The sequence below is a fragment of the Opisthorchis viverrini genome, assembly GCF_000715545.1.
Source record: "Opisthorchis viverrini unplaced genomic scaffold opera_v5_84, whole genome shotgun sequence".
NCBI classification, from domain to species: domain Eukaryota; kingdom Metazoa; phylum Platyhelminthes; class Trematoda; order Opisthorchiida; family Opisthorchiidae; genus Opisthorchis; species Opisthorchis viverrini.
The window spans coordinates 304,368-376,456 of NW_008751741.1; the positions used below are offsets into that span (position 1 = coordinate 304,368).

Below are 72,089 nucleotides of genomic sequence, written 5' to 3' on the forward strand. Positions count from 1 at the left end.
CTGTTATCTGTATAAGATCCTTTCATGCCAGCTCTTTTGATACAACATATCCGTGCAACTTACAAGTTGAGAAAAACGGCGATGCATTTCTAGAGATCATACAGCTGGGAAATTTTATGAGAGAATTCGCTTGAGGACCTTAAACCATTCTTATTCACACATATCAGGCTCATATAAGATTGACCTGCTCCCTAGGCACCACAGATAAGATAAACATTACTGAAAAACCAATTACAGCTCACTTAAAGAACAGAACGATCCTTAGCGAATATACACTCATCTGCAAACTAATTTGGTTCTTTCAAGAGACTCACCTGGAACCCAGCTGAATCTCCTGTTTATGATGTTCTCAGGCAACTGAATGTGCCGCACCAGGCCGCCTCATGTTTCAGTCGCTACGATATTTGAAATATCGCGATACACGTATATTTGTAATGTACTACTCATAAGGTTGCGTTTTATCAGGCAAAACGCGCACGTTTAGTAAAACACATTCATAGCTCTCCATTTGTGTTTCTGTCGTGAAATGAATTATGAACTTTTTTCTGGATCGCTTCTTTAGATTTGGAGTAAATTGAGCAGTGAGTGAACACTGCAAATTCAGCGGAGGTGCGCTAAGTGCATTTGTCATAGAACCCAGACTATTTACAATGTGCATTTATTAGCTTCATTGCACAATAAACGCAAACTACTTGGCTTTCGTGATAGGTCAACAAAAATGTAAAACGATGAACAATAGTAGTCCGGGTACGAGCAGCAACTCTTAGGACACTTCAAAGCTCCAGAGTGTTTAGGAACAACTTTGACTGCCAGTAAAGGAGGTTAAGTGTCGACAACTCTAGACTGACTGGAATAAATTTGAGAATCATAATACTGATATCATCTCAAGTATGAATATCAGATATATGTCACTGAGGATTTCACGATTCAGAGATCTACGCAGGAAAAATTGATTCACCTGTGTTGTGACCCTGTAACTCAGAGTAGTGGTTTGACACGTGATTGGACACCTACCACTTTTTAATTGATCTGAAGAAATCAGGTGCAGTGCTGAACTTGGGCAAAGCTAACAGAGACCGACTGTCTTCCACCCTCACCAATATGGAACTGGAACGGTTGGTTGGAGCACTGCAGTACAGGAACCCACCCCTTAAATTTGGATGGGTTGCTATACTACTACACTACTACTAATATACTAATACAATTATACTATCAACCACTGGACGGTTTAAGGAGGATTTTTATTTTTATTTATTTTCAGCGTCTTCCCCAGATTATTGCGCAAGGCTTTTCCTGACGACGTTGAGTCCCAGAGTTTTGTCAACATTTCCACTGTCCAAACAATCATTCAGGCCTAAACTCAAGCAAATTGCAGATATAGAAAGATAATATTGGTAGCCCAGGTTGTAATCATAACCGACGATTTGCTTGCTAAGCTAAATAATTTGGTCGAGTGGTCATGAGTACTTGTATTGTCGGTACAGTCAGGCAGAAATCTACCTATCTGGTGTTGATATACGTAACTAGACCTCGTTAAACGAATCGCACACTAACTTTCCCTAGTTTAGAGCCATTGTATGTACATTGAGGTTTTGTATAAAACTGAAACATTCGGGATTTATTTATTAAGAGCAATCTAATTAACACGAGGAAATCAGGGGTATGGGTACTTTAATCTGTGCCTAATACAAGGAGGCAACCATTTCGATTTTAAAAAATGATGTACTAGTCTACTAGAAAGATACCACTCTTAGTTGTAAGTTAAGATACAATCCATGCACTTGGGATTTATAAAAAAGTGCAATGCATAAACTGCTCATGAAGATGATGAAGCGAGAGTTAGCTTACTTAGCATGCGAGATCTCTTGGATATGATAAAGAAACCGACATATTAACTGGTTATCTTGATATCAGGAGCAAGCCAAGATCTTCTGTGTTGTTTTTTGTGAAGGAACGTAGAGTTCAACAAAGAATCCAGAAAACGCGGAAGATTAACTAATATATACTGGAACTGACTTTCGTCACTGACTTAGAGTACGTCAGAAAGTATAACAAAACAATCTATCCAGGTTTCCGCCGAAGGCCCTCACACAGGACTGGCATCCTTGCATTTTTTTAAGTATCCGCCGTAAAAAAATTTCACTTTATGCAGGTTACTTTAGGAAACAGCTATGTAACATTTGGGTTGCCTTTCTATGAGACTTTTCAACTGCGAGAGAGCTTTGCACTGTATCCGTCACAACTGGAGTTAAATTGAGAAACAGCTCGTTCACATTCTTAAAGGTGCTCAAACCGGCTGATGGAGTGTGATGTATCTTGATATAACCAAGTAAAATGCTATCCATTATCTGCGTTTGGGGTCTCTGCAAGTAGGTACCCATAAAACTGATACATCTTGATCCAGAATTTCGTAAGCTTGATTTTGTCGGTCAGAGTCTCAGTATAATGACAGCTAAATTACAGCTAATGTTCAGAGTAGATAAAATGAGCCTATCAAAACCTCATGTCTGCTAATTGATGTGCGGGATGCTTGGATGCCACACGTAGAACTGGCGACTGTGTACTATGCAACAACATATAACACTTTAGCCCCTGTCACTTGATTAGTATTTGAGGAATCTAAGTATAGGGAGGCCTGTGCTGCACCATTCAAACTTTTTATGCTTCATTATCAACCAAAGCACTTCTTTGGACCAGATAAAAACGGGTTCAGACGAGTTCTAGTGCCCACAAACCCACATGGACGTAGCTGACTGCACGGCATGAAACCCAGCATACAAAACACGAACCGCAGAAGAATTAGTTCAGCATATAACCTTGTATTAGAGATCCCGTCTAGCAGATAAGTTAGAGCGTAAAATATGTTATGCCTAAGAGGTAATAAAATCAATTGAAAAGATGGCTCAAGTTTAAGCAAACCAAGTAGTAGATTTGATTGTGTGACCGCTATTGATGTGAACAACGCGCAAACCACGAGCAATTGTGTAATAAAATTAGTGGCGAAGTGTACAGAGACCTTAAAATACTGAATGGCCCGTCAATAGCTGACAGCGTGATCTTATCTATCAGAATGGCCTCCGCAAGACGCCTGCCAGAGCCCAGATGTAAAGTGGGTTGATTCGACGCAAACAAACATCGCACAACTTTTAATCTGACGGAGCTAAACTGCTTGATTTTCTTTCATACACTATCTGTGCAATAAGGAAAGCATGTCTTTAAAAAAACTGTCGGAGAAAACGTGATGATACGCTATTTGTTTTTATACAGACGAGTGCGGAGCTTTAATGGCCTCAGGAACAAGCACAAGACTCACCGTTCGAAAATACCACGCTTGTATATTTTAAGTTGTATCTTGACCAGCAGTATCCTTTTTGTGCTACACACAAACTGCTCTCTCTGAAGCGCCTTGAAAGAATAACCAACCAGGATGACAAAGATGTCAAAGATATTGACTTGGCGACTTTTGATGTCCTTTCTGGATTCAATGCTCTGGGACACATGTTTTTGTTTTTCACAAATATGGTTGAAGATGACATTGATAGTTTGACCAATAAACCCATTGGACAAACAAAGCTTCAAGTTGAGGCTGGTAGAGACCTGCCTCTTGAATTCATTGGTAAGTGCATGCATGGCTACACCAATTTATAGTATCAACCGTAGGAGTCACTCGGTAGAAGGAACAAAGTATATGCATAATGTGAACTGGCTAAGTTAGAAGAATTCAGTCAAGGACAAATACAATAAGGCACTCCGAGTAAACTGTTTATTCGCTACAGAAGTAGAACAAATTGGTACACAGATCGGTATATTCAGTCAACTAATACACAGATAGTATCATGCAGTTGTAGTGGTTAACGGCCCTATGGAGTCTCTAGTGAAGAGAGCAAATTACTAATGTAAGCCAGATACAAAGTCTCAAGGAGAAAAATACAAGTGAATCATGACTCACAGTTCAAAATGGGAGATTCCGTAGTTCCGTATTCCGTTAAACCACCACACCAAGAATAGTTCTATCTTCCTGGTATTCCAGATCTCCGGTGATTGTAACATTAATCCACAAGTGCGAATATACTAGTCCAGTGTTTGTAGCTAAAATGTTTGTTCACGTTTAGTGTTAGCAGCGGTCAAATATAGCCAACCGGCGGTCACAACAACAGTCACTTAGCAAAAGTCTCAAAGTCACGTTGGAGCCAACAAGCGGGCGGTAGCGGCTGTATTTTAGTAAAACAAACATTTGTACAGCGATGTGACTGATAATGATGAGAAAAAATATGATACTGAGCATGAAAAAGAGCAGTTTACAAGTGCTACACAGCTTAATGACTGTACATGGTCAATCATATATAATGTACATTACGCAACTACATTTTTATCATTGGACCCGTCCGCATTTACCTATTTCTTGGTTTCAACATGGGGTGATTCAAACAGCAAGTTATGTTTTATACGGTTTTGAAAATACGGAGCATAAAATATCAAAAAGGAGACATGAACGCTCTGTACATCACTTTCAGAAAGATTGACCACCACTTCCGCAGACGGTAAGGTGCCACATACAGGAAACTTAAGTAGAAGGATAACGGAACATTTCAAAGAAATTATGCTTCCGATTTTGGAAATGTTTTCACCTATAAAGGTTACCAGCTGGATATGGAAAACAATTCAAAAGCGTACAAGGTTAAACAGCTTCATAGGTTTACCGCTAAGACATCAAGCGATAATCACACTGATATCCACTAATCGTTCAGTTGCAACACCTTTTCGAGTTCTTTGCTGCTACGCCACCCAAAGGAAGCACGATGGCTGAAGTGCTGCCACACTGCCCAGGCACAGAGACAGAGCCAGTGTTTTGTAAGTAAGCTTGTGCCCTAATCACTGGACTATCACCAGCAACATCAAAAGATGATATCGTTTTTGCCGTACATGGTAGGTTTTTCAGTAACCTTTTCTTTTATATCAGCGCGCATTGATTACCAAAGCACGATATGTAAACCAACATTCCCAATAAGATGCTTTTATCAAAACCAACACATAGTACAAAGCTCTACAGTGTAGAACCAACAGAGGATCTCTTTCACTCGATCTTATAAGAACCTAACCTTTAAGGGAACTGCTGCCCTTGTACCACATTTTTCTGGAGTGGAAGTTCGTAAACAAACAACATACCGGACCCCGGCATAACCTTCTAGTGGATTTTGTTTGCTTATGTGACGTTTTCTTGGCAACAATAGCGCACGTGCCCCTTAAATTGAAGGTATAAGAAATATCTGAATCTTTACAGGAAGCCACTGCACTCTATGGATCATAGTGACTACACGATTTGTTCTTAAGTCCTCGGGTAAGTATATGCGACTAATACTATAAACCGGCAGATGGAAGATGAACTGAGAAAACCAAATCCGAAGCATTCGCTTGGAATTTTGTGAAACGCACTACAAGACAGACACCTGAGATTATTAATTCCTTCCACGAAATACTGTGTGATGTTATAGAAATTCAGTATTAGGGCCACCAATAACAGGGAACAGCTGTACAACTTAGATTACACCTCACAGTAACTTCACTGTGAACATTTTGTGGGTTGGGTCGATGCGGATCTCCGGGTTGTTCATTATTAGGAGTATTGCTGTGGCTGAAATGATCCAGAAACGTTCACGACGAATGTCTTGGGTGCTTCTAAATATATGTATGGTAGCTGATCTACTGTGGTCACTTAGTATCTTGTACTGTTAACTCATTAATCTCCCGGAGAAAAAGCATACTATGAGTAGAGTGGAAGCAAAGTTGATCCATCAGGATAGTATAAGGTTCCATGCACTTCTTTAGACAGCTTATGCTTTAAGCCCTCAGGGTAGCCCTAGATGGACGGAGTATTGCAAGTTTATGGAGGGCCAGCAAACTTCAACAGCCCAAAGAAGGGATAAACTGTGAGAAACTAAGTGGTAGCAAAGTTCATCAAGTGATTGTTCCATGACAGAAGTAAACAGAAATAAAGACCAGGGGTTGACGAGTGAGGATAAATACAGGGCGTTGCGTTTACACACCAACTTTAGTTAGTTGAAGACACCGGCCCACTTCTAGCATGAAACTAAAACCAATAATGTAGTGACATTTGGGTTAGGCATTTCATACAATACGTGCTATCGTTCATCTAAGAGTCTGGGTAGTGTTATGTAAGGTGATTTGGTAGGTTCTTTATTGCGACCTTTCGCTGCTTAACCTAGTATGCATGTTTTTACAAAAGTACATCCAACTTTCAGATGATTAGCAAGTATTCTCTTTGTTATCTGTAAGCCAATTTTGGGGATAACAAAATTGCTAAACAGAAAGTTTGTATATGGTTTTGTATTTCTGGATGCTGTGTTTTCCAAAATTTTAGCATTACACTAGCAGACTGTGAGTAGTCTTTGACCAACTTTTCCGAAAACACTGGATTTCAAGGATCCCCTGTTTAAAAGCAGATTCTCTCTCCTATTCCGTAAGAAAAAATAATGCTTTTGAAAGGCTCAAAATGGACGAAGAATGGAATTCGATCGGAGAACATTTGAGACTGCCATCACAGGTGGGTAAATTTTAACTCTGTTAACAAAGAAGTATAAAGTACATTAACATGAGAGGATGTCCATGATGTGTTAGGGCACATTAACCAACCAAAGGTCGTTTTCACGGGACACTTTCGAAAAGAATGACTTCATGTATTCACTTGGGTTTCTATTGCAACTGTGAATATGTAGCCTAATTTCCCAAAAGCTCAGCCGCACAGGCGCCTTCATTCTTACTGAAGTAAACCAGGTAGGTTTTAAAATGAAACACCTTTGTTTTACTTCCGACTGGGCGCCTGCCACCAGTGTGCGCAGCTGGCTTTTCAGCTGTTAACTAATTCAAACGATCACCTGGCTCCTGGGGAATGGTCAGAATGATTGTCTGATTAGTTATATACACAGAATGCCTCTGAGGATACGATATCCCTAATTGTGCGCAACCTAAAACGCATTGGCCAGATATTACTTATTGCGACCAGGCTTGTCTCCAGTTCCAGCATGAATGATGTCATCACTATCGAATTAAAAAATTTTCTATTGTATTTATTGGACCGGTTACAACTATTACAATTTTAAGGTCCGATATTACAGGAGATCTAGTAATTTTCTATGTGAGGTGCAAATGGACGCGATGCACGACGTTTGCCTTGAAACAAGTTATTCCTTGAACTAATTTTCAACAAAACGCGTAAAAGTCTGGATCAGAAATTCAATATAAGCTAGAAATGACTAAGCACTTATCGTTACGTAATTCTGATGATTCTAAGGCTAAGTTAATACGGTCCAACGAATTGGAAAGCGCATCACGTTATGCATAAAAACCATAAAAGTGTACATGATCTCGATATTCGTTAAGCATTAAAAACAGACAGTATGTGGACCGGTATGTACATAAAAGTAAACTAAATGGCTTGGCTACATTGCATTAATTCCAGTTTCATCGTAATTTGATTGTCAAATAGGTTCACCAAAGGCATACCAACGGTGCAGTTACGGAGGTCGTACTTCTACATTCTCTGGAGTTAGGGTCTTGCTGTGCGCTTCGTCTATTCTCTCTTCCCACGGCGTGACCAGTAAATACTTAATTCGAAAACATTTAGACTCAGATTAAAAGCGTTGCATATCATATGTGAAAACAGCGGGCAAGGTCAGGCAACCGCGTATGCTGGTAATGTTGATGACGTCATGAATGTGTGAATGCAGGCAATAGAGCTCTTGTTTGGGTTGAGCAATTGTTTGGGTTGCTGGATGTAGATAGCAGCAAAATATCCCAGCCTAAAATATGGAGTTCGCCCGTGAATCGTGTGTGGTTGTGGACGAGGTCAATCAAACGTGCTTCAATCAATGTTGCAAAGAAAAGGATGACTGGGCGCCAGAAGACTTTTCTGCAGGTCACTCCGTTTTTTATTAGTTGGATAATGCGCCTCAGTTGAGACAGCAGGGTGTTCTGGATTTCTAAGTTCGCAGTGTGAGTGAACAATCCAAAATACGAGAATGTTTTGTTTCGGACTGAGATTATATTTTCTGTATCAAATACAAGCTGACCAAGTAAAGTATCTTCAAGGGTCAATTAAAAACATTCATTTGGGTGAGAAGGTTCACCCAGACATCTCTCCTCAGACAATTATGATTAATTCCTAACCTCATTACTTGGATATTTATTTAAACCCAAAGTTTTTTGGTAGGGTGCACATTATGGTGTTGTGTATAAAATCGCTTCTAACAGCGGTGATTGGTGTGCAATGAAACTAGGGTCGATGAAGACAAACGCTTTTTCAAAAGGTGGCCCGAGTATTTCTAATCCGGATGAACAACTTGACGAAACCATTCACACAGCAACTCATAGTGGAAGTCCGTCAGCTAATTTCACAGCACTAGATTATGCTCAATCTTGGGTTGTGCAAGCGGATGGTTTCCGTTCCTGTTTATCAATAAGCAGTTACGTAGTAAGGAGGAATTTCATCCTGAGTGACCACTCGTCAAGATGTACTGACCAAACTCAAGCAGTTTTTGGAGATGTTGGCAATCACAGGTCGGAACGATGAGCAGTTAGTCAGTAAAGATGTTTACAGAATAAATATTCCCTGAGGAGCTTCCACGACGAATTATTATAGGGACGATTTTTTTTGAGAGATTTCACTCGTTTTAGCACGCACAATAAAATTGGCCATGGGTCTGGTTGCCCTTTGCGATCACTTGACTGCGTATACTCTGATTAATAGCGTCCAAAGCATTTCGAATATAAGGTCTTCATTTAATTTCCCATTTAAGAGTCATAACATGAGTGCTCAAAATATTTCTGAATTTGAGACACACAAGCATGAGACCGACAGGAAGGCGCATGAATTTGACAGTCAAATCAGCAGAAGGTCCTAATTTTAAGTTGCCAGGTGTAGGGCAGTATTTGTCGAAATCTGTTCAATTTGGATTCAAGTAGACCAAGTAGACTTGAAAGGAACTAGAGGACGGTGCTTACCTGATGAGCCCTGTGCAGAACCGGTCGGGGACATTCGAAGCGTTTTCCGCAACCCTATGAGTAGTGTGTTGTCTTTAGAAGAAGGATCTGCTGTATCTAATACTGGTGTCTTGGTTTTTTGCTGGTATGGTGTGAAAAAAAGAAAAGCGTCATAGCAGTCGAAGTCACGAAGGATGTTCCCTTAAGATCTGGAATTGTGTGTAGAATTTCCATGTGTGATCGATAAATATCGTCGGGTTGTATCAAGTTGGGATATTACGGTCAATGCATAAACCAGAACACCGAAAACATTGATTCTCGCTTCTCTGTGAAGATCGAGGTAACAAACCCTTCACACTTTGATCCACAAGATTATTGCTTTTCTCCCACATGCATGTTTGCTAAATTGTCATGAAATCTAATGCGAATCTTAACTCACTCTAGAGCATGTGACCAAGTAGCCGTTTTTGGATACAAAACGATGCTGAATTTTTCATGCTATGAAGAGACGAAACGTTAGCGAAGCTTATGAATAAACGCCATTTTCAGTGACGAATATCGACGTATATTGAAGTAATAAGGATGAAATTATAGTAAACAGCTGCTTTGAAGGAAGTGTTGTCAATTTAAAAACTCTGGTTTGAACAAGTGCCAAGACACAGTGGCCTGGATGGAGTCTGTTACACTGCTGGAGATTCAAGCAGCTGATTAGTAACTTTAGATTGAGTTTAAACTTATCCACAGAAAAATGTTGCAGGTGTTGAATGAACTATTTCAGATTAGTTAGAGCGGGATGAATCTAAGCATAGTGGGCCTTTGCGACGGAAGTACAAAGTGATCAGTAACTGTTTTTAGTTTCTGCTACAGCCGCATGTTTTTATTACAAATGTTACGTGACGCATAATTTGAGCCGTGATGTAATTGGAACGAGAAAAGCTAATGTGATCATTACAGTTTCAGAAAATATGTATTTGGCCGACATTCTTTCAGTAAATGTTTACTCCAGTAGTTGTGCATTTTAATGTTATTATAAAATCAGTTCCAGGATATACTGTTTCAGAGCACACTACAATTACAACAGTAAAGAAACTATATAAAAGTCTGTTGCGTTCGTTTCCTTAGGTCCTGGTCAAAACTTATACCAGGACAGGAGACTTGCACGGGGTATCTACTATCTAGTTTCATCGTGCAAAGCCACCACTTTAGACACCAAACTTTGTAAGCAATTGGAGCATTTTTCAACCCTACTGTGGTGCGTTAGTAGTCTACATTTGATGGACGGGGATCTGAATCTATCGCAAAATGTTTGTTTCTTGAGTTGTGGAGTTACACGAGCGATCACCAATGTATCCAACTTTGTGACGGAAAGCAGTAGCAACTGTGATTCCCATTTTGTGCATATGCACAGAAATTGAAAGGCAGTTCTCTGAACCACCTTTTCTAATTACACTCTCGAGGACTCACCAGTGATGTCCGTAGAAGGTGACCTGTATCTGAAAACGTAAGCCAAGCAAGGCAGCGGGTTCAACAGTGCTAACGGCCAACTTTTGTGAGCCGTTCCTTCTGGAACAGTAAGCTAGCAATGTCGATTTTTCATCACAGAAAAAAAATGTCAACTTAAAACTGTCTCTCAACAAGAACCTCCTTAGTTTCAACCCCGGGTTCCTTTCATTTGTTTTCAGTATGATATCTATGACCGAATCGAAAATAAGCGGCTGACTTCAGTTTGTACGAAAGGTGACGACCAGCTGGTACAATCAACGTAAGTTTATCTGTTCTTCTGCTGGCGACAGGTGTCAGTTCTGTTACAGCAAACAATATTCTTTTTGCAGTCAAATACGCCGAATGTGCTAGGATGTTTTGTTGCGCGGCTGCTTGGATAAAAGATCGTTAGATGTTTACCTCCAGAACGCAAGTGAATACCATAACATCGGATGAAAGTCAGACCATGTGTTAGGATATTTTCTTAAAGGAATAGAGATAAAAAATGCGGTCACCGAGCATTTGGGGAGAGAAGTTCGGGGCCAAGTATGAAAGCAACTCTTAAGGTGGTCTCCCCAAACATGATGAATCTTTTCTTCCCAGCATCCCCAATACTGCCGAGAATGTAATTCGTGGCATGCCACATGTAACCAACAACAGAAAAACCCAGCATCATATCATATTCCGACGAGATAGAGTGACTCATTTGTCACAGAGATGACAGGTGACCTACTATCTTGTACTGCGAACGAATACCATCCTCGCTGTACAAAGAAACCATTGTCACCTCATGAAACACACTCATTGATTGGGACGGTTAATGCCTTTGATTGTGTGCAACGGTATTCGGTTTCGGTTGGCGATTAAGGTAAACAAAAACGCAACGGAAAGCAAAAAAGTGTAGTTGGCACATGAATTTGGAATTCCAGACGAATCTACTGCTGATGGGGCATTCTTGCGTTTGATAATGTTTATGTGCTGTGCACAGTTATGTAACTTTCATGAAAAATTGGTAGTTATCCTGCAGAAGACTTTTAAATCTATTTTGTCGTTGCTGTTTAGGCTTACAGCAACAATGAACAATTTTCGGTTCTAGAAAGGAAAGACAATAGTGAATTGATTTTAAAACACAGGCGACTTGACGGATAAAGTCGCTGTGCAGCACTCATTTAACTAATCTGTTTTAGCGAATCAGGATACTGAAGACACGCCGGGAATGAGCGAATATTTCTGTACATCCCATCAGTGTTGTGTGATATCAAATGGGAGAATCATTCAAATATTCAGAGGACATTACGCGTACGGCATGGGTTAATTTAGTGCGGATAATCAAAATGCTCGAAATATGTCACGTGATTAGGTGGTGTTGATAGACAGTCACAATTTCCGTTTTAACCAGAAGGTTTGTGCAGCCGAGGGGTCGGTAGAACCTATCCGTAATTAAGACAAGCAAAGGGTAATCCATTTCTGTCACAGACTGAGATCGGCTCTAAATTGAGCTTGAAGTTAACTGGAAGCGATTACTACTTCGGTCGCAAGTTGATTTTCTGTACGTTACAACTGACTTAAAGGGTGAAACACAGAAAAGTACGTTCGGGACATTTAATTACAGCACACAGGTCATAAAACCAACTTTGCCTTTTACTGGTCCTGATTATCTACCGTTCTTCAGCCTCCGGTTCTGGACAATTCCACCAGCCCACCCGAAAAATCTTTCGTCCCAGTTTTTGCCGCACTGTGTGAAACGAATTAATTAGGATTAGCACGTGCGTCCGGTGTTGAGGTCAACTGTATTTGACTGAATCTCTCTGGGCATACATACATTTGAATATGGTAATGCATGTGTGCTGCCGTCTCGTGGTTTGTTTACGGTAGTCCGGAAGAATGGGCCATATCGTATTCACATTTGTTTGAGGCAAACCGTTAGGCCCAAGGCATGGTTTCGTTTTGTCGAAACGATGATGTGTGAAGTTTGCAATGTATGATGTGAGCCCACACAGTCGTTCACGGCGAAAAAAGCTCCCCATTCCGTAGGTCGAAATGTGCCGGTGGGACAAGCAGCTTCGTTGATCTTTGTATCCTTTCATACATGCCTGACTGACTTGAAGTGTCTGGTAAGCATGTTTCCCAATATGTTTATTTCAAATAACAGCATATGGCGCTTATGTGTGAGCAAATGGTCACTGCTTGATGGCATGTATTTCCATGGGTTCACCCGCCTGCCCTAATCCTAAACCACGCTAGGCCAGCAACGATAAACGTAAGGGAAATGGCTGTTTTCGCCTGAGTGGAGCTGGAACAGGTTTCATGGGACGACCAGAGGGCCAGTGGAATTCAGATCTCGTCTAACTAATGAAGAACTTCCAAACATAAGCAAGTCTGGGAGTAAAGTTCGATTACGTGCGCATTATCAAATTGCCGTGGTTTATGAGCGCTACTCACACAGTGATTCCCATGCTTCCGCTTCAAGTTTGGCTCGCTTCTGTTATCGCTCACTGATGAGGTTGGCTGACGTACTTTATATCCACAAATGACTTCAGATCAACAGTTGGCGGCTGGAAGTTAAGTGGTAAGTTACGGGTTATCTGGACATCTTCAAAACGTTTGGCGGAAAACAAACACTCGAACAAGGCTGTCGCATGACAGTTTAGATTTGAAAAGAAACTAAACGCAACAGAATTGAGTTGGAAGACATGTTTTAAATATTGCTAGGAAGTAACTTGAGTGTTTTGGGACATTTTAACAAACAAGCGATTAAGCGATTGCCCATAAGGATAAAAATACTAAATTGATGTTTTCTTCTTCGTTTACTAAATTTGCGGCTTTCTGCATACATCTGAGAGGAAAACCCATTATTTCTGGTGTAGATACATAGTTCCGTGTATGCGAGTTTTCTCGTTTATCTAAACATACCACAATCACATTTATAAGCCGATGAACACTTCTTCCTAAAGAGGAAGTAACTTGAGTGTTTTGGGACATTTTAACAAACAAGCGATTAAGCGATTGCCCATAAGGATAAAAATACTAAATTGATGTTTTCTTCTTCGTTTACTAAATTTGCGGCTTTCTGCATACATCTGAGAGGAAAACCCATTATTTCTGGTGTAGATACATAGTTCCGTGTATGCGAGTTTTCTCGTTTATCTAAACATACCACAATCACATTTATAAGCCGATGAACACTTCCTTCCTAAAGGTCAGCAATGTAATGAGTAGCGGCTGTTTTGCAGTATCTTTCGTCAACCAAACACTTGTCTTTATCCTTGTCTTTTTTCTTCCCGGGTTCCATCTTCTGTGACTTACACAGTGACGTACATACAGACAACACAATCGCTATGACCTACCTAAAGGAATGACTGCGCATCGACTGCTTTCATCCACTTGCGGGTAACCCAGTAAGCGAGCCGTAAAGGCTAATATGGAAAATGTGCAGCTGTCTCCGCGCGTGAACCCGAGACAAAAACTTGCACGTTCACTCCACTTGTAAAAGAGCACAGACACGTACACACATGTGAATATCTTCGTTGGTGGTAAACGGCAATGACTGGTTACAATGCCAAGTACCGCCGTTGAAACATGTGTGACAAAGTGGATCGTCTTAAAGCTTGGTTAGTCATTCGTACCCATATTTCGCCTGCCACATCAGAAATTCGGAAGGCTGACTTAAGTCTCCAAGTTTACCCACCGAAACGACGAGTGAGCTGATGTTGGGTAATAGGGTATAGCACGGAGCAACACAGTATTCCTTAGGGAGCTGTCCTCATAACCCTGTAGGACTGCACTTAATGGCTTGTTTTAGCGCCTCTAATTGTTGAGAAGCACAGAACCTCAAGCCAACGTGAAACTTGAAACTGATCTTAAATGTTAAGTGTGCTTTATTGAGAGGCCTTACTGCATACTTTGAGCAGTGAACTTCTACACTTTACTTTAAAATTACTGACAGACTGTTGGGGAGATGGGAACCCAGACCGTAATTTCATATTACGTTGTGTTGTACAACTTTGATGAACTTCAAAATGATGACGATAATAGAACATCCTTCGTCTTTTGTGCAACAATATCTTACCAGGCTACAAACAGACCAGACCAAACCGGAAGGCATGTACTTTGTAACGAGGCACGTTGCGGGACTTCGTCATAAAGGAACATTTTGCTGAAGTCCTTTTATGTGCTGAAGAGTGATCCTGTTTTTAAATAAATTGCTCAAAAAGAAAATTACGCACGCTAATTAAACCGCAGTGTTCAATACACTCATACAGCTTGCAAAAATTAACTTCCTATTTAAGGTAGTCGGATACTTCTGAAATGTGATCTCTATTCTCCGGAGTAAAAGTTTGCACTCTACCGGGTTTGGTACATTTACATACTGCACATCCATGAGCAGGCCACCTCAAAGAACCGATAAAAACTGGGTCCTTCTGGATGGTTCATAACTGCTGAAACAATTTTTTGCAACCAACAGTGGTCTCCACTGAGCGGTTGCCTTTCAGTAGAAATCACTGTTCAAGGAGGGCAGATGGTTATACATATTACCATTCGGCAAATATATAACATTTGAAATGGGAATTGACGTCAAAGTTAAGTCTCCATGTCTAGTCTGAGGTAACAGCCGTTGGTGCTCCTTGTACTGTAAAGTCCGGATAACATACACTGAACCCAATCAAACCGGCATATACCAGATTATAGCTCACGGGATATAATTCATCAAGCGTTAATTTAAACGTTTCAGGAGTTTCATCCTGGATCCCTACATTACGGGATGTCTTCCTCACTCAAGTCCGAGAACATTAATTTATACCATCATCCCAATGAGCAGAAAGTCATTGAATTGGCCAAGATAACCTTAAGGAGTTTTTTCGCACAAGTGAACGGTCTGGAAACCTTAATGGATACAAAACACGTTTCAGTCCGAAGTTGCCATTGGATATGATACGACAAATCTGAGGTTTCCAAGTTTGATCGGCCTACCTTGCTAAGCAGAAACCTGGAGGAGTAGACTAACTACTGAGACAATGTGAATGTAAAGACAACCGTTCGGGGCTATTAAGCTACTTCTTTTTGGAGTCCTTGTGGAAGACCAAGAAGTCCAAATCGTCTAATATTTTCAATATAAATTTCCCTTCGACACTGTCCATATGGATGTTTGTTCCAGAACAGATAGCATTTCCTTAGACAGCGGCCGTCAATAAATTTCCCTTCGACACTGTCCATATGGATGTTTGTTCCAGAACAGATAGCATTTCCTTAGACAGGCGGCCGTCAGCCATTATTTGGTGTAAAGTACACCCGATGAGGAACAGAAGAGGAACTCCATCCCCGTTGATTTGTCCTTTTCTCGGTGTTGTTCGAACATTCCAGGATATAAAGACCAAAATAACGAGAACTAGTGATTTATACTGAGAGCAGTGTAACCCAGCGTCGCAAAGGCAGTTCGGTCCTACAAGTAAATAATGTTGCCACTATGTTCATCAGTGTCCACTGAAGGACATAGCAGATCTCATAGCAGATCTCCTAATCTGCGGGAATCCACTATTGGGGAAATTGAGATACACATTTTTGACGATCACGCATGGAGCATGGACTAATCGTTTGGCATCACAGAACAACGATTTCGTACAAGCCCACTCCTGAAACCTGACGTTTGTGCACATGTCTTCGTTATAAATGTATTTCTAGCTTTTCACTTGCTGTGGTGATGGAGAAAGAAGCTATGTGTTCAATCGATAAATATACGTCTACCCACAAAACCAGAACAAAAACACCGTGTTATGCTGCTTTTTTTAAAAATCCGACCGCATAATCAGTTGCTTGATTCAGATTGCATTTATGTGACCGGTGATTGCACGACCAAGGGATTTCCTGCCAACAAACATCGCTAAGACCACCTTCTGAAAGCGCAATCACTTTAATTTGCAACGCTAGACCATTGATATGCAAATTAACCAATTAACGACCGGGTTCTTCTGTAACTGCAGCATGCACTGATCACTCTAGTCATCCTGTCTACCTTGTTCCACTTTACTAGTCAGGATTGATCAGACCAATACTAGCGGACTCCATTCTGATGTGAATTAAGCTTCCTCGTGAGCTAGTGAAATCAGTTTGCAAAAGAGGGTTCACGTTATTTTGCCTTCAACAAGCCGATGAATAACTTTACCCGCATCTGTTCGTTCCAAGTTTCAACAGGCGACTGGCGGCAGTCATAGCTGTTTCCATAGATCTGAAGCTATCCAGTAGGTGTATCATGCATTCTGCATAATAGCTACCTTGGTATATCTGTTTTGTCATTGCTTGAGGATCAAATCCAAAGGCTGTTTACCACAGCTTCCCCATCTTGGTTCACGATATATAACAGTACAGCTGAAATTCTGAGCACAGATAGGTTGTCAAGCTGAGTACTGATCACTGATTTGCCAGTCAATATGAGAAGTTACCGGATAAGCTTCAAACGTGGACATGACTTTTGCAGTGTTGGACCCTCTTAAGTGATCACAGAGGCTGCCTAAGTGATGTCCTTCTAGTTCAATGCGACATGTTTTTCAAGGTCACACAGGTTTTGCCTTATTTCCACATGTGTGCGACAGATCAATGAACTCGGACAGCACTATGTTTCGCTACTATCCTCCGGAACGTTTCACCCCGTCCACACCCCCATCATCACACGGTAACCATAAACCATCTGTTTCATCATCACACGGTAACCATAAACCATCTGTTCCGAACACCGCTTCGGAACGTGTTACGCCTGTGTGGGATGGGGAGCATAAATATGACACTGTTTCGAGGACGCGTGAGTCACCGGTGATGATAGACTGTTCGTCGCCACAAATACGTTTGCTGTGGAGGCATGACCGAAAGCACAGCGCTGAATCCTCTATAGCCTCAAGTTCTCCATTGTCTTCAGACATACCTGGTCCGGTTCACATTCGCCAGCGCAGTGTCCCGGCAGCCATGCCATCGTTTGGACAGTATCAACTGAACAAAGATATTATTCCGGGTGACTCTGGTTTGGAAAGAAACACATTGTCATCCTCTTCGATTTCCAAGGAGGCTACCGGAACTCTTGGAGATGATACATATAACTTGGTGATCGATATTCATGTACATAGTGGAGAAGTACAATGTGGAAACGAAAGGATGACCAAGAGTTTGATTACACAAACTGAAGCCTCATTGACACCAAGGTATCTCACCTCAGAGATCAAGGGACGTGTGGACAAGACATTCATAGGAGACTGTTTCGATATGACGCCGCGTCGCAACGGATCGACCGCTACGCTCGAAAGACTGAAAAGAAACATGCCACCGCTCAATAATCAAGAAATGAACTACAAAACTGGTTTGAGCCAGGCGAACAAAAAGTGAGCTCAAACTTACAAACATTTGACTGCAATGTGGGTCCTGCATGTAACGTGAAATACCCGCATGTTGGTTTCTCAGTCTTGTTTATTACGCATGCATGTGGTGAATGAAGCACAGTTACAATACGACTCTCCGCAGAACCTGTGTGGTAAAGATGCACGTGACTTGAATAAAAGGAGAAAGCCCAGTTTCGCACAGCTCGGTTGGGATTCCTGCATGGTATGAAAATCGATTGCTACATGAAAGGATGTTGCTTTTCGTGCAATTATCATCCATTTCATTGACATTTCAGGTTTTCAAATCTCTCGGAATCAGTAGTAGAAACGAACGACACCTATTCAGAGGTTTCTAGGACATCGCGTGGAATAAAATGCAGCAATCATGAAGATAGCTGCATTCAGAAACATCGAATCCAGACTCCAATGCCTCAGCGCAAGCCTACAAACGTGGAACAGGCTAGTAGGTTGTCTTTACCACCATTGTTGTTGATGTACTATGACACAACATTATGCAATACAAAATCATGTAATGGAATATAACATACCACAATATAATATAATACAGCACAATATCATAAAGCACAATATAATATAATGCGATATAATATAAAGTAATATGTTCTAGCTGACATCCAACGTGGACTTACCAGTGAGCAATGGCTGAACTACTGGACACTTGCGCATTGAACGAATTTTCCACTGAGCTGGATGCCCTAATATGGATGAGTCTGTGGATTCCATGTCGACCTAAAGGAATAAGATCGAGATGCATACTGCCGGAGAACTACAGGATGACATCAGTGGGCGAAATAATGATGGCTCTAAAATGAGTACCGGTGTTGTCCTTTACGTTTCAGTAAATCACCTCAATTTCCTCACAAAATAACAAAGAAGTGGTGTCACTTGGGGAAGCCAAGGAGGAGACATTGCGGTCTAATGGATAAATGGGTTGCCTAGGTCTTTCGGTGACAGTAATCTGTCTGTATGGAAATGGAGAGTGTTCAGGTCAAATTACCTGTCGGCGTTTCGTGACTGAAAGACTAAGGGAGCATTCATGTCCATTGAGTCAAATTTTTACTCATGTACGTGCATCCAAAGATTGCAAACTTTCATAAATTTAAACCGGTTAGCTGTAATACTCTTTCGGTGCCTGGCTGCCATGCCACCCGAAGGGTGGCTGTCGGCGTTTCGTGACTGAAAGACTAAGGGAGCATTCATGTCCATTGAGTCAAATTTTTACTCATGTACGTGCATCCAAAGATTGCAAACTTTCATAAATTTAAACCGGTTAGCTGTAATACTCTTTCGGTGCCTGGCTGCCATGCCACCCGGAAGGGTGGCACGAGAGCTGGGATAATGTCAGGTGGCTCAAGCCTGGACGAGATGCTTTACGTTCAGGCATTGAGGTTAGTTGCGTTATCCGTGATGAACGCCATTTGTAATATCCAAAATCTTATCCAACTTGCTCGTAATCATTTGATTTTATAATCATTGTTCTTGAGGCAACTTGGAGCCTGCCGGGTAAATTGAGAATTTCTGCATCAGTCTCAAAATTCCGTACGCGTTTCATCTGATTATTTTGTCAACCATTGTGCAGGTTAAGAATATAGCTTTTCGATGGAAAATGGGAAAATAAGGGCTTAATTTTTGACTCAAAGATTAATTTGGCTATCATCACAATCCTCAAACTTTACTTACATGAAAATGGGTCACATACATAATATTCCTGAATGTCCAAGCCGAAATTCGCAGTTGGGAAGGAAAAACTACCGATATGCCCAAGATAAAGGTGGAACCTCGGAGGCTGTTGGCGAAATAAGGCTCAAATCTGGAGGGTTTATAAGTAGCACCTCAGTAAGTTTTCAGAGGAAGAGGAGATACCGTAGTCCTCTAAAGAAAATTAGTCCGCCGGCTAAGTTCTCTAGAAGAACGTATGAAAGCAAAGCCCGAAAGCCCGGCACAGCGGGACTAACGTTGCTCAAATGGCTGCGCGATTTCGCACTGATTATATCTCCTCGTTTGTCGATGAAGCGTTTGCAAGTAAACTGCTAAGCTCGGCAAACGGATCAACAACCATTTGATCAACAACAACTAAAAATACCCCAGTTACAAGTATTTCGACATGTTGTTAATTCCTTGGAGTTGCCCATTGCTATCACTAGGTGTAAACAAACAGGATTCAAAACTAGTTCATTTTAAGGTGTTTCCGGGCAACTTTGAATTTTTTTACTTCTCAGCGGTACTACTTGCGTTCATCAGTAGATACAACAACATGTATCCCACAGTAATTTCTTCTTCTGTACTGTAATGATCACTGTACAGACGGATAGATAAGACAACCTAGTAACACGGAAGGCAGTTGAATCGATTGAAAAACCAGTGGGATAAACTGGTATGAGCAGATAGAACCATTCTGTTACTAGAGAAGGGAAAATTCAATGGTTCATTTCTCTAGCTATGATGGAAGTTCGATTTGTTGATCTGCTTGTCTCGAACACAGATGAATATGCTTCAACTTTTTCAATATTGGAAGTGCAATTCATCAGAAACAATTAAGCTCATGGCCTCCGGTCACGCGGTGAGGCCTAACATTGACAAAAGGTACTACAAACTCTAGGAAGACTCCGCGGAAAGGAAAAGGTCCTGCATACAGCTTGAACGTCCTAACTGAGAGGTCGTCGCACAATAAGCCAGGCGAAATACTTCCGTGGTGTATACTCGAAACCCGACACAATAAGCACTGTTATTTTCCACATCAGATCTTACCTCTGGTGTCTGCCTTCTCTTATATCCCTCACAGAACCGTGGAAGTCTATTCGACCCTGTCGATCAAACTCTGTCAGTACTCAGTACCATACTCCTGAATCGGGTCCTTCTACTAACCATCAGGAAATGGATATACTTCAAGTAGTGCGATTATTGCAATCCCCAGAACCTGAGGTAGTCATTAACGCCTCAGCCTACCTACAACATCTTGTCTATCGAAACCCCAATATGAAGGAACGAACACGGTAAGTCTGGAAAAACTTCGTTACAATAGGCAACAAAACTGATGATAAACTTTCGTTTGATGATCACCTGCCCAGAAAAATATTTACCAACTTCATAGTTTCGGATACAATCTAGCAACACAGTTAACAGTTTACGCGACAAGTTTCGCCTTGAGAGAATAAAGCTCTTCATCTAGATAAGAAGTTTGAGCAGCCTGATGAGATTTGGAATAAATATAGTTTTGCTGCATTTTTTTTGTTCAGTTTTGACATCTTCCCTCGGTAAAGTAGATGAAAATCACCTACCCCTGAACATTCTTTGTATCCTGCAAGTTTTTTTCAATGGCTACCCATTACTGGCTCAAGAATTTGTCCATTCTCAAAATGAAATTAAAATTCAGGGTTTCTTAGTTCAATTCTAGTTTGTCTGTTTACTTGTTGGAGTAGAACTGAGTCTGGATCGTGGTCATACACGTGCTATTCAGACTTCGTTGAAAGGAGCTTCATACTTCAGTGCAGTTGCACTTTAAGCTTAGACCCGCGCTTATGCGACAACCTAACTGTTAATTAAAGTCTGCCTTTACCGTTATACTCAGTTGATACCTACCTACAACAGCCAATGTATATCCTTACCGTATCTATTTCTAATTTCGTATCCGGCTTATGGGAATGTAACTCGTTAAAAAATCCATAGCGTAACTCAGATGTCATCAGGGACAAAGTTACAGTTAATGGCTTCCTAATGGAGCCTCTTTTCAAAGCAACATTAGTAGCTGCCAATACCATACCCACATGGCTACCACCCCAAACGGTATTCTATTCCACTTTTGATATGAATCGTTTCGTTTCTGAAGAGACCTTCTATAATCTACGGTGCGGAGGGATTAGTTTAAGGATTACTACTTTACACACAGGACACTGGGCAATGATTTCGGTACATATACCTAACCAGTCCTGTTTCCAGCAGAAAACATCTGAAACTGCCTGGTGTAAAAAACTGTCGACTTCAGAACTGATATAAGCAAGCCATGCTTAGTTGACCCTCATGGCACCAGCTCCAACGCCTGCAGAGAAGTGAGCAGATGAACTTGTCACTGATCCATTTCTTTTGTTTTAAAGATTATGTTAACCGAATAGACTCGGTGCCGCTGGACATCTGCATGGTTTTAGGTTAGAGAGAGTCAGTGAAATTCATGGTCTGGAAGCGGACCTTACCATCTTCCTCTGCTCAATGAACTTCTCAAGCGGACGAATAGCTTCCGTCAACTAGAAAAGGGAGAAGATCAGCTTGTTAGATATAGATTTAGTTTGGAAACTGGTTTCCATGATGTATTGCGAATTTTTCTTCAGTTAGAAAAATCTCATTATTGATGAGGCTTCCGACCTGTCCTTGGCCTGATACGAGTAGAGACAAATGACCGGAGGTTTGCAAAAGTTTTGACCAGTTCACTGGTAATCTGCTATCAAACGTTTTGTTCCACTGTTGATAAGAAAAGTTAAAACGTCTTTCTTTTGGGGGCACCAATCTGTATGCTTCTGGATGCAGGTCAAATGCTGTCTTAGCCCAAATCCAAGAAGTCGTTGGCCTAGTCCAGTCGACCAGTTTCGGTTAGAATGCGTACAACTGTCTTGTCTAAAAGCTCGTTCTGTTATTCATCAAGTGTTAGAAGAGAGTTGTAGATAAGAGATACGTCTTTTGAAACCCGATGCGTATAAGAATTCCCAAAATACGGGTTTTTGTTAGTCAGTATTAGTCAGTGTTGGGCCATTCCCAATGATCCCGCACGAGAAACAAAGTTCATCGGACTGGGCGTCAATTTCTCGGGCAATTGGGTGTTCGCTGAAAAGAGAATCTTGGGCACACATCGTTGGTTTGTCGAAAATAAAAGACACAAAAAAGCTGCGTTATTGTGGAATCTATACTGAAGAAGCCAAAAATTTTGCAAGCCCAAAAGAGGTATGAACAAAACGGAGTCAACAGAAGATTAGTTCACATCCTCACAAAGGAAACTACTCATAAGGTTGCTGAAAACACTTCGACAGCCCACGACCGGTTTCGCCCTTCTTGGGCTCATCAGGTAGGTGCAGTCCCCTAGTTTTCATCAATCTTATTTTCTACTTGAACTGAAACCGGGTTCTGCGCCTTTCAGCAACCTTGTGGGTAGTTTACTTTCTGAAAATATACTGCGATATCTTGAATATCGTGCCAATGGAAACATGAGGCGGTCTGTGTGCAGCACATTCAGCTGTAGAATATAACAAACGATAGATTCAGTTGAGTTCCTAGTGAAAACAAAAATGATATGCAAACGAGTGTATTTCTGCTTCTTGTTTTGAGGGATGAGGAAACAAGAACATGAACAGCTCAAACAAATCTAGTTAACCAATGATGCTCAGTGCAACAGTGACCTGCTCATTATTGTGTATTAGTTCCCATTCCCTAATGTATGATATGCTAGATTCCGTTCAAGCTTTGGTCATAAGACTGACCACGGGACAAATTTCATTTTATTGACACAGTTATCGGTAGGCTATTTCTCAAGAGAACTACTTTTTATCTGGAATCCTCGTTGTATATCACCTAAAGTAAGACTAATGTCGTCACCTTCTTTGTGTAACAGAGAAAGAAGATTTATGAAGATCAGATCGAGGTAAAATAAGCTGAAAATCCTCAAAACCTGTCCCAAGAAGACGGACTGTCATACTGGTTTTTTGAGAGTCACACGGAAAGTAGGCCTGAAGGGCACGTGGTCCCAGAGTACCAATGAAAACTGTTCAGTTCTATATACTTTTTAACAAGATATCCGCGACCAATCTGTCTTCACGTGTATTCTTTACAAGTAATGCACTGATTAGAAAAGAGTGTAGAAAAGTGTAGACTCTCTTGTCAGGCCATTCCAATCTTATTTTTTCGGTTTAATGGAGTTCGTAGAACAACAACACAACCGTTCAAACCTAGGTCTGAACGCCGATCAGCCTGTCCAAGGCAGAGTGATGCAACAGTACTAGTTGTCTCTTGGCCCGTTTATCAGAAACAAGAAACCACCCTAATCGCACAAGAGCTTTGCATCTAGTTAGGAATTTTTAAGAAATCTGCCGATTTCATTAATATTGAAAGTAGGACCTAAGTGGTAGCTAATCATACTGCTCATCAGCCACTGGCAGCAAAACGGTTAAGTGCTTAATCACCTGTCAGAGGGTTGCTGGTTCGAAGATGGGTTTTGTGTGATCTACACTGCTGATGGCTCCCAACATGGACAGAACAACTGTACGGTGCTTCTCGTCCTTTCAAGATAGATTAACTTCACTGATTTGACAAAAATCTCTGTTGTGTAGTACCACATCTCTTCACATTGCCATGAACCATAGTAAAAAATGAAAAAACGCATCGCTTAGCGCGCACACACTTTCGGTGCCTAGCTGCCGTACTACCCGAAGGAAGCACGAGGGCTGAACTACTGCCACTTTGCCCAAGCCTAGACAGAAGAAGTCGGAACGCAGATGTCAGATTTGAACCACCGACCTTCCGTTCAGTAAATTAGCGCCCTAACCATTGAGCCATCTTGCCCCCATAAACCATAGTAGTGAAATATATGGCCAAAGCGGAGGCGATTAACATGCTAGTTTATTGGTAAAACCCCGCGCAGGCAATGACTCTCAAGTGGCCAAAACTAACTTTTCAGGACCAAAGGAACCTTGTACTGCATGTACTTTGACCTACTCACGCGACGAAATTCATTCAGGCTGGGACTTATTTAACACAGTCTGTGGATTTTTCTGTCTTATGTTCCTACAAATCTATACTTGTCGGAATCCGGTTCAACACAGCATTCAAGACTGCCGCTGATCTACAGCTAGAGGTGTGCAGTCAGGATGGAATAAACCAGTGCAGATAGGGAATATTATGCACACAAACATATAGTGGCAATCAGGGTAGATTTAATCGGAGCGGTCTTCCTTTAGTCGGATTCGAACGATGGCAAGTTTAAGGGAGGGCGTGTGTTCGGGACTAAGAATATTAGTCGACACATTTAATGTCTTCCACGCTTTACCCAACACTTCATGAATCAGCGTTTGCTATGGATCACCTAAAAAAGCTGTGATTTCATGGTGTCCTGTAGTCAGAACTAATATCATCCAGATTTTACAGGTGAGTTCATTTTTTTGAATAAATAGCACACAGAAGCTGAAGAGTTCATAACTTTGGAAGCATAACTCATGGTGTTACCTAACCTGTACTGACCTTTTCACCTGGAACGCGAGCTCCTGCTAAAACTTGTGGCAACCTCTGTTCTAGATAAGTGTTCCATGACAAGACAAAGCTGATTTTATTAAGCCCAGACTGTGAGACCTGCATGCTGATGCAACGAAAACAGCAGGTTCACGAATGTTGACTTCTGATCAGGCGGTAGGGTTAATCTATGCGCCGAGCTTGGAAGTCACCAAGTTGTCTAGTGACGGCTTCTCCTCGCATGGTGACGACTCGCTTGCAAGCCAGGCTAGACAAACAGATCAGTTGCCGTTTGCCTAACTGATGCGCATCAATAGGATTCAAATATTTCCAGGTTTGTGAATACGGAGTTGGCACTGGTTACACTCTTGAATTTGTAAGCTTCTAGAGAGTGAACGAATACCGCAGCTAACAATCATGAACAGATTATCAGTGAAAATTCACATTAGCATCACACGAAGATAGATTTGCAAGCAGTGTTTAATTCACGGCACTGCTGTTGACCGAAGCGTGTCAAAGGATTGCTCGTTGTTCAAGTAATCTTACTGTTACAGAACCGCCTCGCGTCACCGGTTGAAATTTCTATGCGGTTAGAAAGCCAAAATCTCCGAGGAAATCAGCGCAGAGATTACATGACGTAGTTAGACGGTCAAATATACCTGCGTCTGTTTATCAACAATTGCAATAGCGTACACACTGAGACGTTAGCAGCCATACTTCAGATTGATTACCGGAGAAAAAACACAATAAAAGGCCGCCAATTTTTCTTGAATCCTGATTGATCTGCTCCTGTCGAAGGTCGCCCATGGTGACTGAAACCTTTTACCAAGTAAGCTAAACAGATGTCGCACACAACATACAATCTATTCAACTTCTTTCGTACAAAATATGGTATCGATGCAGGTATCTATAGTTACTTTGAAAGACACAGGATATAATTAAGGAATTCCAAAATTCTGGCCTAATGGTGAAATGTGATAAAAATGTGCCATCGTTTCCATCCAAATGTTTTGTAATTATTACTTACCATGTCATGCACCAGCAATGTGATTTATCTAAACTGAGAAGCTACTGTGACCTAGGTTGACCTTCTGAGCAGAATGGAATGTTTCTCAGAATCCGCAGACATCCTAATGTCGTTTCACATTTTGAAAACTCATCAAACTCAGGATTTATGATAATTCATCTCCGACCTAAACATCTTTTTGGCTATAAGTATACATTAAATTCATGCGTGTTAATGTTGCTGTTCCACATATATTTACAATAAATTTTTTTTATTTCAGTCAATGTGGAGGTATTGCAGCGCTTGTTCAACTGCTTTATTCAGAGCACGTACAAATCTGTCAGAATACTGTGGGCGTACTGAGAAACCTTACAAGCGGTGATAATCTTGAGATAAAGGTGAGCTTTGAGGTTCAACCAAATTAGGATTTATCTTCTTTTGCTTGTTTCTTTTCAGCTCATCCGTTAATCCACAAAACTAAATTTGGTGTGTAATATGTTCAAGTAGAACACTAAGGTGTCAAGTATACCGTGATAAGATCTGCCAGAACATTAACTGGTTATTGTAGTTTGCCATCCATCCGGACTGGAAGTTTAAGTTACTTACCGTAGGAACCTTTTATGCACATTATTAAATCCTACCTCACTTTCAACAACAGCACGGCATTTACATAAGTTTATCCTTCAAAGAATCTTCGGGTACTTTCAATCCTCACATCACTTAGGTTCTCTGATTGTCTGCCGCTTTCCACACCGCTGCGAAGAACGCAGTACTCCCTCTGCAACAATCTCTAGCAATGCGAGTCTCTAGACATGCATAAATCTCAATGGTTCCTATGCAGCTACAGTTGGACTACTTGATTTGCCCGATTCACTTGAAGGGGACCGATTGACAGATTCCATTTCTAAGAAAGCATGTCAACACGGGAGTTTTGAAAAATCCAAGGGTTTCAGTTAAGCCAGTGAACCGAATTCCACAGATGTGTGTTGTACAGTTTTTACTGTTAATTTGGTAAGATATTTATGCACAAGTCAACAACCAAGTGTAGTTCTTAATCTGCCTAATACGTTGGCGTCACTGTCGACGGTTAGCAACCAGGTGTAACTGAAGAGTCGGACTATGACTACCTTTGTATTGGGTACCAATTTGATGCCTTTAAGCTAGACAATTCACATAAAGTTGTAATGAAGTTGATACAGACGAACCCAGTACATCCCAGGCTATCCAATAGGATTTTGGCCGGTTTGTAATAACTATGTGGTTTTCTCCACGAAGTCCAACATACTGAAAAACTCACCACATAGACTGAATGTTTTGAATGTTGCAGTAGTACCCTTGTGGCAGCTAACTATGTTACAAGTTTTAGTAACGTGACCAATCAAATGGGTTACCGGATCTGGTCCTAACCAAACAGCCTAATTATTCCAAGGCAGGTTTATCAGGGTTACCTGGCCCCGTCGTAGAAACGAACGTGGAAGAAAGTTTGTTTATGTTGGAAGTGGCTGTAAAGTAATTTACAATATTAAGAATTTGCAAATTCGTAATTTTGAATTTCAGTTAATCATTTCTATGATCATTTGTGAGGTGTCACCTGTAGGTTCTTAGATGTCACAGCTCAAGTCGAAGTGCTGCTCAGACGATCAGTTAATGGGGATCGAATGATCACCTTTTGTTTACTTTGCATTCGTTTATTGCTTTTTATGGAAAACCGATAAAGCGGTACATAGAGCTTAGTTCGAATTTGCGGCTTAAGCTCAAAATAATCATTCCCAAATGACTGTACATCGGAAATACACCCTGGATCTGATCACACATTTTACGAATTAATAAGGCAAATTAAGAAGAAATCAGTCATTTTGTTCATGTGGCCTACTTCCGGGTGCATATCATAGGGAGAACAACCTGCATACATTGTGGATAAATGGTATTTTAAGCCTCTCGTCCATTTTCGAGTTCATCTTATCCACTATTTCAAATCAGTTGGCATTGCCTGGAGTCGGGGATAGTTGGTCTTTCATACAGTGGCATTGGTCAAAACATCCCATATTTACCTTGTTTAAGCCAGTGAAAACGGTTTCACAGCAATGCTACGATCCACAACACCACACATCACAACACACTACAGCACGCCTTCTCTGAGTCCATAGGATTAAAGCAGAATATAAAACCTGTTGACTAAGGATTCGCCTTGTTTATCGTGTTTTCAAGGGTTTGTTGTACTCAATCTCCCATAGACTCAATCTCTCTCAGTGAGATAGTGTCAAGTGCAGTGAAAAGCCAAAAGGTGTATAACCCGCCATTTTATTTTGTTTCACGTATTGCTTTCATTCAACTTTCTGCCAGCTTCCGTTTGGAATCCAGATTACCTCTCCAAAACAATGTACTTTTGGCCGGTGAAGGACAACATTCTACATAGATTAAACCTGCATGAGTTAAAAAGCTAGTTGGAGGAAAGGAAAAATTTGACCCTAAAGGCTCAAAAACTGCAACAATACGATTACTTTGGTTCTCTTCATGATGAACTGGACGCAGTACATACGGTACTGTTGTGGGTTGGGCACGCCCAACATAATTACATATGCAGAAACTATAGATTCATACACCATTCACTAACTGGTTTGGGTTTGTAGTTGCATAGTTTAGATAATTTTATAAATGGTCAGTCCATGTATGAGTTGATGCCGACACTAAATAAACTTAATTAAAATACTGACATACTCAGGAAGTAAGTTTTGGGACGCATCCGGTTTGTGAACTTTATATGAATGTGCCTCCTTGAACAGGTGGTTTAACTTAGGTTACTATAGTGTGCACTTGTGGTGTAGACGCGAGAAGAGACGATCTACCGTGATCACTTGATAGATTATACACACGTCACAATCCATGTAACATCTTCCAACGGTCGTGATTGTTTATGGTTTTTGACAGTCAGAATCAAAAGATGCCTGGAAAATGTGGACCTCAGTCCGGTGCACGTCACTTATGTAGAGGATATATAGACAAGAAGGAGAGGTTGGGGAGATATGGTCATTCGTATACCAACTACACAACCGTATGTCTCGCGGTCATCGATGTTGTCACCAGCATACAGCTAACAGATATGACAATACTGAGCCGAACGAATTCACGGACTATCGATATTTTACTGGAGTCCTTAAGTCAAGGTTGTGACCTCTGTCGTGGCTAAACTTCATTAAAGCGAATGTAGTAATGGAGAAGAAACGACACACAAAGAGCAGTTTTTCCCAACGCTACCATTCCTGCAACACTTTTTGAAAATCGTTTACTTCATTTAGGAAACCAAGTGGGAGAAACGTCACTTACGCGATGAAGATGCTTTCCATGGTATAACTGACGAGACTTGTGTCGGCTGCTTCAGTAATAAGAAATTTTTCAGCATTTTGCACATTATTTCGATCTCATTGTTAAAATATACCCTCGCTTGCTGTAATAGTTGGAGAGAAGAGGAAGGTTACTGGAAAACAAAGGTGAATTATGGTGACCAGATTCAAGTCCGTAATGAATTACCAGTCGAAAAGAGTGATATACTTCTTCAGGTCCAAAATTCCGAGGGAATTACTTTTGTGCACCAAAGGTATACTGCCTTGGATTACGTTCACCGTCTCTTCCGGTGAGTTTAGCTTGGCTGTCACCAGTCATTTGCGAAATAAGCATTGCTAAAATACTCCACAAGTATGAGGAAGTTAATATAGACTGTAACAGGGATGCTATAGCATGTCGACAATGGTCACCGCTGAATTTTTGATCTCTGAAATACTATTGAAGAGGTTGCAAAATCGAATCCTTCCAGATACTTGTAGCGCACTCATTGGGCTTTTTTTTCGTTTTTGCGGGATACGGTAAACACAACAATGGGAACGTCATAGTCACCCCTTATCCTGACGATGATTTCCTATACGAATAAAACATCTTTTTAGTCTTGCTTAGCTTTTTCTTGCTGAGTAGTGGGTATAAATCCTTCTTTTTAGTTGTGCCTTATCACATTATATTGGTCATTTCATACTCTCATAGAAAGCATCACGAACTTCATACTGAGGCTGTCGTAACAAACAGCACTAGGTTGGTGTAGAATATGCTAATAACCCACCTAACCGCCAAGTGGTAATCTTCCCGCTTGGTAACAAATTCTTTACAAGTGAATTGCCAAGCTTACTGAACAAATCAACTGCCAATTGAGCAACAGCCAACATAGTGATACTGAATAAGAATTGAATTACACCTTGATTTCCTTGTCAGTAACCACTTCATACTGTGTATACATAACAAGCTCTTTGGTAAACTACTGCCTTCAAATGTCCATAAGAGTAGCATCTACGCATTACGAACAACAATCGACGACGGTAAGCGCAACTCATAAGAAGGAAGAAAAAAATCCACCAGTAGTCCGTGATATCACCGTCAATGCGAGAAAGCAAGCCAAGGCACCAACAGCCACTCAACTATTACACTCAGAGTTCCTATTGACTATACGATGTGGTGTCCATGTTGAAGCCTACAGAAGTCCAAAAGCCTGAGTGTTGTGATATTGGACGCGAATACCGGTTGTAGACATACTGAACGAACATTTGTTACAGAAGCCGCTTAAGTCCCGGCAACCCACCAGTCAAAGAGGTAGCACGTCTGTCTAGATTGTGATGAACTTAAGCGGAGAGTCGAAGATATTTGGACCTCCTACGTCCACCAAATTGCTGATTCGCCCTCACTCGCTGTGGTATACTGTCGGGAAAAGATTGAAGGCTTGGGACCACAATACACACGGCGGTTGTGTATAATCTTTATACTGTCAGAGAGAAAGCTTCAGCAGAAATACCGTGACCAATGAGAAAGCACAACATATCCCAAACAAGCTGTTTGTCTGGCCGTCGTACATGCTTCTGTTATGCCTATTTTACTGACGCGCATGACTGGTCTCGTGAAACACACCGCCAAATTGATACACGATTCAGGTGCTCCCACCTATTACACGGAATGCCAGTTGCTCCAGACAGTGCAGTTAACACACTGGAAACCCGTGTATGTAGTTGCCATGGCAGCTGCACATCCATGTGATTCACTTGGCGCGCAAATCAACATTTCACCATTTACCCGGAGAGGAAATGGTCGGCTTTGTTGTTATTCTCTCCCAGTGCTGTCCGTGAATGTGTGACTGTTTTTAGGCATGAACGTTTGCTTTCTGAGAGGAGATAAAACACAATATGAGACTCAGACAGTGGGAACCGAACCTTACTAGATTATTACGTGTTCATTCGATAACAGCCGTGCGAAGGATCTAATTAACCAGAGGAAAAGTTGCGAAAAATGAAATGATAAGAGTATAAAAGTGGATTGCACACCGCCGACAGGATAAGTGGTTTGCCGACGGTCGCTGACAACAGAGGGTAACGATTTCTTTTACCTAAACTAATTGGTAGGGTGAGAGGCAGGTTAGTAGTTGGTTGTTACGCTGATGAATTACGTGCAGCATCCGCCCATGATGTGTGTTCAGGTGAATTCAAAGATTGATGAGAATTTCAGGAGTCAACGTGTTCATGTGATTTCCCCCTCTAAGAAGACAGGAAAATGACAGGTATAGTTAGTTGTCTCAAACTATGGAATACACTGTAAGTATTCAGTGTTCTGACATCCCGCTTTCCTGCTAAAGCAGTGAATGAGAGCTGTGGTACTTTTAGGTTCAAAGAGCACACAGAGCCGTACTCGACCTTTGGTAAATGCAGATCATTTCCTAGCTGGCACGACAACGTTTGTCCTGTAAAAATAGATAGCTGGTTGGTTCTTGAACTATTCTACTTTTTCTGATTTCCACTAATTAGAATTTAGTTGAAAGCGCTCCCCATCTTCATAAATCATGTATTCCTAGAAATTTTTAGCTCCGAAACGTAATTTTGTGGAAACAACGAGTGCGCAATTTAGGACCACAACTACTATCGGGTGTGGTTTACTGAATTTGGCGTGACATTAAAACTCTGAACACGCTTCGACTTTTTCACTGAGCAGTGGGGCTTCACAAAGATGTTTGAGCATACTAGCGTATGCCGGAGCTACTGGCTAGTTTCACCAGTTGCAAATCCTATTCGTCCAATTTACTTATTGAATGTCGGCTGTGGTTTCCGAAAGTCATACCAGTGACACCCAAGCCTGCTTGCCTCGCCCAAATGGGACTTTACCTATTCGAATCCCACGCTCTCCTATTTGCGACAGCAGTTGAGAAACTGTTACAACTGATGTGTTTCTCACCTGCTTACTCTTACTGACCCGATTCTGAAAACTAGGGAATTAGCAAACACTGTTGTACTGCCATGGTTGATGTCCCCATTAATTTTGATTCATTCGTGCTGCACTCGTAGCTGGACTATTTTCACCTTTTAAGATGATTTCATCTCAGAGCATATTAGAAACAGGTAGTCAACAATTTTGAGGAAACCACCCTGTGCAATAATCGGTTCGATTTTCTTGTTGTCTGTGTATGGTGACACCTGTAACCCCTCTGGATTGGAACATGGATAACCACGTAATTTCTGGCACAATCACACAACAGAAGGTGCTCATAAGTCATCCATGATGTTGATAGCATTTTCCATCGCCCCGAAGAGTAACCTTCACCCTGAAATATGTGTGCTCAGAAAGGAGTCCGATAAACTATCTAGTTTTCCTTGAAACCAGGATGTTTTTACCACGCTTGACATTCGAACAGCGGACTATAAATCATCACCCTTGTTTTCCTGACATAACTGCTTATCCGAATGTGAAATCAAATCACCCACGAGTGAAGCCATTCAGGTTTAAATGTTTTAGGTTTGAAGCTAAACGGAAGCTCATGCCAGCTTATCTGCTTCAGCCAGAAATGATAACATTTGATCATGCCAAAAAATGATTGTACTTTGGGCCGGTAGAATGCAATTTTCAAAATTTTGGGTCTAACATCGCAATTCTTTTGCCTGCCTGTCTTTTTTGGCCGCAGGAAAAACTAAATAACTGACCCTCCAAATGTGACTTAAGGCGTGCATATTTGAGCAGTAAGACAACGCATCGATCGATCTATTATCATCGGCTGGCAGATAAGAAAATGTTTTGTCAAAGAAACAGCTTGCAGACAACAACATGTATTATACCTGTCCAAGGCAGCCCATTTCAAACGGAGGTTGTGTGAAACTGGGTTCAGACTTAGTACCTTTCTTTTAGGGGAATCCCTCGCGTGTATCGGATTATCTTTTATTCCTCCACCAGGTTCACATCTGACTAGCCATGCTACAACCATGTTTTTTATCGAGACAGCACAGGAGCTCACCGTTCAAGGTGCCTATTTATGAAGATATATGAAATGGTCAAACAAGCGTCACCGTTCTATGTCGCGTTCAAAATTTAACACCTGCCTTGTTAGTTTGTTGAACCTAGCAGCATTATATGCAACAGGCTACCTGGGGATTGCACACAAACTTTGCTAAACATAAGAATTTATGATAGTTTTGCATGACGAATTTTCAGTTCGTGATATAGCTATCCACCTTTATAGAATTTTTTAAAGGTGACCAACTTTCGAGTGTGATCATCGTTTAAAATGGGTCACCTTGTAGATTTGGCTATCTGTTTTTGAAGAGAGTGTATCGAGCTTAGAATGCTTAGTTTCAGACATGTTCATTCGGGGGAGGGGGAGCGACTAAATCACAGAAGAATCGACCTTGATCGCGTTTTCTTTGACATGTCGTTTACTCGAATAATGGGTCGGCGAAAGAGCAGTTATCTTTGAGCAAACACAGTTCTGGCAGCTGCAAGTGTTTTCATCACATATTAGGGTGGCATACTCACGTGAATACCAAAGGCTATTTTGAGATTTCTCATCATTCCCAAGGAGAGAAACCTTCGAAGATGTCATTTTTGCTTGGTCCCTCGGGACCTGAACTGTATTTTCAATTGGGTATTTTGGGAAAGCTGTTTTAACACCTGTCATATTGTGGTAAGTGCTATACAAACCGTAGGTAGTGTGGGTACTATGAAATAATCCAAACCCGTAACCATCGTTTGCTAACTTAGAGACCATTTCGTAACTTATGGGCACAGTGTCATCCAGAAAGTAAGGGTGAAAATTTTTTTAAATACTCCTCACTCCAGATCACCCAACGAGTAACTTAATCGAGTAGATTTAAGTTAAATCAGTGGTGTCAATGGGCAGAAAGTCAGTTCGATATTACGAGGTTTTCAGTACAATGTTCGAATTCTGAGTAAGTTATAAACTATTCTTCCTAATGATCATCGAATGGGTGAAATCGAGCTTTGATTTTCTCGACTACCGTGTCCCTTAACAAGTAATTTACTTTTGTCACCCACCTCACTTCCTTTGGTCTTCACTCCCTCTGTATGAAGGCATTTTTTGTTAAAAAGAGCTACCTTGACTTGTAGGTATATCTGATGAAATTACCCGGCAGCTGGAGATTATTGCGCTATTATTAATCTTGGTTATAGAAACACTGACAGCAGAAACATTTTCAATGAAATAGAAGAGGTTTGTGCTTAAGCCACATGAATCAATGGATTCAAAGGTGAATTTGTAGTGGCTCTTAGCGCAGTCCCTGCAAAATGATACAACGGCCCCATCTGTTTTTGGACAATAATTTTCGTTTGATACCAGAGGTCTTGTTCAGAGGTCCTCTTTGTTTTAGCACCATGAAAATAATGATCACAGAGTACTAAAGTTTTAGCGCTTACCTCTGATGCTGTGAAAATACGGGTTATATAACAGCACGGTCACAATTGCTATTTTCCAGTAAACGGTCAACCTAGCAATCAAGCCACTGTTTGCTCCTCTTTAATAGTGATTGTCTGAGCACACTGGAGATTTCGCACTAAGCGTTATTCAGCAGGAGTACTCAAACACACGGATGGTCAGCGAACCACCGTATAAAATTATGGTTATGTTCAGAAGAGCGGCTTTAGTTTAGAGTTTGTAATCAGGGATAATCTAATCTCCTAAAACATAGCAGACGGGACTAAAAGTGAGCTAAAAGTGAGCTAAAATGAGCAACTCAACGGAGTGATTTGAGCCGAAAAACGCCCAAACCTTTCCACGAGCAAGATAGTTACCTTTACCGCCTGTCGTTTTATCAGAGGAGGGTTGCACAGCTTCTGAAGAGGTTCAGCAATGTTGCCGGGTGACATCAGTTCAAGTTCTAGTTCCTCTATAAAGAAAGTGTTTGGTTTTTCGTATGTACTGGTGCGTAACGTCCTTATTTTTACCTGAAGCCATTGTGTACACTTGTTATTCACGGACTAGCTAGCCCTGGCATCCTTTTTGGTCAATGAATGACTCCGATTTTCTCTTATTCAAGGAGGAGCTGGAACGCGTTGGTGGAATCCGAGCATTATCTTGGCTAATTGAGAACCGTCAAGGTTATCCCCATCCACTGCCTCACTCTACCGATTCGACAACAGTAACGGATGAATTAACCGTATGCACCGGACCCCATGCAGCAAATAGGGCCGAGAACGCACCAGCTGCTACTGCCACCGAGTTGTTCATCAATGAAGAATTTCGCCCAACTTTGGATAGTGCAGCTGCGGTTCTATGCAATCTGGCAGCAGTGAATCATTTAAAACGCAGTGTGTTGCAGGAGGCTGTGATACCAAGCCTGGTGCACACAGTTTTGAAGCCAGCTGCCTGTCAGACAGTGAGCAATGACAGCAGAACTGTTCTGCGCGAACCATCATTTATCACTGTCCTTTTTCGAAATGTTGCAGCTGTTCTAAGGTGGGTTTGGATGATGTCTATATTCAATAGACCACTGATGGTTGGTTGGAAATTGAAGTGAATCATTTTATGGTCCAGCAGAATGGCAGGGAAGTGCTTGCTCTTTTAGTTTGTTTTTGTCGACCGTGAGTGGAAGAAGCACGTCAAATCTAACACACTTTCTGGGTGGATGTCGGATGTGTCAGCGTTATGTTACCGAAGAACTGACTACAATCAGTACTTCATTCAAGCACCTGAATGCGATGACCGCGTGGGCTTTGTTCTGCCGACATCACTGTTCCTAACTTGTCTTCCTCAATATTTGAATAGGTGGATCCGATTAGTTCAATTACCTAGCCAGAGCGGCAAATGATATAAAAGGAATGCCTGAGGTAAATGATTGATAGTAATTCAACCTAGAGCGTCTACTAACTTTCTGCTTACCCTTTGTGGTGGACTGCTCGGAAAACTGCTCATTAAACGTCAGACGAATACATAGGCTATCCATAAGTCACCGCCTTTGAATAGGTATACGAGGAAGATCACGGCCAAGTGTGAACAGTCAAGAATACAACTAATAAAGTTGGAAGCGTGAGTGGAAAGCTTGAGCAAGTTGGCTATCTGGAGGTGGCGAAGAGCACAGCGTTTTGTACATCATATAGGTCAACAATCATGTTTTTCCGGTACAACTCTGATGCATGACTTTCAGGAGAAATGGGCCACATTTTCCTATTCTATTCACTATATCCAACTACAAATCTAAAGATGTTGATGCATATCGCTTCCTTGATGAGAATTCTGAAGAATTACGAAAATATGCTTGTAATGTGAGCGCACAGACGCTCGGTTTCATTGACAGTATACTCGTTTCCACAGGGTAGCCATTTAACTGAAATATCTGTGGAGATTTAAATCTGGTTGGCACAAACGCTTTTGCCCTGCTTATCCCACACCGGGTTAACGAGCCTGATTTCTGTTTCATGAAATGGTTGATTCTCTCTTCAGCAGAGAAACAACACACTGAACGTGCCTTACGTCATAAGCCTGGATTTTCAGTTGATTATCATGCTGAACGGCATGTGTCAGAGGCGTTGTCTGGACAGTCCAGGGTCACACGGGCTGGCCACTTCTGACTGGATTGTACTCAGCTAAATCGGTGACCAAGCCAGAATGCTGGCGCAGAACCACGCGTTAGGATGTCACAGTTGCAATACATATTGAATAGTATTATACTTACAAAAAAGGGTTTGGCAACGCGCAACAACACGAGATGCATTAAAAGCCCAATTACTGTAGTTATCTTCCATGTTTTGAGGCAATATTTCCGCTAAGTTTCAGTATAGCTAGGTAATAAGATTGTGGTGGCTGGCACAGACACGCGTGCATGGGTTCTGAGCACCAAACAGCCATTTCACATCGACTTTGTCTGATTCACGGATTTCCGTGATTACTGATATTTTGGAATGCGTTAAGTACAAACAAGGCGAAATAATGTTTGTTTATCGTTATTTTCTCTGCTCTCGTTCAACCAGTAACATTCGGATTTTCAAACTCTAACATGGAATGAAGTTTGATTTCCATATTGAGACAAAAAAGCCAAGTTTTTCCCCCTCCTTGGAAGAGAAAAGCAAAAAATCGGGATTTCAGGCAATGCCACTCCCACATGCCCTGGTTTTCTCCCAGAATTCCGATTATCAGACGGTTCTGCACAAATTTACGGGTGAAACCTGAGGAAACAGGAGACAGTGAAATGGCCGCACAAAGTCTAAACAGACATTTTAATCGGCTGGGTTGATTGAAGGTGGCAAAATAAAGTACTGTGCATTCGGAAACTGAAATCTTCATATAAGTAACCAAAAAATTCAGTCAGAATTTAGTATCACAATGTGCTCCATTAACGAAGAAATGTTTTATGTTTCACTGACCCGGAAGCGCAAATGAAAACGACTTAATAATCAGGTAGGACAGCTGGGAGTTCAAGGGTTTGCTGTCCCAGTCTTAAGTTCATTAATTGTGTTTCTTTAAAAAACGTGCTATTCGGATCTGGCATATTGCCATCAGTTAATGACACAGTGCTGACAGTCCTCGTTGTAAGTTAAAAAAAACGTCGTTGGAGCTGTTAGTTGTGGTTAGTTGTGCCTGCGTACGTGGATTATTCCCTCAGCAATGATGTTTTTAAGTAAGCATCAGAAATATCTATCTGGTGTAGTGGTGTGTACTACTAGTGAAAATCGTGAGTAACATCTAGTTTCAGTTTGAATGACATTTGAGTTTATTCTGTTGTGTTCTTTCGTTATTTATGAAGTCGGCTAACGTCCAATTGAGTTAGGAAATATGTCATTTTCTCAAGCGTTTTCCCAACTACCCTTTTGTTATCGTCTCCGATTTCTTATATCTACCCTGTCTTAGAATGGCACCGGATGGCTCAGAATCCCACTGGTTTCCCCCATTCGATGCGGTTGGATGGGGGAAGCGTGAATGTTTCCAACTTGCCCGGAAGATTTTGTCAGCTGACTGCGAATTTAACTTTAACTCCGGCAATCAATTAGGAACGAAAAGTTTAAATATTAATACCTATGCATTTCTAATTCCCCATTGGGAGTAGATATACTAAATGAAATAACCGGGCATTCATATTCGATACTAGCCTTCTTGATGACCCTGGGTAGAGCTGCTAGGAAGGAACCTAACGTTAAAAAAAATTTTTCAAAGCTCTTGTACTATTCCCGACGTCATGATACGAACTTTCTTCTATCCGATCAGAAACGTCAGCAGTTCCGAGGATCGCGAGGTTCGCGACCGCATGCGTCAGTGTCCCCATCTGCTATGGAGCTTGATCACCATTTTACGCGCGGCGGTTCGACTGCAGTGCTTTGATACCAAATCTGTGGAACACTGTGTTTGCTGTTTGAGGAATTTGTGTTTCTCCTTACAACAATCAACTGCATCAGCAGCTCCACATTTACAGTCTGTGAACACACAAGATAAGAGATCAGACAACCTTGTTGACACCAAGTCCCAGTCAGGATCGATAAAACTATTCAGGAGTAAGAATTCCAGCTTAAAAGCCAGGTCATATTCAGAAACAGGTAAGTCGTATTTGTTAGGTTACTTATATGAACCCTTGAAGATTATTCAGTGCTGAACATGCCATAAGCTGTGAAATTGGTTCTCAAGGAGTTTTCAGCAGCTTTATGAGTAGTGTATTACGTGTAAAGTGGCGTATGTTTTAGTTGGTGTCAAGCTGTATATACACTTGTGTTTGCACTGATCACGTGAGCGTACATGGATCACTTACTCCCGTTGTATGCTTAATGTGGTTAAAGGTCTGAAGATTCTTGGTGTATGTTATGTGCCAGCCTATGATTACAAGCACCCAGCGTACGAAGCCCCCTTGGAATACTAAGGGGCACACCTATAAGCTTAAACTTCAGGAGACTGCGGTACTTAAACGGTGAATGGTATAAACCGCGGCTGTATAGATGTTTTCCTTTGTAGATGGTAAGTGGATCTGCCGAATCCACACCCACTTCACTTCTGTTTGAAAAGTTCTCCCCGTATTTTAATGCAATTCTGGTGAGTTCGCATTAAGAAGAGGGAGACCCGGATTCGAGTTTCGCTCTTATTAGATCTCATTAGCAGTGCACAGCCCTGGCTGTGACAGTTTTGAACTAAAGACGACTGAAATACAGGGCAAGCTTGTTGCCACCACCCAACCTGAGCGTTTCTGGACCTAGCGAAATTGTCGCTTGCACGGGCAAACATGCTCACACTCTAGCCACGTGACTGATTTACCCGACGCCTCAACCAAAGACCCAGTAAATGTCCTGCTTGTGTCGATCGATTAAGCTACCTATCATGACCTCTCATGCGTCATATAGCGCCTGCAACCTGTTGAACAATTTCCGATGGATTGTAGATTCCTCCTGCACGCTCTGGCGAGGTACTGGTAAAGGCCCTCACCTCACATGTCAGATGTCCAGAGTTCAAAACCCAGCATGGCCGAGGATATGGCTCCCTGGATCGATGGGGAATTTGAATGAAGTTAGGTCTTTCATGGTTGTTCGTATTGCCTGGGTAAGCTTGAGGTTGATTGTAAGAAGATTAACCCAGTAAGCATGAACTGTGAACTGGATATTCCAAAAATAGTTTCTGCACTTCACAAACTGCATCGCGAAAATAATTTATTCTTTTGAGAGATTATTTCGTGAGCATAACGACCAATAATATTGATCGCGTTTCTCAAATTACACATGATCGAACACTTTTTAGTGCAAAGTGGACTAGTGGCAGTGCGTTTTTCATTAATCACGACTACTGATTACCGATACCCACTGATGCAGCTTTCAAGGGATTTATATCGTATTTGTCCAGATAGTTCTCATCTCATCTTCTGTCTAGGAATCTTTATCTAAGTTTATCCACAAAAAAGCCATTATGTACATAAGCATCTGTGCAAACAAATGCGAATCAGATCGATTCATTGTCTTAATTCGCATAATACGGATGAAGAGAGCTTGTTTTCTGAGATCTTGGAGCCTACTAATGTTAAAGGTAAAATTGTCAACTTAGTCAGATAATGTTCTGTCACAAATTATGATGAACTAATTTGTTATGATCTAAGTCCTTCTAATCAAACTATATTATGATTTACCTTGCTGTGTTTCGTCGCAGAAACTGCTCCCGATGGACTGGATCCCTTCCCTCCGAAGAGTGTATTAAACCTGCTTTATCAAACAGGGACTATTCAAATGCTTGTTGATCTCCTTCAGTCCAGTTCGAATCCATGCACCTTAGAGGCGGCTGCGGGAACAATTCAGAATTTAACAGCAGGTGGTGTCTTGACAGGTCCAATCGTCCGAAAAACGGTGAGTGCAGCCTACACATCTTTCTTAAATGTAACTTGCTAGTCAATCATCAGTGCTGAATGCAAATTGAGAGTGGTCCGTTTCCTGGGGAGATGGGATATAGGCTTGATGCGGGATATATTTTGATACTATCATGAATGAATGTGTGCCGGTAAAAATTGTGGAAAATGATGGAAACAGTGATCGATAAAATTTGTTGCTGGCTATTGGCTGCACATAATGGGCTTAACGATATATTTCAGAAAACAATTAAAGGAATTAAAATGTTATCGCCAAATCACGTGAAAGCAGGTGCAGGATGAAATCACCCACATGTAGCCCTTAAAAATGAATTGTTACTCTAAAACAGAAATAATCTCATGGAACTGGCCAGAATTGGCCCATTCTCTTAGAAGGTGAATTATGAGGGTAGTTTTGACAGTAAAATTTACTCCAAAAATTTAACTGAAAGTAGTATGTTGTGAGGGACACATCTGAATGGTCAGTTTATCGAGGAAATACCGAAATCTTACAATAATCTGGAACTAGTATAGTTTACTTGAGACACAACCTTGGGATAAGAAGAAGCCATATTGTGTTCAGTGATCGACTGATGTCCAGTCACCGAGGACTTAGCCCTTGAATGTTTACTCTTTCTGTTGAGCGTTTGGCTGAGACCGATAACGTTGGTTTTGACAGACGCAGTTAAGTGTTTCTTTACACATTTAGGCAACATTTATCCCAAAGGTTACTTCGCGATTCCGTCCTATTGCTGAGCTTGTACAAACCGTGGATTTCTACAAGAAAAAGGAACAATTTAAACTGAAATGCCAAAAGGAATGATCACGAGGAGAACAAATTCCAGACTGATTGTAACCAAAAGAAATGTAAACGGCGAAAAACCTGAAATGTCAACTCTGGCATATTTTTTGGCTGAATGTTTTTGCCAGAATTGTCTGACCAGAGATAATTTTCAGGTTAGATAGAACATTGCCATTTACCATGATCTCCGCCTTTCAGATATAGCAATTCTCCTGCAGTACTTTTTGTCGTAAGTCGCTCCAAATTTAAATAAATCCTTTGTTTATTCCTACGCACGTCTGTAAGGTCCGAAATCTTCAAAGTTTACCCATCCTCGTTGACCTGATCAGTGCTCCTACACGGCGAGTTTCCACTGCAGCAGCCAATGCGCTGCGCAATTTGGCTTTGGAAGAAGAGAGCTGCTTGCTGTTAGGGAAGCATGCTCTGGTGCGAATACTGACCGCTCTCGGTGAATGCGCTAACTCATTACTGTCACAAACAGTCGCGGAACGACATCCGAATGGCGGTGAATGGATGGTTCCTACTAGCACCCGTTCCGGTTCGCTCTTGCGGCTCAGTCAGACACTTTCCTCCTCTCAAACACAATCAGTTTACTCAGCTCGATCGGTTGCCACAGCACTCCTGGGTTTGTGTTATGTACTAGTACGTGGGAAACTACAACATGCAAGGTAAGATTCTGGACGCATTTTGGTTGTGTAAGATTTATAAATATACATCTTCCACTTCCTGTATGAGGGTCAGTAGCACAGGCTACCCGGAAGGCGAAAGACGGGCAGTTTTAAGAAGGCCTTGGCGGATGGGTTGAGAGACATCCACGTAGCCAAGGGGCACTGACCGAGAAGAAGACTTCACATTTTTCCTGAAGCGCTTACCTTACCTCTCAACTTTTGGCCTTCAACTAACCAACTAATTTGTTTATAAGCTCCGTTGGAATTCTAATGCACCATGATATCCACAGATAATTTCAATAACGTATCTGAAGTAGGAACTTTGAGAAGAGAAACATTGGTGGCTCTGAAATAGTATAATTAGATTTTTTGATCGTGTTCGTTCAACTGGAGCGTGCTTACGCTGACCGAAATATTATTTTGGGAAACCTATTTTGAACACTCTTCAGGTTACTTGCTAACTCTTGAGTAGTGCAGCGATCCACATCATGTGACATGTGCGATTATGTAAAGCTGATTTTTTTCCACATAACATAACATAACATCATAGATCATTGATGAAACAACATATATTGCGCATAATAAGACATAATAACGCTCTTTTTGCGACAGAACTTGTGTACAGCCGGGTGTCACAAAAATGACCGTTGCGGATATAATCGGCTCTGATGTAAGAATATAAGAAGGAAGCTTATAATATTTTGTCTTCCGAGTGCACCCGACAATTTTCGTTCTGCTATCAATCGCTTAATTGCAGATACATTTTTGCAGCCTTCCTGAAATCAGGCAATCAGACCCAAGGGCTGACAGTCATTGACAATAGAAGACCAATATTGGTTAGAGTCTGACGCTACACTGGTTGAGTCAAGCTTCACTTCCCGGTTAACTTTATCAGAGTTGGTGATCAAGTCAGGCATCGGATTGGTCATAAATGAAGTTGAGGTACAGTTGTGAGTTAGTATTTAGGTAAAGGGCACCAGAAATGGGTCTTCATCTCACCATGTCTGAAACGAGAATTCCCTCGTTCCTTTTCCAACAGACGATTCGTAACTTTGGGAGGTGTGGAGACGTGTCAAGAAATTCTGTGCAATACGAGTGACGCCTACCAGCGACACTCCACTGAGACACTCGCTGATCATACTTCAGTAGAACGAGTCAACCAACTCGCGCATCAACTCCTGGAACTATTATGGTCGTTTGTTGAACTTAGACCGATTTACAAACTGGTAAGTGTAATGTCACTTGGCTGTTTCTTGTTCAACCTGTGCCTAGTTCATGATGGCTAGCATATGCATTAGCGTAACTCAGCAGGTGCTGAAAAGTGAGCGCTTGCTGGACAAATTTCTGCATACTTCGTTTCGATTTTTCGCCTTTAATTGTTTAGCAATCTCGAAAACTTAATATGAATCAAAAATAAATTTGGTGCCCTCATTACTAATGTTATTTTTGGTGCATGGTAGTACCATTGCGAACGTTTCATCAACAGTCGCAAGGGGCTGTCGTGTGGCAAAAGTGGGTGGATGCTAGATAACATTTCGCTACACAACGACACAATATTGATGCTGCACTGACTGGTGAGGAGACTCTTACAATCAAGTCATCCTGTCCAGGGAACCAAACAGTGGACTCGTCTGGCCGGAACGCCTACAGGAACCTAAATGACGTGCTCTTTGTCAGTTGGGGCCACAAGCAATAAAGCTTTTGAAAGGTGAAAGAAAGCATGTGAAAATGCCACAACTTTAAGATAGCTGCTCTTCTGTGGTAAGTCATAATCTGACTGACACTAGGAGTTAACGCTGCGATACTATGCGAATAGCAAATGAACACCGGATTGGGTTACCCATAGGTTTGCACAACTGTTTGTAGAGCAACATCATGAGGCCAACTGCTCCAGAACACTGTTCGGAAACGTTTGAACCATTTTCTTCGCTAAGAGCATATTTAGTTATGGAACTAACATTATATTCTGGATATAAAATTCAAATTGGACTTTTTAGTTTTCGGCGTTATTATGCTGGTTTACGCTCTTGAAAGAGATCGAAACTTGAAAAAAATAAGTTCGCTCAGCTAGAGTGAACCCTGTGGAATGCTGTTTTTCTACAAAAACTCACTTGGCACTAGTAATGTCACAGACGTTACAGACTGCGAGGCAGTCAGTGCGTGTTTTATTTATTAACTACAACTATTATTGTGCAGTTCAATGGGTCCTATTTGGCGACAAAATAACACGTCACCTAATACTCACAAGAAATGGAAAATTGATGCATATCTGCTGGGTGTTTTTGTAGATTTTTCAGAACCGAATCTGGTCATCTTCCAGTGCTGTACTTCACACTAGTTGAGGTTGATGAGATGGCAGATCGTTCATCCATAATTTGACATTTCAGTTGAAGCCTCAGTCTAATAACCAAAGGAATACGAACTACACCTTGCACGTAATAATAATAGGAAACAGTGTCCAGCCAAAACCAAGACAGATCTTCCTCCCCGGTGATCCGCAACTTGTTAAAGGCTCAGCTGGAATCCAAAAATTATGCATTCTAAATATTAGAAAAGAAGAAAACTTTACCCGATTTCTTTATTAGGTGATTTAAAATTTTATCTACAACAGGAACACCCAGACCAGCTGTCTCCGGTTGGGCAATTGCCTCTTGATAGACTTGTTGAAAAAGGGTCTATTCTGCGTCTGAGATGACAGCAATTACCAGGATGTTTTGGGAAGTTAAAGTTTGCCATTGTGGTCCATTTGGCCTTAGGTAAAAAGGACCGATTAGGAGACCAAACTTCCTTTTAAAAGATTTACGCCTAACGCCCATGAACATGGGTTAATTTAAAAAAGACTTCCTTAATAGCAGTAAACCAACAAAGTACAGAGCAAAATAATCAATGTTGCAAGTAGATTCACTCATGACTAGTCAAAATCTCTGTTAATCGGTGGGACGACGTGCATCTACCAGCCTGTCCGACCGTTAGAATGTCCCCATCCGTGTGTAAACGACTGACGCGATAAACAAACCAACAAGGAATGCAGAAGAATACCAAACGTTGGTCAAAGACTCAGCAATGGCGGTACATGCCTTATACACGGGACATAGAATAGATCTGGAGAATGTGGAAGTTTTAAGACGGGGACTGAGATTCACACCACAGCGGCTGATTACCGAGATGGTGAAAATTACCAAGCATCGCAGCGTGAATAGAACCGACGATGTGCAACTGGTGAGCGTATGGAAAGCAATCTTAGTTAAGCCGGGTTGACACGTGACTGTGTGGTTGTCAATCCACGCAGAATCATTAGCGAAAACTGGGGGGTGGGGTAGAAATCCCAACCAGACCAAAAGTCACAGCATCCCTCTAACACATCTTAGCACTAGCTCATCCACGCAGACGGACAGCAAGTTCAAACGACGTTCAAGAGGGACTATCAAATGAACCGAACTAGAGGAACTAGACCCTAGGCTAAACCCAAGCACATGTACGTTACCCCATCGGCCCAACACTTGTTCACCCACCCTAACGCACAAATCTCTTAGCCGACACCAAACAGAGATCTGGCTTGACTTAGCTGATTGGTTCTCCTCCCGTCTTAAATCTCGACCAACCTCGGAGAAGTCAAGCTACCATGACTAGAGTACCGCAGCCCCAAGTCACTTGAAAATCTCTTTAGGACAATAGGGAAAATTCACGAGTGGAGTTCTGGTTTGCAACATTTTAGCAGGAGTTTTTGCGGCATAGACAGACAGCACTTATTTATTTGTAATGTACTACTCATAGGGTTACTGATAATCTACCACAGCCCGCGGCCGGTTTCGCTCTTTTCGGGGCTCATCAGGTAGGCGCAGTCCCCGGGTTTCGGTCAACCTTGAGTACATTACAAATATACGTGTGTCGCGATATTTAGATATCGTAGCGACTGAAACATGAGGCGGCCTGGTGCAGCACATTCAGTTGCCTGAGAGCATCATAAACGAGAGATTCAGCTGGGTTCCAGGTGAGTCTGAAGGTGAGTCAGCCCTGAAGCGAATATCCCAAAAAGACCATCGGGAAATTTCCTGCTAGTACAGGAAAAGACTTGACGCGTTCTCAGCATGGTGAAATTGAGCGGAGAGTCAATGAAGCCGGACTATCCAGTAAAGCCTAATATAGGTCCTCCCCTAGTAACCAACTCTAGGGCAGATCAGCTAAATGACCTAGAGGGGGAAACTAATATTGAAATGACTGCCTTTCCCCGGAAATGCAGTTTTCAGAAGAGGTCAGTCTTGGTTGGCTCTCCCGGACACTAGGCTTGATGAAGACGGACGTGTATTTTGATGTATAACCATCGACATTTTGCAAGTATATTGGTCAGTTCGATTCTGATCGTCTTGCCACTTGTACGATATTGTTCTTCGTTGTTCTACCTATTGATCTATGCACCTCTGTTTTCAGGCCGGATGGAGTGAGACAGACTTCGGTAAAATCAAGCGTGGTTATCGACTGAGCGGTCTAGTTCGAAAACGTTCAAAAACCATGCGACACTCACTAAGCACGAAAAATTCACCGTCACAAAGCGACAGGACGTGCTCCAATCTTCCGTACTCTTCGGATAAACCTCAGTCAATTGGAAGGAAGGACTCTCTGGATAGTGAATTTTCCAATCTTGAACTGCACGAGGAGGGTGCAGACCTGACCTCAATTCGAACAGGGAGGCAGTTGAGAAGTTTTCCAAATGAATTTTACGGTTATCGCAGTCGTGAATCTTGGAACGATTCGCATCGTTCTGATTCACTTCCAACTAGGGCTGTGTATATCCCACCATTGGAAGTGAATAAACGAAGACCAGAGAAGAGCAGCAACCCACTGAGTTCATTGAGATTAGAATAGTCTTAATTGTACGTCACTTCACTCGATAATTCAGTTGATGACCATTTGTAGCTTATTATTAAAATTGACTAAGAATATATTCCAAGATTTTGGTAGATAATACATAACGCTGTACACAAAGCGACATAAAAATGAACACAACGTGTCAATAAACTGAAGTGTCTCTTTGTAATGTACTACTCATAAGGTTGCTGAAAATCCATCGACAGCCCACGACCGGTTTCGCCCTTCTTGGGGCTCATCAGGTAGGCGCAGCCCCCGGGTTTCCGACAACCTTATGTTCTACTTGAAACCAACTTGCACATTACAAAGAGATACATGTATCGCAATATTTCAAATATCGTAGCGACTGAAACACGAGGCGGCCTGGTGCAGCACATTCAGTTGCCTGAGAACATCATAAACGAGAGATTCAGCTGGGTTCCAGGTGAGTCTCTTGAAAGAACCAAATTAGTTTGCAAATGAGTAGATATTCGCTAATTTCGTGCAATTTGGTTTCAAGTAGAACATAAGGTTGACGGAAACCCGGGGACTGCACCTACCTGATGAGCCCCAAGAAGGGCGAAACCGGTCGTGGGCTGTCGATGGATTTTCAGCAACCTTATGAGTAGTACATTACAAAGAGACACTTCAGTTTATTGACACGTTGTGTTCATTTTTATGTCGCTTTGTGTACAGCGTTATGTATTATCTACCAAATCTTGGAAATATATTCTTGGTCAATTTTAATAATAAGCTACAAATGGTCATCAACTGAATTATCGAGTGAAGTGACGTACAATTAAGACTATTCTAATCCAAACTCAAACTAGATTCAGCCGGTCTGGTGGATATCTCTATCAACTTTTGTTTCAACTATCTGGATTAGAATCCTCTTTCTTGTTCTCACCTCGTAGTCTTGTACAGATGCCGTTTCATCATTTAGGTCGTAAAAATATATTTTCACTCTTCAGTATGTGAACAGCAAGTTGGTAATCTTTTAATATTTCTGTTAATTTCATCTCGGTTGCCGATGTAGCAAACATGTAAACAGGTCAGCAGTGTAGTAGCAGCAATAAAGAATAATTGTAGTATGGTAAAAACAAACACCAAACAAAAAACAAACGCGCGCCACAGCTGAACGATTGATCGATTTGATTTTGACTCTAACCGTCCTCTTGTCTATGTGTGGGTGTCCCGGCAGTATCACAGCCCACGTACAACCATGGGTTTCACACACTAATAAATTCGTGCCACATCGGCTGTTTCGTGGTTCCGGGTCGCATTACTTGTCGCACACAGCAGAGTTGGGGGCAAACAAAATCAGGCAACTGCTGACGCCTCCGTCCTTTCTTTTCCAGCTAATCGTTCTTCTCCGTTTCTTATCCCGTTGCTAGCGATACATTTGTAGGCTCAAACCTAAAGATTGACACGTAAGTTCGATGCCCACTGGCATTAACCGAGTTATTCAAGTTTGACTTGATCTCAACGACCTTATATATATCAAAATCTTCTATCAACCCCTGGCACTCAGTTCATTTGACAGCGCTCGCCTTTCGAACTCTGTTGAAAGCTGAACAACAGAGTGCTCTTGCATTACGCTCAATCCGCTTTCTATTCATGTGCCGTCTGTCTGAAACGAGGATTTGAAACCCTATTACGCCTCCCAGCCGAAATCCTCTTGCTTCTGGTTGACCACCACTGACGATCCGAAAGCCATTGCGGCTGGTCCTTTCTGAGTTGTTGTTGTTCCAAATCACCGAGCTGAGGGGCCTTTGGTCCAATGCTGTGGATAGTTGCCTCTGTGCGCTTCATCTGAAAAAGTCTTTTAGAGTGTCTCTTAAAAGCATTGGCAATCACTGGTTGTTCGTCGCACCTTCTTACGCCCTTGATACACCTAATGATAGCTTTTATGACAGCGAGGGGCTAGGAGATCATATATTACTGTGATCGCCGGGGGTATGAATGCCGAGTAGACAAACTTAGCGGTGTTGAGGTTCAAAGGGGTAGTTGTTTTGGAACCGCACAGAACCGCGCGGATGGGGACGTAAGCCGGCTGTAGTTGTGAACATACCACAGATTTTTTGACTACGGTACAAACTGGTCGAACATCCGAGTCTGCTTGGTCACATAGTACCCTCGAATGCAGCACGACCTCCAACAAAAATAGACCTCATCGTCATCAAATATAGATATGGGTCTTTTACTGACTATCGACTGTTCTCGAAAACCAGTGGATTACGCACTTGTTCGGTGGCGTTTCGTTGCGCTTTTCAGTGTGCACTAAGTTCCCACACATTTCATTATACTGGAAAAATCTCCGATCCTGATGTGAAACAAGTATTTAAAACGTCATATTGAATCCATTTTTGGATAACATGTTGATTGCTACTGTAAGGTACTGTCCACATCCCTGCAAGATGCTGGTCATTGCGCTTGCAGAGTAGTCCAGCTAATCCAGACCTAATTAGTGAATCTCTCCAAAACTGCTAGAAGTGCAGACACCTATTCCTCTCGTGATAATCTTTTGCACCTGATACACGAAAGATGCCCATGAAAGCATCCAGTGAGCTAAACAATACTCTATAAGAGAGGCTGGCCTATATTCAAAGAAGAACAGCACGTGAACCGTTAGTTCGAACGCTTCCGAGAACAATTCAGCTGACCGACTGCAATCGCCGAGCCTGTTTCCCAACTCGCAACACAGCCCTGAACTGTGAACTAGGAACTCCCGACGGCTTCCGAAATAAGCGAATCCCATTCATCTCTCAAGTGTCACCGAGCTTCTTGTCATGATGAAATCCCACCCACTGTTTAAACATGGAGGTCAAATCATCAGTCGGTACTTGTCCAACTTATTTGCCCCTACCTGCGCGAAAAAGCAGGTCCGAAAGAATTTAGGTGGAGCAAACTTGGTGCTCGCGGTGGGTACGACAATCGCAGAGAAACTATCTTGGCCCCGTCGTAACCGGAACTTCGCATCGGTGACCTTCTGTCATGTTAAAGAGATGCATGAAGAAGGGACCCGAGAAAAGTAAGTTAAATTCCGGTCGAGAGAGCCTGTGGGGGTCACATCTTCACAGTCCGTCAAGTACTAGGGCAAAAACATGCGTGGTGTTCGACTTCAAGGGTGCATTCGAACCTACCGACTGGCTAATTTTTCTCAACGCGCTTGCGCAAAATGGTACACCCCATAATTCGTTGAATCTCATGCGGTGTTTTCACTGAGATGCCTCTGGGCACGTGAGAGTGTATGGTGAGATCTCCAACCCACTTTCCTGCGGATAGTTGCTCCCGACAATGATGTCCACTCTCTCCATTTTTTTAGATTTCGTTATTGCTGAGATGATGAGGTGACCACTGAAAGGTCTCAGGAATTTGTGACTCTCCAGTTGAGTACCTTATTGACCTGAAATATGCGGACGATACGTAGAGAACAGCGAGAAGTGCAAACTACATGAAAAGCTGACCTAGATAATCCTTTTGTACGTGGTTTGCGTGCATGCAAATCTCAAAGCCCACATGTGGTTTCAGAAAGGCACATTGGTGGGTTTCAAGGGTTGCGTGTAACCGGTTACAGTATGGGACGCGTTGTTGTGAGAATTAGCTAATTTTGGCAGACGATCGTCACATTGAACAAGTTCATCACCTAGCCCAAAGTTGATCATTTGGCTCATACAAAATTAATAATCCAACTGCTCCTAGCCTGCGTAGGAGTTGTACTATGCTCACTCAAGCTGGAGTTCTAGAACTCTCGTTTTTTGTTCACCAGTTGAAGTTGCTAAATGAAATCTGCTCACGATATATCATAGAAACTGAAGCAATAGATGGGTTGATTGTCAAAGTAAAACGCCGTTTTCTTTTCACGAATATGCTGTATTGCAATGCATGACTACCAATGGAAGAAGTTTATAAGATTATCAATGAAATACGATACGCGGATACCGCGACAAGATTACGTCAAGGGATCTTACATGATTTTGGCTGTTACATAATTAGCTGGAAGCGTTGCATTTTGTATCGTCATAATCTTGTCCTGGAATGTAGTGAGTCAATGAAATTACACGAATAATGCATTACGTCTGTACGAAATAACATGAATTTTGAACATATGTACCCAATATTCTTGACGGCTACGTGAAGGTAAGTATTGGAATAAGCAGATGGACTATTAGCATTAAAAAATAGTTTACTGGGTGAAGCCTTCAGCAAAATTACTGTGATTCAGTCATCCAGTCAGGATTTATTTTAAGTTCAGTCCAGTTGGCCGAGGTGGGAGACATGTCTGCTGTTGGTTGCTATGATCGAGTACTAGTGTGCTCTAGGGTGCTGTTTGCTGAACAGGTTTTGAAGCAATTGGTTGAGGCGAATAACTCAGCTGGATTTATTCAGTGATTTATGTAGGCAGGTTTTCATGCTGTCAAATGCGACTTAACTGCGTGAAACCATTTGTGTGGTAGCCCCATCGGATAGCTCTCGAGAGTTATCTACGAACAGGTTTTGAAGCAATTGGTTGAGGCGAATAACTCAGCTGGATTTATTCAGTGATTTATGTAGGCAGGTTTTCATGCTGTCAAATGCGACTTAACTGCGTGAAACCATGTGTGTGGTAGCCCCATCGGATAGCTCTCGAGTAGTTATCTACGGAGCTTTCATGAATGCCGAAAACTGTTTACTCTATACTGCAGTACTCACGAGCATCGTTATTATGCGTGTGATGACACAATTAGATGATCCTACCAAGGTGAGACGCCTGAAGCATAATGTTGACACTCGTGAGTATTATGGTCTTCCCGTAATACCTGAGTGCATCACTCAAGATATTATATTGGCGCTAGTCTGGCAACAAGCAGACTGGTAGTTGGATTTGGCCTCCTCCTGAGGAAATGTTTCCAAAAAAGGTCGATAAGAAGTGATCAGCCACAAAATTCATATAGTAACTTTCTCTGCAACCCAAACACTCGATAGGACTTTTATCTCTGATTTTTCTGCATGGTTTTCCTTTCTGGGGCGGTTTTGATTGATTACACTTGCCGGTGTAAAGCTCAGTCACTTCTCCACTCCATGGCATTCAGAAAATATAAGTCACAATGTTAAACTGATATTTTGGAACCCAAATATACCTTGTGTGTGGCTGGAATATAAGAAACTGCTGGAATGTTGCTGAGTCCTTGCATCCTGTAAAGGAGAAAATTTACGATTTCATCTCACCCACAAAGCACCGTCTCAAAAAACACTAATTCCTAAGCCAGGAACTACAGCCCTTATTGGTACTGCCGAACCTGCATAGTCTCATTAGTGAAAAATACTGGTAGGAAGATTAGTGCACAGGAATTCACTGCTTTGAAGGTTCCATCTGAACGGCTTTGTTTTCAGCCTACTTCTGTTTACTTGTGGGCATTGATCCTACGTCTCGCAGCAACGGGAAAGTTCAAGCACTTAATTCGGTTTCTGAATTTGGGTGAATGATGATTTTGATCGCTACTCCCTGCAAGTTTGCAAAGTGTCCATACGCCGTAATCAACCAAACTTTTCACTTAATGTTCTTATTACAAACGCCCATGAGTTTTATAATCATTTTAATCTAAGTGGCGAAAATTTGTTTCTTCTTCTTCAGATCAAAACAGTCGGGATGCAGACAGTTGGCGCTCATCAACAAAGTTACAAACCAGGCTGAATCAACTGACATTTTTTTCAGGGTTTGATACAGTGCATAGGTAAACGTTGTAAATTTATGGAATTAATATTGCCAACTCATCAATTTGGATTAGATAATGATTCATAGAAAAATCCCACAACATCCTAAGAGCAATTACTTGCGAAATTATGTATGGATACTAGACGACCTTCCACTGGTGCCTTGTAAAATTGTTTTATGAAATATTGCTTTTTCTTCATATTGATGTACAACTCATTATGGTACTTATTACAGACCTGTTTTGAAAATACAATTGTGTCAATTCTGAGATGTGTCCAAAAATGAGTGACACACGATTGAGTACCCAGTTGGTTTTGAATCAAACTTTCGTTATCAGTAGACTGTCCACACTGGTTCTTTTCATGTACGACCATAATCAGCGGAGCTGTGTGAAGATATTCACGGAAAGGAAACACCCTCATGACCCATATTTGATTTTGATTAAACTTTTACATGGGTGTCAGCCGCTATCTCTTTGAAAAAAGGGGAACTGGAGGCTGAAATATACCACGATGTGAGAACGAAGAAGGTAGCGAACAAAGCTTGTTTTCTGTGATTGTTTATCTTGGCTAATACATCAAAAATTTATATGGTAGCAGAGATCACGTGGAAAATGTTAAGATTGGGGCTACATACACTTTAGAGAAACAGAAATCAAAAGAAGGTTGGATGAGGGAGAGGTCAATGGGTCACGGAATCAGGTAAGTGACATCAATGTCAGACGGAGTTGTGGGACCGAATGTTTCGTAGGCCAGTTCAAGTTCAGAGGTTGCACAAGTTTCTTTTGGATGCAAATTTGCGGATCCAGCAGTCGGATTCCAATCGCTTCTGTGATCGATAGTAGCTTGGATAGTACCAGTCGTGATCGGTTCCGAGGTACCCGGTATATGATGGTGATGATAGTTATGAGGTCACCGATGGCATTCTGTGCCTTGAAAACATGGTTATCCCGCTTTGTCTTTACAAATCCTGAGGATATAATCAATGCGCGATTGGTAGCGTGATTCTCCTTTATCGGATGCCTTTTTAAATTGTATAAAAGAACAATTCACGTGTCTTGATGTGACTACCTGAATTTCAACATTCTCATCAGAAATTCATTGGTCCCCTTACGATTGTGCAGATGTGTGGTTCACTTAAATTGAATTCAACTGGAATGGCTTCACTTAGGCATCCTGATTAATCTGTTTTCAACTGTGCTTTGCTGTGCACTGTCTCCAACTTGGCTGCTCATCCAGACAAGTTCTATTTTTGACAGATGTTTTATCTTGATTACTTTGATTTTTCCTCGTGACTTCCGACCAGAAGAGCAAAAATGATCACAACGATTCTCAGATAAATAATCTTTCCAGGAGCCATCTTTCGGAGGAAGCACCAAGCGTTTTTAGCACCTTAACTTCAAAGACGCCACGCCATAGCAATGAGCCGGTCTCAAATCAGTGGTGAAATTCGTCAAACGCACAAGAATTTCAGTGAAATGCACCAAATATTGTTCCAGAATTCATGTGCAACAGAATAAACCACATCTTTTCCCCACTGAATTACGAAACAACAACGGAAAGTAAGAGCTCACAACGTGGCTGTTTTGGACTCCCAACGGCGTATAGGAGTTTACCTCCTGTCCAATCAATGATGCCTCTTCGGGGGACGCAGTTTACGATCTGTCAAGATAACTGTGAAGAAAGTTCAAATAAGTCCCTGGCATATCCCAACAATCAGCCGAAAATTCCTAGTAATTCTCAGGGAAGGTGAAGTGCATATCAACGAGGACGAAATAATGGTTTCATTCAATAATAGCTCATTGTTTACAGCTGTGGTCCATAACAGCTGTAAGTAGCATCGGTTGGGTCGCCAGTTTCAGGATTTGTCAAGTAAGTCGAAGTTAGAGGTAAGGAGAATGGTGCTGGCTGATGTAAACCCCAAAAGATGAATGACGTGAAAGCCATTCTCATCATTATCGAAAATGGGAAATGGACTAGATAAGCCAGCTATCAAACGATGTTTCTAGATACATCCGATTCACAGTTGAAAAAACTGTAGAAGCCATTCTCATCATTATCGAAAATGGGAAATGGACTAGATAAGCCAGCTATCAAACGATGTTTCTAGATACATCCGATTCACAGTTGAAAAAAAAACTGTAGAAAACGGAAATTTCTGTTTGTTCTTGTTACTAGAGTGTCAAGTAAACACTTACAAGTTCAGGTCATTAGGTCTACTGGAAGATATCTCCGAGCGATAGATCAAAAGACCAAGAGGAGCACAAACGCTATCTGATTAACCACTTAAATGCGGAGACCAGCCCTCACGAAAAGGATGACGACGAATCGCAACCAGGGAACACAGCTCAAGAAAATGAAGCTGCTACGCAATGAAAATTGAGAATAAGCAAATTGAAAAAGAAAAAGCCGACAAAAATAGAAGGTAACCGATTGAACAGTTAAATAAGAGAAATGCGGTCCGCAAAGTAGTACAGTCTGTGGACGGAGCAATCAGAACTGCTTTGAGTCTAGCAGAAGGAATCTGCTGTAAGAGCTACTCGGGTGCGATGCATCCGGATTAGAAAACATTGCAAATCTTAAGGGAACAACAAAGTTACGGTAAAGAGGGTTCTCATTCAGGCCGTCACATCAAGAGATGTGAGCTCTCCTCTGTTTTGGCACATCAAAAATCGACCGTTGTTTGATGAGACCTCAACTTAAATTGAATCGAAGTTATGGAGTTTTCCCCTGCATGCATCAAATTACCTGTTATTCGTTCAAGTTGGGCAAGTTAGGCGAACGTTCAAGACATTGAAAAGCATAATCTTTACAGCCGACGTTACTCACAGGTTTAAGGAAAGTTACCCAACCCCTGCTACTAAGCGAATACGGATGACTGGTAATGGAACTCCTTATCCATTGGTGGACATGATTCCTTTTTACTTAGCTCTCAGCGACCTTCTTGATGACCCAAAAATCAATTAACAGAGGGTATTTTGCGAAAGAACATCTTATGTATTGTCACCTATAGCCACACATGGAACACGCTTACAGTGGCACGTGATATGCTTCGGTTACTTGCAGCCCGCTGTCTGATTTCTGATGTTTGCTTATTGTTTTTCTGCACAATTGTTGTCGCCCTTGCTCAATGGGCTATGCTGGGCAGTCAAAGCGCACAACCAAGAACCGACACAGCAGCCAATAATGCGAAGAAGCGTAGCCATTGGTCAATCAAACAAATAGAGCCAAACGCTTTGGAAACCCATTTCCACAATAATATTTGGGACAAAGTGGTCTGTCTGGAGATTTTTTCATGAATTATAAGGAGTGGATTTAAACTAATTTGGCAATGGATTTGTTGAGATTAGTCTTCTCCCGTAAACACTTTTGAATTTGCCTTCTGATCCTTGTGTGATGAGTTTCCATCTGAAAACACGCGCATTTGGGTTATACTCTTATTCCCATGAATGGTTATCACATTCTCTAGAAGTTGACTGGGTCAATAGTTCCTGCGACCAAATCGTTTGCTTTTACTTGTGGTCAAACCTGTCGATCAGATCACATCAGGCGTCGGCAGACGAAATTTCTCGGTATGCATATTCGGCCGTAGCAGTATCTATTTTTTGATTCACACTTTACAGAACCCCTTTACTTCATTCAAACAGGACCCCAGTCCGGTTCATTGATCCTTCATTGATCCTCTTGGACAGTTGGAAGTTTATACAGTTAGCATTGTAGGGTCACATCGGTGGCTGTGAAAAGCTGTTTCATACGGCAGAGTAACATCGCGGAGAACATATTAATTACTGTGGTTAGTATATGGTTCACGACAAGTGATAATTACGGACCAAAATGAAACAAGGCCCGGAAGCTCGAGCGTGACTTATTTGCTTTTTGAAATAGCCTCACTCCACTTTACACAAAGGTGCATGCGTGCGTTATGAAATACGTCTAGCAAGATGGAGTCCGCCTTCCAATACCTAGTGACTTTGATCTATATCATCCAGGCGAACGTAAAACACATGTTTTGGAAATTCAACTACCGCTTTCCGTGCCTGAAAGTATGAGATGAAATTTACTGAGCTTTTTGCCTTATGTGCAGAGTGAAATTTTTTAACCTCACAGACGTTTGCTAGATTCCAGTCCGACAAACAGTCATACCTACATGATATAGAGCCTTTCAATGAAGATTTCTTTACCGGTCAACATTAAAACAGTGTTACTTATTCTGTGAGCAGGTTTGGGTCAGTCGAGCTTGACACGTGTTGGTGTGCGATTATTAGAAGGAAGAGTGGTCAGTATTCGAATTCCACTTGACCTCAACCCCCCTCAAACCAAAATGTCGGAGCACTCACAACCGCACAAAGACCAAGGAAAACCTACCAGTGCCAACCGGGTGAAGCACCCCGCATGGAAGATTAACGAACCGAAACGGATCAGAATTAATTTGAATCCCCCCAATCCACAAAACCAAGATTTTGAAAACCATACTAACTGACAAGAGCCGTTAATTGACACTCAACGCTGATCTAGTGTGATAATCTGAAGAGAAATTACTGACTGCTTCCCCGTCTGTCTTATAACCTGGCCAATTAGGTGACCTGCTCACTTGGCCTGACGAAGCTTTTGTGCCAAAAGCGAAACGTTGTCCAATTAAAAACTACCGGTTGTTTACCAAGCTCTCCTGAAACCAAATGTAATTTATCCTTCATAAACCACGTTTTCGCAGGACGTTTATTAGAGTGTCAAATATTCGCCAGAACACTACCAAATGTGGGACAGGGTCACGCAAAATAACCGAATGACCACCACGGAATACAGTAAGACTTCACGTGGAAGTAATGCCAGAAATGTATTGGTGAATGAGTTCCGCAGGCCCGCTTCAAACTATGCACTGTTCGTACGTTACCCTCGTTACTTTGTTATGGCCGACTGGCTTCACAATAGTAGCCTAGCTTCAGGTGCACATGCAAGTTTATGGTAATAGCTTGGCGGATAGTGGCACCCATTCGCTTACGACGGCAGACAGCGTAGATGAACTAGTAGACAATTTAGCTCACTACATAGGCAGGCAAATCCGCAGCTTCTCCATGACCGGCGGTGCTAACCTTTACAAGGTTCCAAGATGGTAAGCGTCTGAAGAACTCCATCAAAACTCTGCGCTATCGCTGGATATGCCCAACCTGTTTTGATATATCGTGAGGAATTTGTCCCAATACCTAGTCAGAGATTCACTGTGCTTATAATGTTGGAACAAATGATCAAATGCTCTTTGTTTTTACCAAACTTTGCAGCCTACGTGTAGCCTATCGCTGCACGAAAGAGATGGAATAGATGGATGAGGATATAATAGACCCGGAAATTTGTTCTGCGTCCCTGACCAACGTTGTGGAGCATTCTCTAGTAGCGAAAAAAGCTATTTACACGCATTCGATGATCGAATTCACACAAAATTTATCCTACACGTTCAACAAAATGAGAAAACAGTGGTGAAAACAACCATTTGTAGTAGTTTGTACCCCCTTTGGTTTATTACATCATTTGTCATTTAAGGTTGATTGGCTGATTGTGCAAGACTGGGAATAGAAGGGAGGAGTAAAAGCCGAACCGTGAGACCATCCACCATATATATACATATCTACGCAAAAGAATTCAGGTTTGGATTGAAAAAATAATGCGGCTAGTTCAGGAAGAGCTCCATTAAGCACAGTGATTTTCATAAAACACCTGTATCACTGGATTTTGAAAACGGCAATGAAGCGCACCGAACAAGTAGTGAAATCAAAATTTCTTTTGCGTGCACTCAAGTCCAAGTACCATACTGCAGACAATGAATTTACGTTCAGTCAACCAGGTTCAATAACGCACAAGTATCTATGCGAAGTGAATAAGTCGATTTCTTGAATATCCAGTCAGCGTCTTATTTAGAGATATATCTGCGTTGCCTAGCCTCGTCCAAAACTGGGTTCAAAAACTGGGTTGACCAAATACACACTGAAGTTGAAGTGGTAAATCTTCTGAATACTCAGGTCAGTTTTTTCCCACAGAACCCCGTGGTGATTAAGAAACCCAGCTCAGTCGACTTTCAAGCGACATACTTTGTGGCGCACAGCAATCGACCGCGCACGATACGATGGGAAGTTAAGTCATAATGATCAGACAAATCTACAGAGTGTGCCTGGTTTTTTAGCTTTAGAGCCTTCCCATGCAGAGGCGCGCCAGAAACTGCAGTGTTTTCGGTAATATTAAACCATTTGTACGTCACCATATTTGGATTTCTGTCTTTGTTCTGAAGTATTACGGCCATCTTTGTAACGTTTCTAGATCAATCCTTCTTATTGTGCATGATTTCATTCTCCTCAACCGGCCTGTCTTTGATCTGAGATATAATCACAACCTGAGAAACACAGTCGCTTTGATAATGAAAGTCAGAAGCAAAATGGGGCGAAGCTGATCGTCAAAGAGAGATTTTCAGTGCGAACAATGAATGTGCAACAAAATACGAAAGACAGTTATCTAGCTCAACTTTAATGGCTAGCAGAATAACTTTGGTCGTTTTGGCCAGATGTACGGTCTCTGTATATCACCCAGCATTTTGAAGTTCAAGCGATGATTATTTGTGCGAGCTTATATGTAGCTCCACGCAGAAAACTGTTACCTGATCGTTTAAAGTTGCCTGTTATACCTCCCATTTAGGAATTCTCGTGCGATTTCGCACTTAAACTCAGGCTCATTATAAAGCACTCGTATTGGAGAACGCTTAAACGTTGATAATCAAACACAAAATGCAGAAATGGCTCACTTACAAAGTGCCTGATATCAATTACAATCTGGAAGGTGACAGTCTGCTGTCCATGAAAGAAAAATCACAATTTTGTATTTGTACTTTGTAGACAAATATTGTGAACAATTTTCGGTTACTGGAAGGCGGACGAGGAACAGTGATATGCACAAGAAATACCAGATACGGGACTGTGAGATTTGGGAATGACCATGAAGGTTTTGTCCCCTAAGTGTAGCTAATATATGCTGAAAAGCCTAGAAGCAGTGAACAGTTGTCTTATTCGTATTCAGAATCATGAACAGCGCGAATATCAAGAAAATCAAGGCAATCACGATCCCGTAAACACACACCCAACCTTTCTTTTATGAGCAGCTGACCAGCATGGATAAGTTCGCCAATCATCTCCCGGTCATGAAACCCGAATCACGTGATCATGTGTTGACTGGCTCCTTGAGTGACGATTTCTCACCGGGGATCTTACTTTCACCTGGACATTATAATCAACCTCGTATCTCTGTTAGAATCATAATTTATATCTTGGAGGCCACTAAGACACAAACACCTTGACATGGGGTCAACATTCACTTGACAAAATGTCCGAAATACCGGAAGTCAAATGTCTACCTGCTAGAAGTGATGAAACGAATAAACTATGGATCCTGTATGAAAATAACGACATCAAAGAGGTACAGATGTACACAGACAGTATTAACTACGTATGCATTTACGATGTGAATATTTGGAGAGTATGGAATATGAAGTTTAGAGATGATATGCTGGGTTAGGTGGATTCTGTTTCTCCTTCCTGTGGAAGCAATGAGGAGGAGCAATGTCTACTAGAAGGCAAATTCGCTTCACGCAAGTCAAACAAATTCAAATGCAAATAATTATTCATTATTTGGATACGCAGCCGTGTCCTATTAATTGCCAAAGAACTGCGACTCGTGGATAAATTTTGATAATTCATGTTTTTCTTGTCCAGTATTGAGGACTGGTGCACCGAATTACAGTCCCCAGAGCAAGTTTACAAACGACTATGTTACTCAGTCATCATTTTCTCCGAGCAAACTTGTTGCAATACGTTTGTCAAACATGAAAAATTACGGCGACTAGTTGGTCTGTCATAGTGTATTGTAACAGTTTCGTTTCATATACATGGCTTGTTCATAAGTTAGTCTGCGAAAGGCAGACTGAGATAAATAAACCACTGAAATCTACTCTCAAATAATTCTACTTGGAAAGTGAACTCAGAAAATGACTTCCTTATCACTTTATTTGTGTGAATACCACATCTTTAGACCTGCGTTCAGGTACATGTTTGTGAAACACTATAGCAAACTTGAGCTAACGTTATCGGTTTCCATCCAGCTGATTAGACAGTGTGCCTCCCCCCAACGAGAACCGCAAAGTTAATTATTGTTACAGATTCACTGGTGAATTTTAAAGTGTCGGTTGAAAAGATATCAACGCACGACCTAATACAAACCGGTATTTTTACAAGCTAGCAGACGCGAAGTACACTTGGCATGGCAGTTGGCTTTTGTATAGTAGTGGCATGTCAGGATGTTCAGACTCCAAATTTGTCCACTTTAGTACCAGCCATACACGTTTCTGGTATAGAATAGTGAGAATGACAACTCAACTTACCAAACCAGTCACTTGGTATGTAGTTTCAGCGACGAATCTTACTGTTAATCATAGAAGGGGAGTCAATGTTTGACGGACGACTTGTTCTAGTCGACTCTAGGAACTCTCGATCGATAGTTGCAATTTCAGCCTTATCGTCCCGGCCAGTAAGATGACCAGACAACTAGGATAGTGATATTCCAAGCCCTCAAAGATAAGATGCCAACTCGCACAGAAATCAATGTAAATTTTTTAAAGACAAATAATAACAGCCTCAAAGTAGTGTTGAAGAATGAATCTTTCTTGTATTCTGAGGCTAAAAGAGTAGCAGTAGAGTAATAGTGGGTTTCCGGTTGAAGATCATTCTGAAGGTGAGCGGCACAACGATGATCTTCTCAAAGTTCTCGTGATGGAATTTCAACCATCTGATCATAATTTACCCCTAAAATGGAACGTGCGTCCGACAAATGCACTCAGAAATACCTATCTTCTTGTTCTACAGTGTGATTACTGATTACAGGTAGTTAAGCTCGTCACTTTGAATAGCTACCCCAGATCCAGCTCCCGATTAAGTGATAATTAGTGGAATATTCTTGTTGCATTCTAATGCAAAACAATGTCCTCGGGGTAATCAATAGGTGCCAAATATGTATGCATAAAGTATAATTTTCTCTTCAAATCTGACTAGCTGATACATGGTGCCACGCAGTCTTAGGTCGTTCTAAGAATCTTAATTGCAGTCAAAAAGACCTAAATCAAAGTGATGTGCAAGAGCTCCATATTGACGATCGTTTTCAATATCCCGATTATTCTGTCTTTTTAACCATCAGGCACTGTCGCGGCATCGACGTTTCAGGCCAGCTTTGTTTAGTTTCGAATTTGACCCTGCATCCTGTCAACATGGTGGGTTGGAAGTGGACGCTGGTTCTCATTTAACGAAGCGCTTTTGGCTGTTTATTATGACAGCCACTTGGCATGCGAAGGGTGATGTATCACGAAATTCATGTTTATTATCAGGCCCAAGCGAGAGTGAGCAGGAAAGTGGCTGGTGAACCTTTCGCTGAGCATTTCTTCACTAGTAAGGGATAAGATCGTTAGCACGTAGTGGGACAACGTAACGTCATCTAGTGGTCTTCTGACGTAAAAACTGTGAGTAATACCGCTTTCGTATCCAAAGACGCAACGATTGCCGGAAGACAACCCTCCAGTTTGATTTGCAGCCCACATGTTTGACTCTGCTGTTTGGCTATTTTGGTCGTCATGTGATTGGTTGAAGTCTACCTCTACCTAAGCCTTGAACACTTCACAATAGCTATTCTATGGCACCATAGCTACCTACCCTAGGTACTTATGGATAAATGAAATAACAATGCTTCTAAATCCAGAACGGAACTCACGAATTCTGTCTTAATAACGAGAACTTCTCGGTAAAAGTAGCTCACCATGTTTATCACTATTGATGTGAAAACGCACAGCAAACGGCTTCGGACAAAAACAATGCTCTGAAACACAACCAGGCCTCATGAACTTTTAAACGCTCCTTTGATCTGTTGGACTAGTACGAAACAATTGCTTTTTCTAATAAATTACTTGGATAAGAGACCGGAAATGCACGTTTTTGCTGCATCTGTGTGTTTAGTTGCGCTTTTCCCAAGGACCATATGCTTATCTCCCTAGTTTTGTTTCTTTTAGGAATCGGAGAGGTGCAGAGTGCCGAAGACAACGTAGGCCAGCTTCACAACAGGGCTTATTAATAATATTTAATAATGGGGCCTAATGGAGTCATGTGTTATGAATTCCTGTAATTTCCGTGCAATAACGGAATAAGAAGCAAAATTCGTAAATTTCATTCAGGGCCTATAACCGTGAATATCAAATCTGGACTGACAGACAACCATCGTAAAACGTGCGTTTGCTATACGATGTTTTTTCTGTTTGCGCAAACAAATTTAGAAATTGTCGTATAGATAATCTGTTGTAAGTCAAATAGTATTATCATTCATTCTCCTGGACCTGCTCGATTAACAATATCGGAAAATCGTGACGTTTGTGTCTTTTTGTTGCGCTATTTCGCATATTGTTTCCAATGCCTGGGATAAGACTAACGTAGAGGGGATAATGCTTGTCAAATTACTTGATTTGATTAAGTCGCTTGAAGTAACCAAGCAAGGGACTAGTTAAATCAGATTTTGTACAGTTGTTTATAATTTGATCCATTAAACAGTGCTAACATGGCAATGCTGTCAAAAACCTAACGTCTGAGAGATAAATTAACTAGTCGAAATTGTAGTAATTTAACGCTTGGCCGAATGCCGTCCTTCTGGTATGACCAGATGGTGTATATTTTGACTTTTGTTGACGTCTTTCGACTGACCAACTTCTAGCAGATAACCTTTCCTAAATATCCTAAATATCCTAGTTGGGATATGCCTTGCCAAGATACGTTTGTTTCTCGATTACACAGCTTTCTCTCCAGTTCTCTCTACGGTGGGAATTCAACAGAAAGTTAGCCAGTCAGGCAGTCTATCAATACAGTACCATGTATAGCAAGATCCAGATAAAATCTACTCCGAGTGGTATGGTGCGTTTTGGCCAGAAGCAGTTCGTAATTAAAACTCTGCCTATACAAGCGATAGGCCAGAGCATGTCAGACGTGCTTTCTTGACCATTTAATTTTACGTAAGGTAACATAGAGTTGTATAAAACAACAACTCATTTCCCGTTCCAAAGAATGTTCTTGCTTATTGTTGATGGTGAATTTATCCAACATGAGACACCACGCAAGCCGAATATTGCTCTAAATTTAAACCGATGATTGTTTCATTGCTCCACCTAGTGTTGGCATCTGGTAATCGATTTCTGCGTGAGTGATTCAATAGACCGCACCTAATAATCTCTATCAGGGATCATAATTGGTCATGTCGGGATAGTGTTACTCGCTACCAATTGCGGTCCAGATTTTATAATTACCGTTACCTGGATGATTTTGCAAGGGATTAACGAAAGAGTAACATAAATGGGAGGTACTAACTGAAATCGAAGCCTTTAGGTGTTCATTTCATATAAATTTCGAACTTATGTTCCAGACTAGTTTACTGTGTATCTCTACAGTGCGAACAGCGTTCTCAGACAAATAGGAGGAGAAAACTGTTTGGATATATGGGTTACGAATCTAATCGAAACAGTCACTGAGTGAGCAATAACTGTCATACATTCGTACACCGAATGAGATGAGCTATGAAACACGTACGCCAATCACTACACAAGAGTATACAACAAACTGATTTGCGTGCGCACATCTGACAACCTTGATTAATAAGGAACTGAAAGTTCTTATGCCCTCTGAGCTATCCAGATGTCTAGATGTCTACGGAATTTGGAATTAGCCGGATTATGAAGTCGGTGTTTACAGACGAAAATATTTAAATCGAGAACTGGGCGGAGCTTGCACCACAAAGCCATTAGTCTGATTTCTGACAAGCAAACAAAAGTATCTAAAATCGTAAACTTCACCCAATTTATACATAGATTATAATAAAGTCCACCATTCTGCACACTGAACATAGCATAACTCTGTAACTCCATTCTCAGGCTTGCCTCACCGGCCGATGGTGAGGTATTCCCCTGAGATCTGAACCGACACACCCTCCATCCTCGGTTCACACATCAGACTGGATGGTCTCTTTGAATGAAAAATTAATCAAAACAAACTCACGTATGACAGCGCAATTAGAGGAAGACTGTAAAGGCACACTCTAAGACAAGTCCTAATGCACATTTAAACAACTGTACATAGTGCTAACAGGTGGAATGTAAGTGAACCTTTGGCTGTTTGAGCCAGTTTAATCTACACTGAAGTGTCATGAGGCAAAAACAGCTTTCTATTCCTGTTCAAATCTTCCAGCTTTTTACACTCAACCAAATTTGACAAAGTCAAACACCAAATTTCACCTGTGGAAGGCCAACCATTATTCTTGTCAAAAGAGAAGTGTCATTTACACTCCAGCCACACATGTTTGATTAATGATTCCTTTTTATACGACTTGGTCACTATCATTCTAAAGTCATGTGTGGACAGTCCCGTGAGAAGCATTCGTGCCGGATACAATGAATTCGGTCACTCCTGGGGTGAACCGTCTGTCAAGAAATTACCTGAGGTTGAACATGCGTGTGTCAAGTAGTAATAAAGTGGTAGAAAATACTGCAGTTACAGTATGGGTGCTTTCATTCCTTCACTCAAATATCTGCTCTCGCTGGGTGTTCTGAAAAACTGAACGAAAAACTACTTATTTTCTTGACACAATATACTACTTTATTCGTATGTATTTCAAAATGAGGCTTAATCTTACATCAGTGCAAATTCCAAGACACTTTCTGGGGATCACTGCATAGTCGGTGGTATCCCCTTGTTTGGTCTGACTTGAGCCTTTTCAAGCTTTCAAAATGTACATTTGAAGGAAAAATTCCCTAGACGGAACTCAGGCACGTTTAGTTCTAGGAGTTCCCATGTATATATACATATATATATATACATATGTACACATATATATATACATATATCCTTCACATTGCTCGGATGGTGGTGATCACTGGTACCAGTGTGGTACCAGCCCTGCCCATCCGGACGAATTTACTAGATCTTTTCTGCATATTGACCGCGCAAGCAAACTCGAAACACATTTTGCGGCAGTTTGGCCCCGCAACGATGAATGGTCACCTTTACAAACTGAACCGAATACATGAAATACTTGGACTCAAAGTTTAGGGGAGTGTATTCTCACGTAAATTATATAAGACAGTGAGAATTCAGCATTCATTGAGGTTTTCAATACTTGCTCATTTGAGCCGAATCAACCTGGTATAAAGATGAGTTGCACTGTACTGTTGCACTGGTACAAGCCAATGAGAATTCTGATCTGGCTAACTTCAGTGCGGTTAAATAATAGGGCACTTTTAATCCTATTTGAAGTTAAAATTATCTCCAGAGTCTGTGCGATGCTACCAAAATTGTGTGCATTGCTTTACTGCATAGCGACTTAACAACATGGTGACTTTTCGTTTAAGGATAAACAGATTCAAGTATGGTCGATTTTATGGACCATGGGCTGTCTACTTTCCATACATTATGTTGGTCTCCAAGAGAAAGCAAGGAGCATTGGACTTGCTGTACGTCTAAAAACTGATAACAGGTTAGTGGCTTAATAAATCGTGGTTAATTAGGCGGTTTTCAGTAACCGAGATTGCTCTTTTCAGTAACAAGGGCAAAATATTTTCTTTTCACCTGTCCCCGTTTACCCAGAACAGAGCAGACTACCTTTGAAAGTCTCCAAAGCTTGCTTGGTTTTAGTTTCTGGTTACCGCCACCAAGTATTTTACATAATTTTTTTTAATATTTATACTTTGATTACATTCCGAAGGCCAATAGGAGACTGCATTGAAATCCAGTCGAGACTAGTCGGTATCATTTTGTGACAAATGCTTTCGCAACTTTGATCCATGCCTCTCTCATGAATAAGTGTAGCAATTCATTTGTGTCACTGATATCTCATCGATCAAAGAAACATTTCTTGTTGTAAACAAATGTGTCGTAAATCTCACTCTGTGCCCCTTGTTCTGAACGCGAGCATGCTGGAATATTCACGAGTGTCCTGAAAAGAGAACGGAGGTTGATGTGCCTAGCTCACGCCTCCGCCTTTGTTGTCCTGAGAAGGACAATGTGCTGACATGAAGCTACATTTCCTCCCTGTGTGGTGTGCCCTCGCTGACAATGAGCAATGTTCATACATTGTTGCTGTTGGGTGATAATGGGTAAAATGGGGAGAAGGTCGCAGGACGGGGGATAACACGTGATGTTTGTTACATCAGCGAGAGTAATTTGCTCACTAGAGTTGGGTCGGAACCCGTATTTACATAGGAACTACCTCCAATATGGATGAATACGCAGATGAGCAGAACCGTTATCATTGTTGTACGAGATGAAGGGTAAACTAGTAGAGTGAATAAATTCGGGTGTCACTGTTGTTGTCCCATCACCGATAACGGGAATTGGTCTGCCCTTAAATGAAAGAGGGCAGACAGTGCCGACGCACTTTGCAGGTAGGTTCTTTTTGAAGGTCGTTTTGGTGGTTGCAGTGTAAATACACTGTGGTCCATCGAAGTACACAGTCGTCAATGACGTATTGACCAGTTTACCAATTGTATTAGTCTTTTTAGTAGGAAGCAATCGTTACTCCAGCATACGGCGAATACCATCCTCTATAGAGATCGTTTTAGGGGAAAAACCCTTAGAGCCCTTCCTCCGATTTCCATTCTAACACCAGAATCTCGATCAAATAAGTATGAACTAGCGGCATGAATCACGCTGGGTTACGTATTTTCCGCAGATGAGTAAATTTACCCACTTCTCATATGGTTGAAAAGCGTCACATAACATAAGGGAGCGAAAAGTTAGGCCATACCTATCTTGACAGAGATACATTCCGAAGGCCAATAGGAGACTGCATTGAAATCCAGTCGAGACTAGTCGGTATCATTTTGTGACAAATGCTTTCGCAACTTTGATCCATGCCTCTCTCATGAATAAGTGTAGCAATTCATTTGTGTCACTGATATCTCATCGATCAAAGAAACATTTCTTGTTGTAAACAAATGTGTCGTAAATCTCACTCTGTGCCCCTTGTTCTGAACGCGAGCATGCTGGAATATTCACGAGTGTCCTGAAAAGAGAACGGAGGTTGATGTGCCTAGCTCACGCCTCCGCCTTTGTTGTCCTGAGAAGGACAATGTGCTGACATGAAGCTACATTTCCTCCCTGTGTGGTGTGCCCTCGCTGACAATGAGCAATGTTCATACATTGTTGCTGTTGGGTGATAATGGGTAAAATGGGGGAAGGTCGCAGGACGGGGGATAACACGTGATGTTTGTTACATCAGCGAGAGTAATTTGCTCACTAGAGTTGGGTCGGAACCCGTATTTACATAGGAACTACCTCCAATATGGATGAATACGCAGATGAGCAGAACCGTTATCATTGTTGTACGAGATGAAGGGTAAACTAGTAGAGTGAATAAATTCGGGTGTCACTGTTGTTGTCCCATCACCGATAACGGGAATTGGTCTGCCCTTAAATGAAAGAGGGCAGACAGTGCCGACGCACTTTGCAGGTAGGTTCTTTTTGAAGGTCGTTTTGGTGGTTGCAGTGTAAATACACTGTGGTCCATCGAAGTACACAGTCGTCAATGACGTATTGACCAGTTTACCAATTGTATTAGTCTTTTTAGTAGGAAGCAATCGTTACTCCAGCATACGGCGAATACCATCCTCTATAGAGATCGTTTTAGGGGAAAAACCCTTAGAGCCCTTCCTCCGATTTCCATTCTAACACCAGAATCTCGATCAAATAAGTTTGAAATAGCGGCATGAATCATGCTGAGTTGATCCAGTTACGTATTTTCCGCAGATGAGTAGATTTGCCCACTTCTCATATGGTTGAAAAGCGTCACATAACATAAAAGAGCGAAAAGTTAGGCCATACCTATCTTGACAGACAAGCAAAACACAGGTAACTTTGAGAGGTGACCAAATGTGCTCAATAAAAGACAAACAAAGCAATCCCCTCGTCCACAGTAATTACGGTTGGAAATAATCGATCGAAGTCGTTGTTCTTGTCGGAAGCAATTTACGTAAACTGCGTGAATGGAAAGCGCACGTGCCCTAGTTCTTACATGATAGTAGTTTTTCTCAGTCGTTTTTTCTTTCCCTCTCCGCCACGACCAGCGTGTGACATTCGCGATGCTACCTCTGGAATGAAAATCACCGAACATGATGCTTGGTGCAAATAACACAGCCACGATTGCTTTGCCGTTTGTCAGTTCCGCCCCACTTTGTTCGTGGGAAAAAGCCTCAATTCACAATTTTGTGACAAGTTGTGCTGAAGAACATCTGAGTACTTCGCAACCACTCGTTCGCCATACACCACGCATCAAACGTTTGTGGGTTATAGATATGAAATTACGTGTACCATATTTTTTATATTACGTTAATAGTACAAATTTAAGCAGTCTTATATCATAGGATTACTATGAGGGTCTTTTTGCTAGTTAGACGTTCTAATGAGTAGTACTAACACAACAGAGCTTTCTAGGACAAGTGTCTCAATCAAATACAAACGTTTTGTAGAAATTGGGGAAAATTGTTGGTCTGTCAGGTCCTCCAAGACTTCTTTACCATCGCTTTTGACAACAAGCCCTTACTTTCTTCCAGACCATGTTTTTATTGGGAAGCAACAACGCCTCAAGACTCTGCAATATGAATTATCTACTATGATAATACGTTGCGCAATAATTTGCTTGCCCTCAATGCTGATGGAGGTTATCGACATCGCATTTCTTATTCTGCTAATTTTGTTCTTGTCTCCTTAACACCGGAAATTTCATTTGTGGTACAAAGGAATGAACTCAAAAAAGTGGATTTCAAAGCACTCTGGAACCGAGTCACAGTCCGGCACACCGAAACTTGGTTCACTGCTATTGAGTTCGCATGAAATTGCCTGATATTTTGTAACTTTGGTAGCTGTAGCTGTATCCCCAACAACAGACAGTCTGGACAGTCAGGAGTTTCTTGAAACACCTTTTTAAATTTAAGCTGTAGGAAATATAACTTGAAAGGCTCCGGAGGCAGTGAACCAGTCGTGCGAAATTGCGCATTCTTTGTATTGATTGTTTTTCACCGTAAGTTTTGAGTGTCTTATAAACCACTATTGAACAGATAGCACACTGACTCGTGCAAGGAAACAAACAGAGCCAGAAAACAATGATGAAGTTCACTAAACGTCGAACTATATCACCTCATCTCGATTGTCGATTGCTGATTAGTTCTGTTCGTAAGCAATTCAGGTCAAACCGATCAGAACAAGAACACATTTTCTCTCTAAATCACTCCGAAATTGAAAAACAGCACTGGTTTACTGGCGTACTATGCTACTCAGCAATGCTCTTACAAACAACAAGTGGTACGTTCATGTCTGTGGACAGTGCGTGCCATGCTGGGCAGACCACAAAAGTTTAACACAAGTTTTAATTTTCCGCGAATATGAGCAAGTTATTAGTTAGTTAATGAAATAGAATTGCATTGTGTTCTCATTTTCGAAAAACTTTGGTAACAACTTGTAAATTTATTGCCGAGGAACGTTGTTACCCAACGGATTGGGTGTTCGTGGCCGACCTAATAGCCTGGCGGTCGTGGGTTTGAGACTCACTATTATTACGTGGGTTGCGCAGTGTTGTAGATCTACATTGCTTTACATTGCTTCACTGTGTTTTAATATAGCTTGGCTTTACCTGCAAAACGAAGTCCGCATTAAAGTTCCCAAATATCTTCTCATCACTGCGGTGCACCATGTTCTGTGATTGTTAAAACAATGCGCTCACACTCAATTCCATAACAAAGTGCTCACAACCAAAAATTCTGGTAAACTGACAAATCATCCACCTTTTCCTACAAGACACACGTATATAACCAATTGAACATCTGGTATAATGCGACAGTAATCTTTTCCGTAAAACTTCCCCGATAGCAGCCGAAAATTGATAAGTACCTAATCACTGCCCAATTTTATAATGTAGTTTACTGCGCAGTACTACAGCTGTGTGAAAATAGTCGTCCTTAATGACCAGAACATTACCCCCTATTTTGAAAATCCATACATCTTTGGCTCCGAATTCAGCGCACATTGGCTTTGTCGATTGTGGTGACGACAACGATTAGGATTAGAGCAAATGCTTCGGTGCAGGCAATGGTGACAATTAGGATTGCTACGTAAGTGCCAGTCGAGTTGAAAAGGATAAGGGGAATACAACAAGCGGTGCCGTTAATATGAATACTGACAATAGTGGTGATTTTGTTGATGATGCTGACCTAACTACTGACGCTGACGATATTGATGAGAATGAGGATAATGCATGTTATGACAATAACTGTGGTGTTTATGTCGGTTGCAACGTGAATGTTGATGGAGACGATAAAGGTTTTCATGGCGTTTTTGAAGGTGGCAGTAATCATCATAGGGATGACGCTGTTGATTACGACGATCATGTCGATTGGGACGATGGGGAATGGTCCATGGAGGATTGTGATATATTTATGGTGTTGTTTTTGTTGCAAACGACGGTGACGATTGTATCGGTGATACCGTTAGCGATGGTGGTGACGATACCAATCGTAGTGATTAATTATTATTTTGACGAGTAAAACAGTGCAAATGAATGAGCGCACAAAGAACTCTGCAAAAATGTGTTTTTGTGATACCGATGACCTTGTTGATGAAGATGTTCGCAGTCATAACGACAGCAATGAAGATGTAGTGGATAGCGATTACGATTTATAATCCCTTAGGATTAGAAGGTGTTGTTGTTGAGGACGACGCTCGTAGGGGTGGCGTTGATCCTGGTAATATTGAATACAAACAACATTGCAGATGTGATGGCTAACTTACTGGTGTAGTTATTGGGAGCATTCATATGAAGAATGATTTTTATGGGAGCTGTAAGGGTGTTGATGATGGATATGAATACTACGATGATCAAGATGATGAGCACGACAGTGATGTTGAATGTTATGGCAGCAAAATGAACCTGGTAGATAAAGAAGCAAATAACCTTATTCGTGTTCATGGGAATTATAATAATGAAGAGATGATAAAAGCAATGGGGATAGGGACGGTAGGAACCAAATCAATGCCGGGTCGTTGACGGTGGCAATGTTGACGATTCTGAGAGATAAATTCGTTTCTGGTGTTGGTCACTCTGTGATAATTCTTCCGGATGACGAAAAAGAAACTTAACAAGAACAGCTTTATCGGGGATAGAACAGATGGAGATGAAAAAATAACGATGAGACTGAGAAGGATACCAAAGTTTACAATGATGTTGATATAAGTATCGGTTGGGATATTGTACATAACTGTAAACAAGAAGAGAACGTCAATCCCATCAGTTGTGAGGCTTGAAGCTGTA

General features: G+C 41.5%; 1 protein-coding gene across 1 annotated transcript; it reads left to right on the forward strand.

Moving 5' to 3' along the window:
* Positions 1 to 3,294: 3,294 nt before the first annotated feature.
* Positions 3,295 to 53,684, forward strand: T265_04859 (hypothetical protein; the record flags this gene model as incomplete). The annotated part of the gene is made up of 14 exons (XM_009169713.1): positions 3,295 to 3,647; positions 6,442 to 6,562; positions 10,680 to 10,759; positions 17,067 to 17,843; positions 18,137 to 18,303; positions 20,644 to 20,854; positions 26,351 to 26,468; positions 35,412 to 35,830; positions 38,573 to 38,898; positions 40,484 to 40,677; positions 41,764 to 42,146; positions 43,186 to 43,372; positions 46,575 to 47,008; positions 53,330 to 53,684. Coding segments are annotated over 13 exons (3,348 nt in total).
* Positions 53,685 to 72,089: the final 18,405 nt, after the last annotated feature.